The sequence below is a fragment of the Sinohyriopsis cumingii genome, chromosome 7, assembly GCF_028554795.1.
Source record: "Sinohyriopsis cumingii isolate HCF-2022 chromosome 7, ASM2855479v2, whole genome shotgun sequence".
Lineage (NCBI taxonomy): Eukaryota > Metazoa > Mollusca > Bivalvia > Unionida > Unionidae > Sinohyriopsis > Sinohyriopsis cumingii.
In genome coordinates this window covers 23,637,297-23,709,385 of record NC_142967.1, presented here as the reverse complement: position 1 = coordinate 23,709,385, position 72,089 = coordinate 23,637,297, and the positions used below count along the sequence as shown (strand labels likewise).

The window sequence follows — 72,089 nt, the reverse complement described above, 5'->3', positions numbered from 1 at the left end:
ATGGGTTGTCTAGATACATTTACGACTCTTTGGTCTTAAACTAACTAAAAGCAAAGAGCAAGACATGCAAGTTAATTTAAAATCAGTATCGTAACCTAATATCAAATAATCCTAAATCCTCTATCACAAGTTAGAAGTATTGAGTGTTTCGAATGAATTCCAGTTCAGTATGTGTGGATGTACCAATTGTCTTGAATGAGTTGATGCAGCAACATTATTAATGTATCACAGTGTCTGTGAATGAATTCATAATAATCCCAACTTAGTGATTTTGTTCAAAATCTCAAAGACCATTTTGTCATTCTAATGCATAATTTTAAATCAATGATTCCTGTCGTAGCATATGTGAACACAAAAAGTAAATAAGTCTAGAGACGGGACTTATAGGAGAAATGAAATAATTATGTTTATCAGAACCTTATTTAAAAATCTATGACACAATAAATGACCCGGATGAGGATCAAAAGTATTCTTCCGGAACAGTATTAATATTTATATATACAACAAGATTTAGAACCCAATCACCTGTAAGCAGCCTATTGTAAATTACATGCAAGACAAAATGCAGGTACACACCAGAACAATATCCTCTGTAATGGACAATAGTCGAGCACACACAACACAGGAAATATACCCGCTGATTTAACTTTGTTCAATTTGATTTTTTATCTTTTACAGCTCCTACAAAGAGAAGACTTATGGAGACTGACCACACCAAAGGCTGAAAACCCGATTCTCATGGAATAGGTGGAGGCTACAATAAAGGCATTAAAAAAAGGGAAGTCAGCTGGGAGGAACCTCCTGGATAGATGTTCTCAAAGCAATCTGCAAGAAAACCTAGCAAACAGGAGAATGGCCAACCCAAGGAACCAAGTTACTGATCATATCTCTTCCTACGAAATGGAATCTGCAGATGTGCCAGAACTACTGAGTAATGAGTTTAATCAGTGATCGACGCAAGGATGTGCTTAAAATCATCCTCATAGACTGAAACCCCAAAAGAACGCACATCATTGCTGAAGAATAGGTTAGTTCCAAAGAAGGACATAACACAATAGAACAGATCTTCAACCTTAGAATTCTCTTTGAAATGTATCTACATCATCAACGGGACCTCTGTCTTGTCTTAAATGACTTGAAGAAGGCCTTTGAAAATGTATGTTATGCGGACTTGTGAACCACCATGTGGATAAAACGACAATTCTGGTCAACGGCCATGTTATGTATATAAATTTAGGTCAGTTGAAGTTAGTATATATAGGCAATGGTATATACTTATTCATTCCTGTTTAATATCAGTCATTGGGAATATATGATCAGAGTTAATACTTGTGTCTAGTTATAAGTTGAGATGTGCTATTTATTTGAATTATTCATTGGAACTACAAAAGAGGTCATTTACTTTTTGGACAAAAACACTACTTTGGATTATTGTTGACTAAAGCAAAGAAATTATTATATCATTCTAGTCCATCAAACCATTCAAAATTAATGGAACTCATTAGACACCAATGAGTGGCCATTGAAAAAATACAAAAATAAAAGTTGCCCTAAATTGTACCCTTGGTGACCTATAAAGATCACACGGTACATATGCTATTGAAAAATAGGAACCAGCCTAGAAATGGGTGAACATAAAATAGATTATATATATATATATATATATATATATATATATATATATATATATATATATATATATATACATATATACATATATATATATATACATATATATATATATATATATATATACATATATATATATATAGATATATATATATATATATATATATATATATATATATATATATATATATATATATATATATATGGGTTCTTATGATTAGGATTGGTTAATACGGTAAGTTATATTCTAGGAAAAAGAATCTTTTGAGAGTTTGTCCTAGTTGTAAAAAAAAACAATAGAGACATTGTTTTATTGACGGAATTTCAGTCCTTTAACAGTCTTGAGTTAGGAACACTCATTACTAAAATTAGCACGTGAATCTTTCTTGCGGAATTGAAAGCACATGTTTCCAACACATGCAAGTCCAGAAAATGTCGAGGCTCATATCCTTTCCTCTACACAGAAGCTGATATCCAGGTTTAATTTATACTGATAAATATAGGTTTGATCATTGAGCATTCAAACATTTTATGTTATTGAATTTTTAATATCATGGAGTTTAGTATGGGAACTGAATTAGTACCGTGAGTCCTGTAGACAGCCACAACAATACAGTGACTCCACATATGCAAGTGCAATTAACTTAACTATAAATGCAATCACATTGTTATATTTGTGGATAAGAAGCAAACTTAATACCTTTTGTAAACCACGGAGTGTTTTTCACTGGCATATTAAACACATATTCAGATATATCAACTATGGCCAGAAAGAGTGAAGGGGAAACAATTTGTAGATCTGATTATGTTAGATGGATTATTTTGAACTTGAGTTTATATCTATGCAATACATATATTAAATTTATACAATTTACCATTTATAGAGTAATTACAGTAAGCAATATGATATTTTCTAGTTTATTTGGAAACATAATGCTTAAGATGTGATTACTTAGGTCTCTTCCGTCATGCTTAACGGTGATGACATCTTTTACTCAATGCTTTGAAAGTTCATATTTTGCATTTAAACGGAGATTTCTTTACCTTACTTAAATTTTAAATTATATGTCTTCTGGGAGGAATTTTAGGTAATTTTCGTCATTTAAATCACTTTTTCTGTACCAATACATGTACGTATAGATGGATATCTTGACCTTTTTCTCATTAACTACATAATATGACAAGACTGGTAACATAGTTTAGCATTAAATTGAAGAGTCACAAATGGGGATATTTAATAAAGATGATTTTGTTAGACAGTTTTATTTTAATACTTTTTCTGATTTTCTTAAATAAAGCTCAAATAGTAAATAATGCGTGAAATGCTCCATTTCTCTTTAGGTGAACAAGAACTTGCAATATAATTTAATGGTAATTAATGTAATATTTGACAAGCAGAACTATGCACATTGCTTACTTATGTATTGAACTGCTATTCCTAGGGCTTTCAAGAAAATCAAGTGTGGACATAGGACACACGGTACTAATGATATAGAAAAATGGGAACTATCCTGGAAATTGGTGAACATAAAATTGTATATATATATTTATATTGGTTAATAATGTAAGTTATATTTTAGGAAAAAGACTATTTTGAGAGCTTATTCTTGTTGTAAGTGAATAAAAAAGAGACATTGCTTTATCGATGGAATTTTCAGTCCTTTAACAGGACTGACTTTGGAACGCTCATTACTAAAATTAGCACGTGAATCTTTTGTGCGGAGTAGAAAGCACATGTTTTAAACACATGCAAGTCCAGAAAATGCCGCGGCTCATTCCCTTTCTTCTACACAGAAGCTGATATCCATGTTTCATCTATACTGATAAATATATTTTTGAACATGAGCACTCAAATATTTTAAGTTATTGAATTTTTAATATCATAGTTTTTATTCATAGATTTACTATGAGAACTGAATTAGTACCGTATATACATAATGGAGGACGAACTTTGGAAATTCAACCGATTTTCTCTGACCGACGAAAAGCTCCACATGTACACATTAAAATCGAACCGACACAGACAATGCTGAGATTTCAGTGATCGGTAAATGCGAGCGTCTTAGACCACTCGGCCATCTAGAGCTCCAAAAACATCACTGAAACAAACGGTCTCTTTCTCGAATATGAGCTCAATCTCGATTGGTTTAATCCGATTATCCGTAAAAGGACTTTGACAACAATCTAATAACAAAGTGTTCTCCTTCCAAATGTCGTCCGTTCAAATGTTCAAACGCTAAAATAAGATGGATATATATAATACAGGTTCCTCAGAAGAAAATCGCTTGAGAACGAGCATTTTTGCCAATTATTGTCATTTTGTGTCACAGTTAGATGGTTGGTATCTTCAATCCTTTGTTTGTGCCATGTTTGCCTCCCTAATTACTTTTATATGAAACAGTGGTAACCCAAGTGTTTTAATACTGTACTTCGCATTGTTCAATTTGTATCACATTTGACCTATAGCCTATTTCGAAATAGTTATTTGATGTTCTAAATACATATTCAATGTTTGTAAATTAACGTTCAGTACTAAGTCATGCATGTGACCAGGAGAAAAAAATGGTTCTCAAAGACAGGGATAGTGAAACTAGAGAGTTAACGATTATAATTCATCGAGCGGTTCAATTCAAAGTAAAACTGGCTGTATGTATTTATGTATGTATGTATGTATGTATGTATGTATGTATGCATGTATGTATGTATGTATGTATGTATGTATGTATGTATGTATGTATGTGGAATTATGTATGTATGTAACAATGATTTCTGTCACGTAAGTATCCGTGTATTATTCTTTTTGTTCTTCTGAGCCTAATGCCAATTTTAAGATCATGCTAGACAATACAATGCGACCATTATAAATGGTGGAGAAACAACCGGTGAGAACCACCGACCCACGGGAAATTAGGAGCAAGCTCTTTTACATACCACATTGGCCGATACTCGAAACCACTTCGACAAGGATGAAATGGCAGTAATCGGTAAAGGAGAGCGCCTTAAACCACACGGCCGTCCTGGGCCACAATGTGTGTGTGTGTGTGTGTGTGTGTGTGTGTGTGTGTTAACTCTTCGTGTGATTTTCATCGAAAAACAATCTTCTTTCTACAAGTGATTTTTTATTAGACTACTTGTTTGTCACTTTTGTTTAATAAATGCAATCTATCATGTACATACCGAGGAAGGCATCGGGTGATAATGAACAGTGGTCATACAAGAAAAAAAAAAGAAACATGTTATCAACCATAAAGTCCTTAATCGATTGCATGGTACATATGGACCATTTTGGAGTATTAGTATTCATATAAATTAAATACGTTAAATGTAGTGGTCATTAACGTAAGAATGTTTTGACACATGTAAATATGACATTTTGAGCAGTTGGAAAGTATAAATTCTACTCTATCCCAATACAATACTATTAACGGTTGCTTCACGTTCATGGGGATATCTACGACGTTCATAAAGGCAAATATCACTTGTTTTTCTTGTTTTAAGGCGTCATGGTTAATAAATATCAGTCAATATTAGTAAGTATGTCCTGTATATGCAAATGTATGATGACAATTATTACATTTTAATGTTTTTCCTCCTCCTATAAAAGTGCTACTTTACCTACCGATAGCAAGACAGAAGCTGCAGGATAGCCGTCTGCTACAACAGGTATTCCTCTTTCTCTCTCTCACTATCTACCCCCCCCCCGCACACACGTATATATATATATATATATATATATATATATATATATATATATATATATATATATATATATATATATATATATATATATATATATGTGTGTGTGTGTGTGTGTGTGTTAAGAAATCTGCAATTAATACCTGTATTTGCAATATTTTATATTATTAGGAAATCTACCATTAATAGCAGCTTTAAAAATAGTGTGAGTAAAGCTGTACCGTAAGTTATCAAAACTTTTGTGAAGTCTACAAGACATAAGTTTGTTTTAATATCTTTAAATTTGTTTTAGTTATGTATATTTCTTTGTTGCTGTTTGGATCTGAAAATGTGATTATTTATTCCATAATCAGGCCGCACTTTAGCTTGAGAGGGACTTGATAGATTAATTTTGATTTTTATAGTGGATTAATTTGATGCAAATAATGGGTTAATTTGAGGCAGATAATAGATGAATTTGATATATAATAGCGATGAATTTGATGTAGTTAATTTATTAATATATGTAAATCATAGATTATTCTGATGTAGTTGATTGTGTATTCGTCTTGTCTGAAATAGACAAGTGAAAGGTTTCCATGCGTAGCTAGATATAGTTATTCAACCATATTTATATGAGTCGCTCTTTCAGGAAAATATCGCTGATATTCTGGAGATAGCACATGGAGTGGTACATTGGGATGAAAATTATTGCGCAAACCCTTATCTCCGAAATTGGCATTGATCTTATTTAAATAGTTGATCATTTGGGACATTGTCCTTGATATTATTAGCCCATTTCTCGGTATGCTGGCCTTCCCCTAAAATAGTATTCAGATCAGTGTCTTCCTTTTTCATTTTGTAGATAACGAGGAAGTATTCCGACTGAGCGCCTCTGACTCCTTGTGGAGTGTCTTTACGTAATATAATAAGATACCTCTAACATTGCATCAGATAAAAGATTTTTTCATAATTTCATAAAAGTTAATAATAATAATAATAATAATAATAATAAAACAAACCTTTGGAATTGTTGGTAGTGTTGGTTATAAATGTCTTTGTTTAAAATGTGCGTTCCACAGAAAACATGAAGGCAGCAATTCTCGCCCTTGCTTTCCTTGCTGTTGTAAGCGCAACACCACCATTGTATTACGGTGGCGTCGGGTACGGTGGGTATCCAGGTGGATTATATGGTGGCTTTTACCCCGGTGGATACTACGGAGGAGGGTATGGGATTGGACATGGATACGGTGGATACTTCCCCGGATATTTCGGAGGTTACGCTGGCTCCAATCCTGGATACTACGGTGGATACGGCCATGGCTTATATGGTGGATATGGCGGTGGATACGGTTTGTGGGGAAATGGTGGATACGGTTATGGTGGATACTACCGTAAGTGTAGATGAGCATATTAGTATAAGGTCGTTACCGGAGTATGAGCGGCAATCCCATCATCCCGCCAAGTGTAAGACGAGAGATATAGAAAGAATCAAACTGACATTCAATTTATGCATCAAGTTTTAGCGCCCACAAGACCTAGGAACCGAACATTTGATTTCCTTGGCGTATTTTGGGGCATCTCTTTCGAGCCGTGATACTTGTTTTCATTCATTTTAATCTTAACTCAAAATGATTTTAAAATTCAACTAATATAATATGATGCGTTTTTATTGTTACAAATCAGTGCTGTCTCCTTGGAAGAAAATTAATTTGAAATGTAAATTAAAATCTGTGGCAGCGAAGTTTTCTTAACAACATATTTTGAGACATTACTTATTTTATGGTAGAAATTAAAAACAAAATAAGCAAGAAATCGATTCAGGAAAAAGAGACAACACCAAATCATAGTAAAAAGAATCAAGCATACAAGCAAAGTGAAAAATGTAGCTGTAAGCCATCAAACTAACATCAAAAACTAATGAGGTAAGCTCTGAAATATTAACCAAACTTTAACATACATACATACATACATACATACATAGATACATACATACATACATGCATGCATGCATAGATACATACATACATACATGCATGCATGCATGCATGTATGCATATATCCATACATACATACATACATAGATGCATGCATGGATACATACATACATACATACATACATACATTCATGGACTTGTAAATATATATATAGACCTGTTCATAAATCGATACAAATATCAGAATTTTTCCAAACTTGTAATTGTTTTGCCTGTTAATTTTGCGACTAAATCTGTCATATTTTAATATATGGCTTCATCTTCACGGCAACATGTCGGTGATGCGTTAATCTATTCACTTTACCATTTCGTCTATCGATTAGCATTATCATCAACAATCTTTTTTTTTCATTCTATACATTAGCATTATCAATGACAATTTTACCTCTTTTCAGCGAGCAAAAAAGGATACTAAGATTTATAACTTCAGTCGTCTCAGAACCTTTCCTGTCATCATTTGCTCAAGATTGTCTCCCAGGAGTATTTAACATGCTAAGGAAATGCCCGATGCTCCCGAACATGCTTAGAAACAGTTACTCTACAGACGTGCGCCAGATGCCTGTCTTTAGCACATTAATAATCTATAGTTTTAAAGTGCAATGTACTAATAAATTTGCATGTCCGAAAACCGTTCGCTGCGTTAATTTTATTTGAAACAATGACATTCACCAAGCATCTCTCTCTGTCTCTGTCAGTCTATCTATCTGTCTCTCATCGTAATTTGACACTAACATCTACCAATATACTGAATCTCCTTTGAAGTAATCTTTAAACTAAGAAAAGAACAAGTTTACGTGAAGAAAATTAAGAGCCTTGACTTTTCGTATCACCGATGCAAGAGAAGCAAACTCGTCCCATTTACATTTTCTATAAATATTAATTAGCAATAAAGTATCATATATATATATATATATATATATATATATATATATATATATATATATATATATATTGTTTTGCAGATCGAATTAATTTTAATATATCATCAATTAATATATCATCAATCTGAGAGTTGTCTCTAATTCCACAAAAAAATGTCTATATTTCATTTAAAAATTAGGTGTGTGACAACACTTACATTTTTATCTAGTCTAGGATGCCATTTTCTTACTGTGCAATCCCAAGAGATATGACGCATTATCTCAGCAGCAGGGGGGGCGAATCGGACATTTTGTCCAATCGTTATTTTGCTTAATTATTACTTTCTGCACTCAGCGGATCCGGTGTAGTCAGCGCCTGGTAAAAAAAAAACGACGACGGTCCATCCTACACGACGGTGACGTCATTTGGTTTAATTAATACGTTCTGCACTCAGCGATCCCCAGCGTCGTCAGTGTCCGGTAAACACAGCGACGACCGCGTCGATGTCATTCCCCCCCCCCCCCCCCGCTGCTTACAATGATTTTACAAACAGAGTAACCACTAACTCCTCCTCTTGTAGATCAATTAGGTTATTTGACTGATCGGTAAGTCTAAAATTAATTCTCGTTAAAAACCGATTATGGCATCGCATATAGACCGGATTAATCGGGCTCTCAACGATTAAGAATCCGGGAGGGGCCGTTGGTGAAAATGAATAAAGGATATACCCCTGTTGAGCTTGATTTGATTGCTTGGTATCTACCTGGTAACTCCCTTCGATAACATCACACACTAGATTGATTGCTATCACCGATGCGATATTTACGTTGTATGGAGCAATATGCCTACCACCATCTCCGTTATCGTGTTTGAGGATAATTAATGGACCGAGAAAATCATTAAGAGACTTTCTTAGTTCTGGCGCGTTGTATCCTGGAAACTTGAAATCGGGTAAATCGGCTTCTGTGATATTATACTCGGTTAGGAATTTTTGTTTATTACCATCGCTGTTATCGGATATCATTTTAACGATTCGTTCATTGATATATTCCATGTCTGATATAAGTTGATTTAACACCTCAACGTGTTTTCGTGCTTTTGTTTTCCGTAGTTGTTCTAGTTGCAATTGGTAATAATGATTAATCTCGATAAAAGCATTAGTGATATCATTTAAAATAACTGTTAATATGACTTGCGATTCAGGAGTTTCCTTATACTGAAAAAACCACTGCATGATATTCCTGTTTTGAAATAAAAACCAACTGGGTAATAACGTGCTTTTTATAATAGACAAATTATCTCGATAACTGGGAATAATTTCATGATACGATTGCGCATTCGTGTGCAAATCCGCGGGAATTTCATTAGGTGGATTCTTGGGCCAACCTAGTATGGTTCTTATTGAACTGTTATAAATATCAACCATATACCCCGGTGTGCTTATTTCAATCGTCGATGATAACGTCGGCTCATGAACCGTAATATCGATTTTTGATTCTTTTCCTGTGATCGATTTTATCCTGCGTTGAAATTCTTTATTGATTTGTTCTACTTGGTATGACCCAGTTGGTATTGTAACCTCATTCCAGTCTGGGGTCCCATCGGGTTTATTTGTCCATGCAAAAACCAGCGAGTTATTAGGTTGTTGTCCGTTAAATGCTTCCGCTCGGATATTAGGCCAACTGTGATATATTCGCAATTTTGCCAGCGCTATTTCCTTTACTGGAATCGGAGAAGGGAAGTTTACATTGAATTCTGGCTTCGTTGACGTTATCGATATCATACTTGTTTGTACCGGAGTGGTGTTCTCCGCGATCCGTTGAAGCAATTGAAACCCTTCGGGGTTCAGCGACATTATTATTATTTGTCGTTTCTAGTGTTTAATATTAACAACCTGCTTGTTTTAAGCCCATTGAAGTTGTTTCAGCCACGTGGTTTCCAGCTTCCAGTTGAAAAATCCTCGATTTTTGACATCGCGGAGTCATACAACTGGACCATCGTGGAGAATTCAGCATCGGATATAAACGAATTATCTATCGCCAACGAGATCAACCCGGATAATTTCGAGTACGCGTCGGATACTATTTGATGTTTTACTGTATACTCGTTGAGTTTTTTCTGAGCACACGATGATATCTTTCTAGTGATTGCGTTGGCGACTCCAGCAATTGTTGTCGCCGCGGAGATAGCGATTGGAACAGCGATCGGGGCCATCATGGTCACCGTGGATAAAATAACACCGGTACCGGCTACTATACCCGACACCGAGTACACGACCGCGTCGATGGTGGTTATTTTTCGACGCTATTTTTTTATTTTTACACGGTATTGTTCGGAAAGCGTTTTCAAATTCGCGGAGAATTCTTTTACGGTATTGAATCGATATTGATGTGACGTCGGTGATACCTCTGATTCAGTTACCTTGGTGGTCATTTTTATTTTAAAAGAGCTAGTGTTTTTAATTACTTAGATCCGCTACAAATTCCACATACCATGTAATGTTTGCCCTAAATAGATTGCTATCAACGGCTTTAATTATAAACCGTTCGGTTGCATTCTTGTCAATGATTGTTGATATTGTATTGTTAAACCCGGATGAACTCGACGATGATATATTAAACTGCATCGCTGAAATCAATGTCAATCGATAAATGCCCTTAACAGTTGCGGTGATTTTTATTGTATCATTCGTAGGAGTCCAATCGAATGATTCATGATGAATCGTGTATACTGTGTTGATGGTGTTTTCATGAGGGATTTTTATTTTTGTCATTTCCGGTAGTCTGTCTTTAATCGCTGTAACATCAGTTTTGATTGTTCCTATTTCCTGTGTATGCGCGTCTATACTTTTTTTATTCGCTGTAACATCTGTTTTGATTGTTACTATTTCCCCTGTATGCGCGTCTACATTATTTGTGATCGATGAAACACTAACGAAGATTGTTTCTATTATCCGTCCATGCGCGTCTATATTCCCTTTGTTCGCTGAAACATCAATTTTGATTGTTCTTATTTCCTCTCTATACGCGTCTACACTCCTTTTGTTCGTTGCAACATCAGTTTTGATTGTTCTTATTTCCTCTCTATACGCGTCTACACTCCTTTTGTTCGTTGCAACATCAGTTTTGATTGTTCTTATTTCCTGTGTATGCGCGTCTACACTCCTTTTGTTCGTTGCAACATCAGTTTTGATTGTTTCTATTTCCTGTGTATGCGCGTCTACATTCTTTTTGTTCGTTGCAACATCAGTTTTGATTGTTTCTATTTCCTGTGTATGCGCGTCTATACCCTTTTTGTTCGCTGCAACATCAGTTTTGATTGTTATTATTTCCTGTCCATATGTGTATAACTCCGCGTTGATCGCTGCAATATTAGTTTTGACTGTTCCTATTTCCTGTCCATACGTAGTGATATCATTTATAGTTATTGTAATTTCTTCCGGTTTGGTATTTTTTTTACCAAAGAATTTATTAATGGTGTTATCAACCCTGTTAAAATTTTTTCGTAACGTGTAAAATTGGCCCGATAGCGTTGTAAACTCCGAAATAGTATTTTTTAACGAATCCGACACGGATATATAATTGTTGTCAAGTGTACTTATTTTTCCATTTATCGTCAAGATGGATTCACCTGATTTAAGTCGTCCGTCGCCGGTATACAGCGCGATAGTGTCCTCGGAGGCATCATTATTTCGTATTAAAACGTCATTCAGCGACACATTACTGGATTTCAGTTTACCCTGGCGGTCTTGAAATACAACTATTTCGTCCGGGTCAACACTGGTTAAATTTAACGTATCAGCGATTTCATCCTCAATTAGTTTTTTTATGTCATCGGTGGCGAGCGTTTCCGTGGGCTTTTTCAGCGCCGAAACCGGTCGTCCCCAGATATCAATCATTATTATTGTAAAAAAAAACAGCGTTTCTAATTAACCCGCCGGGCCTCTACGACCCCACTAGTGTATTCGTTTACAACCACATGAGGTGGTTTCCGCGATGATGAAATCGCCGCGAGTACGTTCAATACCTCACGGCCGCATATCGGTGGGTCACTTAATTGTTGTGTTGGCAGCGTGGAATAAAAAACCCGGGCTGAACACGCCCGGGCTGAACACGCCCGGATATACCGCATGAACTCGTTTGGCGGGGCTAACCCGTATGAATCAAAATAGACGATCGCACGCGGATCAATTGCGTATGCAACCCAATGAGTTCCCGCTCCGGAGGATTTATCGAGGTTAATTATACCGGTCTCAATATTCCTTGGCTTTGTCGGTAATTGATCCCTCATGAAAACACCTCTGAAGTTTTTTATCGCTAACGCATTTGCGGCATCTATTAAATCAAAATTAGACATTGGAGTCATTAAACGGTTCCCGGTAGTCTTAGACCCTTCCCCGAGTACCATGAATACGGGGTTCCCGGTAGTCTTAGACCCTTTCCGGCTACGGGTCGTTTTTTTTATAGCCTTTCCCGGTTGCCTTCTTCAATGCCATTCCCGCCGCGGTACCAACGGCTCCTAACGCCGCCGCCTTCGCCACTGCTGGGGCCGCCGCGGCAATCAACGCTGGAATCGCAGCTAACAGCGGAAATATCCCACCGGTCTTTTCCATGTTTTTAATCGCTGCGGCCGAAAAATCTATTTGAACACCCTTTTTATTCTTCATCGCATTATTGAAATGTTTTATTTGACGCGCCGTCAACGATATCTTATGATTACCACCTGCCATCTGTGACGGCTTCAGCGTTATTGTGGTTCCACATTGTTTAGCCGACTTTGATCGTAATTTCTTGACTTGACCATCAGTCAACTCTACACTGACGACACTATACGACATTTTATTGTAAACGCGTTTATGTTTTCAATTACATGTTTTCCACTGGTGCATCAACGATTCTCATTCGTCCACCAACGCCTTCCAACAGCATTGATTTATCGCTGAGAATGACAGCAACCGCTCTATAATCAACACCACCCGGGGCTATACGAGCTCTGATGTGTATATCAACGACGGATTGTCTCGTTAAATCAAGATGTTCCAACGAAAAATAATAAATCGGATACAGGTTTTTAAAATCAAGTTGTGATATTTGCAGACCAGTGTCGACGTTTTGATCACGACCCATATATGACAGCAATCGATGATACACACGTGCGACATGGTTGTCACCGTAATTAAGCTGTATATCCTCGGATGGTTCCTGTTGTCCGTTTATTCTCAGCGAAACCTCCCTGACTCCTAATCGATCAAATATCATATGGCTGCGTTCTTGATTACCCAATCGTTCCCTATTCTGTAGCGCTATGAATATATGACGCGGGGCTGAAACACCCTGTTTTGATGCCAGGTGCCATGTAAACGTATCGGCGACGTTATCCTCTTTAGCATCAGTTGTTACCGCTAGCCAACTCAACAACGATTTTCCTCCCTGTTCCATAAATGCTAACAATCGTGCTTCCGTGGTAACTGATGGAGTCAACACCGGCATCCACAATGCCATTTTAGTTAAAACGACTTTACCGGCAGCGACGCCAGCAGCATGCCATATTGCATTGTTATCATCGCCCCTTCGCGTCAGCGCGATTGTATGCTTAGCCCCATAGATAACTTTTCTAACATTTCTGCAGAATCCAAATATGTGATGGAGTGGAATCGCGCATGAAAACTGCCGGCGTGGTCTTTGCAACATCCCTACTCGTGTTGCGAATCCTAGATTGTAATCATTGTTGATACTCTTTATAATATTGAAATTAGCGCCTGGTCTTACTCTGCGGTCTGGGTTATTTGCTTCAGCCTGTGGGTCAACTGCGGTATCTCTTTCCACCAGCACGTTAACGTACTGAAGATGATCAGCGTTATTAGTGGTGTCCTTCGCAAACATCATAGATGGACCCGCCGATCTTGTATAATCATCTGAATACCTCGCTAACCCAATTATCGTCGTTGCAACATCAACCTCGCGTTCTGTTGATTCAATTTCTCGCCCGTCAATAAGATATCTGGCACTCTCAAATAACGCCATGATACCGTTGTTAACGAAGCCAACTCGAACACGATCGTCATCTGCGTACGGTGTATTATCGGCAGCATTTGTCACGAGTTCTCCCTCGATTTCGATAAACGCTTCACACGGCAAAAAATATTTACTGGTATCTTGGACCTGAAGTTGAATTCGCGATCGTAGGTCAGGTTGCGCTGCATAATAAGAATAATATTGATAATCACGGACAGAATCATCCCTGCGCACTGGGGCATCCATATCAAACGCGGGGTCAGCGGTTCGCGCAAACATTTCTGTTATTATTCATGTCGGTGTTTTCAATTGAAATCCATCAACGTCGTTTTCGTCGTAGACCACTCCCCGCTATCGCGTTCATGAGCTCGTTGGTTGCCGCATCGGTGGATGGCGATGTCGCCAACGACGGAGTCGTCGCCGCCAACGACTCTAATTTTTCTTCCACGACGTTATTTATTACTTTACTGACATTCGCAGGCATCACTGTCGTTGATGGCATCTGTTTTTTTCTCCTGGATTTCACCAACGACATTAGTTTGTCCCGCGCGGCTGAAAGCGCCTTTCCGGCAACATCGATACCCTTATCACGAATAACATCAATAGCCTTCATTCCTAATTGTTTGGCTAACGGCGCTACTTTTGGAGCCATTCTTGTAAATAACCCCGCAATGGTGCTACCGAGACCATCTCCATAGTACGCGCGGTAAACAGGCAATCGCGAGTTTACCACGTAGACGAGTACTGGTTTATCGTGGTTGTAGTGTATGATCATCCTTATTAAAAACACCAGTTTTCCAATTAGTAATTGTGATCACCAGTGATTAACCCCCTTCCCACCGCCGTGTGGAAAACCGGAATAAATTTTGACAAAATTTCCTTGGGTTTTTGCCCTCGATAAAAATCCGGTTTTTAGTCATTTTTGGTTGCCTATAGTCGTTTTTTTTCGATTTTTCAGCAAAAACATCGATTTTCTCTAAATGATTTCCTGGGGTTTTTGCCCTCAAAAAATTGCCAAAAACGGTCAAAAATCGACAAAAACTGACAATTTTATAATTTTAATCATCCACTAACTCGTCTATGAGCGTTCGATACGCATTAATATCCATGATACCGCCTGCAAATAAACGCTTGCAAATATCAGCGGCCTCATTGATTATTTCCGTAGAGTTATTTCCAGCTCGTTTTCCTCCGATTAGTACTTCCAGCCGTGATATATCACTGAGAACACTACCAGGACAGGTAACGCCGTAGGATTCTTTACCAACAGAGTATCCTTTTCCCTTTTTTGGTGTTCTACTTTTAACTTTCTCGAGGAATTCATCGTAATCGGGATCACCACGATGTGGTAATGCGTCTCTATGTTTACTCGCTAAATACACTATTCTTGCCCAGTTCTCCGTCGAGGTTATTTTTTTCTTGTAACCTTCATTGATATACTCATCTCGAAGGCTCTTAGTTGATGTTGTAACAACAAAATTAATTAATTCTTCATCGTCGTCGATGTCTCTAATTTGATCTATTGCGGACTTTTTAAGAACATTACGGGGTATATTTCCCTCTTTCGGTGTTTCTTTCAGTGTTTCTTTCGGTGTTTCTTCGGGTATTTCTTCTTCTGGTTCTCTTGCGGTGGCGCCTAGTTCTTCTTCGTCGGCCATTGTAACATAAGGTTCTTGTGGTTCGGTTATAGCGAGTGGTGGTGGCCTCCGTATTGTAGCAGCCGCTATTTTTGCAGGGAGTGTTTCTAAAGACTTTTTTGTTTGTTTTGTCTCTGCCGCTATCTTTTCAAGCGCATCGAGAACGGGTACAGTTGCCGCTGTAACATCCTTAGTCGCTTTAGTTACCGGGGCAAATAACTGTTCACTTCCAACAGCAAAATCAGTTTGCATTTGTTGTCGCGTTTGAAGTTTCTCTCTCACTCTGTCTCGTAACGGTATAAACTTTCTAAGCGCTGCTAGCCGCTCTCTGGCTAGCCGAGTAGTAAGTGATTCACCTACCATTATTGTAAATTGATCCGCAATTTCAAATAAAATTTTCCGCCGGGTCTTTCCATGGTGGCATTGTACATCACATGTATATAATGTTACATTGGTATGCCGACTTCGTCACGCGACGTGGGCACAGGTAACTTCAAGCTGGGGTTTCGTCTATAATCCTCCTAATGTTTTTAATCTTACTAGAGATCTCGCGGCGTTTTTCATAAAGCTGCCCGAGTTTTTTTCGTATTGTTTCAACGGCAGTGAATAACCCAATGAATACGCTTACGTCATTACCATACAGGTTCTCATTAATTGTATGTTGTAATCGTTTTATAAAAGAATACTCGCGGGCTAGCGTAAAACGCCCTCGCTTCGATTGTTCGTTTATAGCCTCATAATCGGATAATATTTCCTCGCTGTTGAGCCTATCAGATAATACAATTCCTTGATTTTTTAATTTTGAAATCTCAGTTAATATATTATTGATGTCTTGGGAATCCATATTCTTATAAACATCTTATTTCTAATATCAAAAATTTTAATAAAATTATTGGGGTCATTTTTGACCCCGTTTTTTGTATGGACAGTACAATGCCGTAAATCTCCACTCGAGTGTTGTGGCAGATTACAGGCATACAGGGACAGTACAATGCCGTAAATCTCCACTCGAGTGTTGTGGCAGATTACAGGCATATACATATACTTAATTAAGGACAAACCCCTTGGGTGCCTTCGCATCCATCTGAGCCCAAAGGAACCCCAAAACATACATCTCCGGGAGGGAGGCCTAGGGTGACAAACGTCATCGTAGACCGCCCAGAAGATATGCTTGGGGGACATCACTACATGTACTTAATTAAGGATAGATATATTTACAATGAAATGATTGATGGATGATGGGACGGCACAAGACAGCACAAACATAAAACGGCGGGGCGGAACTCTATGGCCAATTCAACCAATCAAAAGCAACCCAATTAAATTAACCCGGTTGCATGATTGTGAACAAAAGACAACCACACGCCCGGGTCAAGAGCGTGGGTTAGTTTTGATTAGTTGAATTGGCTTTCGAAAGCCCCAGGCTTATAACGAGTCATCTTATATATAAGGTGACTAGTACAACCGCGTCAGTCACAAGGTGTGTGTTAATTTGAATTCCCTTGAATCGTTGAATCCTTAAATACTTATTAATGGTGTTTCACAGCGTTTAAATGAAACCAAATACTCAAATAAAACACTAAAAAAAAGAATACAGCTGTTAGATAACAGCGTGTATTTCATTAGTTTTTATCGTAAAATGATTAATTAATTGGACTTCAAGGGACGTAACTCTTGTCATGCGACGCTATCACAAAACGAGTTATCTCCCTTTGATGTTATATATGAAAATCGAATTCTGTGACCCGTCTTTTTTGAGATCGCTGTTTTAGTTATATTCTCTGCAACATCTCGAACTGATTTACTACAAATATCGAAGTATTTACCAGCCACATTCATAGAGCGAAATATTTTTTCTTCGTGCGTTATTGTATCAAATGACTTTACGGGTTTTGCCTTTCTCATCCCTCCTGTTTTTCCAAATTTGGAATTTTGACTCGGTGTAACAGCTCTTAGATTACACAGTCTGTTATTTTGAGGATATCCATCAATGTGATCAATAACGAGACCGTCGTTGATCAGTCCGTTAAATGCTTCAAATGCCATCCTATGAACATAATACTTCTTCTTTCCGGCACCAAACATCAAGTATCCGTGATTATTTTTCCATCCAACCGGCTTCTTCAGTCTACAATTTCTAACAACGCCGTCGCGAGATGCCTCGTAATTAACGAGGACGGGATGCGGCTGAAATTCTTGGTTCATTTGTATAATAATACTACTTGTCTAATTCATTATTTGGTTTAATTATAAACCTTGCAACATAGTCTTGGGGGGTTTTGATGACGAAGTCTGCGGTGGTTTCAATGACGGCATTTTTTATTCGTTTATCATAATAACGTTTTAGTTCCCTGTATCGCTTTCCGCCACAATTGATACACAACTGCGATTTTCCTCTTACACCAACGTGGCAAACCAAGCACGGGAGGGGGCCAAGAGAACCATTACGAACGCTTTGTAAATGATACCCGCAGAATTCACCTCTACATGATTTATTGCACGGGGTTATCGACCCAATCATCAACCATTTGCATTTATTCATTATACTATATTCTTTTATTTAAATACTTGTTTTAATTATATGGATGAGTTCGAGAGATTAGCAGCAATTAAGCCCTGGAAAAATATTAGGTTTAATCTCGATAGAGTCCTCAAGGACGCACCAAAAGCGTTAATAAACGATAGAACCCTGTTGAATAAAATACGCGATTGTATTAATGAATTCAAGCGTGATGGTGCATCTCATAGTTGGTCAACATTTCGAATTGATGGTGTTGTTGATGCAACCATGAACGACAACCGCGCAGCAATGATAATATCACAACTTGACGGTAAAAGGTATTTCTTCAGAGTAAAATTCATTGTCCGGGTGGAATCAGGTAATTGGATCATACGTGATAAATTTGAACCGGTTCTCAGCGATAAGAAAACAGTCATTGTTAGCCGCGACTCCAAGCCAGGGTTGTTAACCGGAATTGACAGACCATACTATGAACGAGCGTATCCTGAAACAGCAGTTGTCTATGGAATATACCCGTTAAATAAGAAACCTGATATCGGAAAACTAGCGCCGATGAAACAGTCAACGGGGATAAATTGTGTAGCAGAACGAGTAATAGAGCATTTTACAAATGCGTGTCGAGGAAACAAATTGACTGATTTACGACGTAGTAAAATAAACCAATGGGAGAAGACAGTGCGCGAGCGAGGAGCAACCATCAGCGACATAGCGAAATTAGAAACATCGCTGAGATTTCCAATAACCGTTACAACGATAACCGGTGAAGTATTATAGGAATCAAAATATAAATCAAAGGGAACCCCAATCAAAATTATTGATCATAACGAACACGCGTGGACGCCCGCGATCACAATATTTCCACGGGATAGAACAGTAAAGTATATACCCGAAGAATTCCTGGGAGAACAATTCTCCAAGGATGGTTTTCTCGCAGAGAGGAAACTATTTGATGCTATTGCCTGCTTGTGTAAAAACGACCCTGTATCAGTGTGGTTACTTCGCAGCGCTGAAAACGACATGGATACCTTTGATCAGTTTGTAAGACCAAACGGTGAATTATATCGCACTGAAGCGTTTCACAACAAGATGAAAAAAACCGCCATGGAATTTGAAGAGTATGATGAACAACTGCTAACAAATTGTTTTACGATTCCATCGGTTGCGGCTCATGTTGCAGCAAGGAAAAATGCGTGGAGACCAACGCGCAAGGAATTTATACCGGATGTACAATCCAGTTGTTTGGAATACTATCACGGTGGACTATGGAACACTGAATACAACCGCGACGCTATGATTTCCGTTGATATGGTTGCCTGTTATCCAGCGAGTTTTCTCGGGTATGGATCCGCCGCTGAGTATTTCAAACGATTTGGACACCCCAGACATGAAATGACTTGTGTTGCTATTAATGGACCACTGCCTGATTTTGATTTAACCGGATTCGCTCGCATAGTATCATTTGAATTCGCGGCAGGACTTCATCGCTGTTGTTATATTTGGATCGGTAGACACATGGCTGAAAAGAAGTGGCTTCCAATAGCGCTTCTACGGTATATGATTGATTGTAAAATGCTAATTTCGTTGATTGTCAGTGACGCGATTATATCATACCGGGCGCAGACTGAAGTCTGGTTACCAGAACCAGAGCGTCTAGATAGCATAATTGACGAATCCAGAGCACACATTGATGCCGACGAGGAATATATCATCGAATGGTCCAAAAGGATATTCAACCAACGAAACCGCGAGGCAAAAGATCTCGGTAGAAGAATAATCGGTAAGTTCACACAAGGTGGAAAAAACCACGACTACAAACGATATTGCTCACGGCTGATTATAGATGACGCAGAATATGATTTCGTAATCAAGGACGCAGTGGCAAAAAATAGATACGTGAACTGCAAAACAGCTTTCTTGTCCAATGGAACAAAGTTGGGTACAGTTGTTACCTACAGCGATGGAGACAGCCCCGCGTATCCGCATTTGAGGGCGTCTATGCTGGGTTACGCCGCTATCAATTTATTCTCGATGATAAATAGATTCCCCGACACCGCGGTTAGAGTAGCCGTTGATTCATTTTATATAGACGTAAAGTACAAGGAAAACATAGCCGAGTTTACTAGTCCGGACGAGAGTTGGGGTATATGGAGAATTAAAAATGAAATACGACGCGATTATTCCCCTTCAGCAAATGTCACCGTTGAAAATAATTACTTACGCGGTGATAATTTATCAGAATGGTCTAATGCACCACGGTGTTCTGATCCAATTTGTAGATACAAAACAGTTTATTTAAGCGGCTGTGGCGGGTCAGGAAAGACGACTCGGGCAATTGAATTATTTCGAACGCGGGCAAGTATAATCGTGCTTACACCGACCCATAGACTAGCGCGAGAGATAAAACAACGAAATGTTGACGCCGTTACTTATCACAGCTTTTTTCGATACAGCGGCGGTGAGTGGACTCCTGATCGAATGGGCGAAAAATTTATTCCTGAGGTTATCATTTGGGACGAGATATGTACTGTTTCGTTTGATACTTTACAAATGTTTCTTGAGTGGTTGCTGCGCGCGAATACAGCGGTAATCATGTGTGGCGACCATGGCCAACCACCACCATTTGTCGGCGAGGGTCCACATGATTGGTTAAAGGGTTTTGTGGACTATTATGAAGAAACCGATACTGATTACCGAGCACTTGATGAACAACTGCGCGAGGTTAAAAAATTAATCAGATTACAGCCGGATAGAGTTCAATGTGAAATAATCCGCGAGGTGATTCCGGAAACGCCGTTAAATGAATTCTGGGAAACATGGAGACCAAACGATTTGATTGTAGCGAGTAGAAAGATAGTCAGAGACACACTTCAGCGGAAGTTGTTTGCGTTGCATAAGGAAAAGTTTCCAACGCGCCCAGTGCCGTTATGTTATAGACCCGCGAACACACGGCGACAGAAAATTGAAGTTGAAATCCCGGGCCCGACAACGTCAGGGATAAAAAACAAATTCTTGTGCTGAATGATATTGTGCTCGTTGATATCAGCGTCGTCGAGGACGCGCTACGTGCTAATAAATCCCCGTGGACGCTAGGATACGCAACGACAATACATTCCTCGCAGGGATTGACTATCACGGATACAATTGTTTGGATGGTTGATAATCGCATCGAATGGTCAAATCTAGTCTATTTTGCAGTGTCCCGAGTACGGAGGATAAATCAGCTTCGAAGAATTGTTATTGACGAAGCCACCGACGAAGCCGGCGACAACGATGACATTATTGATGCAAGCGTCATTGATAGAAAACTCTCGGGTTACCGCCAACAGGATAAAAAAAAACAGCGGCGTTTTGATATTGATGCCGAATTAATAATTGCGTTACGACAACAACAGAATAATCACTGCGCGAGTTGCAATTGTGTAATGCGCTGGCGTTATTCGGATAAAGACGCTCGCCAATTTACCGTGGACAGGATCGATAACAGTCTCGGTCATGTCAAAAACAATGTGAGGTTAACTTGTCTTGAGTGCAATAGACGCAACGGCGCTAGTTAAGACCACGCGGGGGCAATTGAGTATCGTCAGGTATCACTTGTAGTTGCTCGCGAGTAAATCCGCGCTGTGGGGCAGTTGAATCCAGTCTATAGATCGGTGGTCTACCAGTTGATCCTGTTATCGTTGATATGTTATGTGTGGTAACACTCCAAATAGGATCAGTAGCTCTTTTTTACCGCCTTCAAGCTCTCCTGGTTCATACAGATATCTAACAGTGACATCGCCGAGAATCGGCTTGGAAACGCTATCTATTTTTGATCTTCCGGGTATGTACTCGTATTTAATCGCGTCGCTGGGCTTCATGTTGATTGCTCGGGTAATCTCGTTATTTAACGCTGCAATTACGCTTGGCAACCTTTTGACCCATTCACGAGATCGTTTTTCTTGGATGAATTCCTTCGCGTATTGATACCCAAATAACCGTTCAGCAAGAGTCCGATTGAATCGTTCAACAATTGCCTGATCACGATGTAGCGCAGTATGACCTCGTCGTATCGCGACGCTATGATGTTTCAGCGTTGATAGAACAGCGCCGCGAAATTCACTACCAGGATCAACTTGTAATAGATTTGGCCAGCGCAGAGGACCCCTTCGGTAAATCCGCTCAAACGCATCGGCTACTTCAGTTGCTGACTTTGTTTTTAACGGCTCCGCTTGTTTGTATCGACTCGCAACATCAACTACGGTTAGCGCGTATTTGTAACCGTTGTCATGCGGCAGAAATAGTATATCAGCCTGATGAACTTCATTAGGTACGCTGACATCAAAGCGCGAAAAGTTGATTTGTTTAGGCGGTGGTAGATAGATTTGCCATATAGCCTGTTTGGATAACCAATTAGCCGCAACGGCCTTTGTTACCTTTGCAGCGCTTGCGAGTTTACCAATTGCGGCCTTCTCCTTCCAGTATCCTCTCGGAGAATAATAGATGGATTCCATGTTGTTATTATAAACGCTAGCGTATTCAATTACCAGCGCGAGAAGCTCCGCTTCCAATCATTAATTTACCTTTCATAGCCGATTTTACCAACCATGAGGCCAATTTTTCTTTGACGGATTTATCAGGAATAGCATTTAACGCGTGAATTAATTTTACATCCGCGATATGACGCTGTTGCAGATTACCGCTACGATAAGCTATATCATGTATCCGACATGCTTCGTCGATAGCGTTTATTGGATACTCACCGGGTTTGGGCTGATTTTGATCATCGAGTCTGATATCTAATCGTGTTCCGGGGCCACAGTAGTTATATCCTGGGAGGTGCTTTTCTCCTGGATACTTTGCCCACGGTGTTCCGGGGAGTTTTGATAACTTGGCTGCAATATCACCTCCTCGCTTTTTTTTAAAACGTCTCCGGGTCTAGCAGAAATAAATCTAAATTTCTTTGTACCGCATTGTACACACTTACCAGTAAGCGCCGATCTGTTATTTCTTGTTATAACGGTTGTCATATCATTTGTGCCAGTACGCACTCTACACTTCACACAATATAGATCCATAATTTATGTATAGATATATGGATATAATTGATTTTTCGGCAACTAAAACGACAGAACCAGTTAAGCATGTTGCAGCGTTACCAAACTCGATCCGGATGATTATCATCGGACCATCTGGATCCGGCAAGACGCAATTGTTACTCAATTTAATAATGAGATGGATGAAGTGGGATAAGTTGTATTTAATCGCCCCTAGCGTGGATGATCAACGATGCTACGAGGTGTTGAAAGATTTTAACGAGAATGCATCAGCGATCGCTGAAAAAAATGTTATTGAGTTTATTACAGATATCAATGATGCACCGGGTATTGATGATATTGATGGCGACGTTAACAATCTAGTCGTGTACGATGATGTTATGTTAGACAATCAAAAAAACCCAGCTAGGATATTTTCCAGAGGCAGGCATAAAAACACCGACGTGATATATGTCACTCAACGATACACTCAGATTCCAAAAGTAATCAGAGACAACAATAATATTCTTGCTGCATTCAACGGCGTTGATACACACACGCTACGAAATATTTGGCAGACATGGTGCGGCGGTGACATGGACTTTAATGGTTTTCGAAACTTTTTTAGTCATGCTCAGTCGACCCCACATGGATTTGTAACGATAAATTTACATGATCCTCGGACACGATATCGTATCGGACTTGACCAAATATTCGGTTAGTTGTAAAATCATTGTAAGCAGCAGGGGGGGAATGACATCGACGCGGTCGTCGCTGTGTTTACCGGACACTGACGACGCTGGGGATCGCTGAGTGCAGAACGTATTAATTAAACCAAATGACGTCACCGTCGTGTAGGATGGACCGTCGTCGTTTTTTTTTTACCAGGCGCTGACTACACCGGATCCGCTGAGTGCAGAAAGTAATAATTAAGCAAAATAACGATTGGACAAAATGTCCGATTCGCCACCCCTGCTGCTATCTCTGCATCCACCATATAAAAGGAACATGGCTCGATTGAAATAAGGTTGATTCTATTGAGATATGCATTCCTAACCAAAATTCTTTGCAAGAATTTAAACTGCAGCCATCTAAGTTTTGTATAGTAGTAAGAAACATAACTGCCAATCGTTTCCTTATAACTCGCTAACTTCAAAATTCTACTTCCTTCTAGCAATTGGTATACGTTGTTTTCAATGAATTTTTCTTTTTTCACCCCTGCATTATTTTTTCATTTTTAATAATAGCAAACATACCAGTATTTATGGACGAACGTTGTAAATTGGAGTCATAACTGATTCTGAATTTACGTTTTTATGACTTTATTGATGTGAGTAAACTTTGAAAATCTTTGAAATTAATGTGAATAGAAAACTCAGTTTTAAAATTATTAAATTTATCCAAGAACCGTCCGCGTTGACAAAATTATTCATAAAGCGAATACCTTTCTTAAAAAATACTTTTTAATACAAATTTTCTCCATTAATTGTAATGCATGGAATTAATCATATTTGTATTTCAAACTTATTCAGCTTTGACCACTTTGAATTGTCTAGTTAGTTCTAAAAATGATTCAAAAACCTTTATCCAGAAAGGAATGAAATCCCGTTTATCGAGTAATAAAAATGTATCCCCCCAAAACTCTCAATGTTTCAAAATTGTAACAGACGTTCCATTTAGACTTCCTCTTAGCCATGCAAGTTTCAATGCATTCGCAAAACTAAATAAATTAGCGATCTTTAATCGACCCTCATCATAATCCTGCACAACATTATTTTTTTAAATTCTGTCGTTTGACCATGCCTTACAAATATTTTGAAAGAGTGTGTTAAGGTCACAAAGAACCTTTGCAAATGAATTCATAAAATATGATTAATTCTGGAGACAGCCAAACTTTTTATTTCCTCAATCTTTCCAAATGGTGTTAACACACTTTATACCACCGAATTAGCAAATCCTAATGACACGAATTTTTAAAGGGATAATTAAGAGATATATTTGTTTCTAAATGATTGAAAACATGACACCTATGACAACAAGCCCAGTAAATCCCCCGTTAAGTTTATATTCTGGATTATATTTCATATCTCTATCATTACTACTTCCGATCAAAACACATTTGCTTTTACAATATTTATACTAAATTCAGAATGTTTTGAATACTGATTTAAAGATGCAAAGCAGACATCAGAGATTTCTCTGAACTATCAATGGTGAGTGTAATATCATCAGCATATTGGGAAAGAACATATGTTACATCACCTGTATTTATTTCCTTAGTGTGCTTATTTTTTCTTGTGATACGAGCTGAAATTTCTGCATACATAATAAAGGGGAGAAAGGGTCCACCTTTGACGTTCTTAAAGAAACATTTTATCCAATTTGTTACTGATTCTTCGAAATTTAAAAAGTTCAAATGTTGATCAAGTAATGGTCTGGCAAACGATTCAACTAAATGTCAAAGTAGATTAAAAGGAGTAGTCCAGGTATAGTGCGTTCTATCGTGAAAAATAATAGCTCACATAAGTTTCTAAAATTGTATTCAATGTATCGTCCTTTTAGAAACCCTTCAGGGATATTTAAGATACTGCTATTTCAAACATTGTGACTCAGATCATCCTGATATATCTGCCTATGATGAACCAAATGACCTCTAGATTTAACTGATATTGAGTGAGATAAAACTGAATGACCAATAGCTTTTGTTGATACTGAGTGAAATTGAACTTAATGGACACTAACTTTAACCGATATTGAGTGAGATTAAAATGAAAGAACACTAGCATTAGCCCAGACGGAGTGAGATTAAACTGAAAATAAAACATTGGCTTTAGTAGATATTGAGTGCGATTAAACTAAAGACCACTAGCTTGAGCCTAAATTGAGTGATTTCAAAGTGAAAGACCACTACCTTGTGCCGATATTGAGCGAGGTTAAATTAAAGTCCACTACTAGCTTTAGCGCATATTGAGGAAGATTACCTTGCAAGACGATAAACTGGGAGTATTCCATAAAGTAGACTAAACTACATAGAATATAAAGTGACAAGAACCGTCTGGTTTTTCTCCAAGCTGGCTTTCATAGCAGCGAAATGCATTACTCATGCACAACGCCTGGGAGCAGATCCTAACTTGCCTTAACAGGTATCGAATCTACGAACCTCGATTACGAATCCGATATTCCAACAAATTGAACTATCGCGCCGCCCTTAAATATTTGACCTTCAGTAAGCCATTTCTTCAATGTATACACGAAGAGTTGGATATTTTATTCTTAGAACACCTGTAGATAACTCGTTTCATGACTCTAAATCCCGTCGTCGATAAATTCTCATAAATCATACAGATCCAAATGGGTAAAATCACAACAGTATCGAAGGATCGTTTTGTAGCACGAAACTAAACGTTGAAAGAAGATTCGATTTAGACTGCCAATCTTTTGTAAACCTTTGGCTTGAAATTAATCTCAAATAGAATACTGTACATTCTTTTTGTGCTATCTAAATACCCACTTCCAGTAACACTACTGTTGTGGATAACACTCGAAATTTATGAAATCCGCACTTGATGAAAGTCATAACGTTTTCACATTAGGTATTTCAATATTAATTTGGTTCCAAATTCCACCAAGGTTACATGATCTAAATGTATCATAAGGTTTGGCTAAGATGGTCTCAGAGCCTATATGGATAACTGTGATAAATCAATCGTTATTCAATTTATTACTTGCAACGCAAAATGGGCATGCAGTTGATTCTGTTATTGGGAAAACTGAAAACTGTTTCTAATTATCACGCGGACACCGACAAAGCTAACGACACAGATGTATAGAGGAATGCAAATGGGAATCGAAATCATCAGCTCAAATATCACATAACGATAGAAATGTTGAAAAAGGACGCTAGGAAAGTAACACAGATCCCTTACATATCAATCTAAGCAAAGTCATCCTCAACGGAAAATGCTGGTGGCCCCGTTCTTTATAAATCCGACCAAACATTTCTGAGGAATACTTTTAGGGTGTGTTTAAATCGCGTAACAGCAGTGGGAAAAGTTCTATTGAAACTGGGTTAGATGTTTTCCTTTGTTATGAGATCATCCTATGATATTTTAGTTTCATAGCACCTTTCAATTATTGAAATTGTTTTAGCAGTATATATAAGGTCAATTTAAAACAATGAGTGTGTGTGTGTGTGTGTGTGTGTTAGGATTTTTAACCTAGCTTAAACAATTTTTCAGTCATATCGCTACGATGTCTGCCGTGTGACAATTTATAATAATGTCTAGCACTGGGGCATCATGCCGCAGACCTGTAGCATGATGTCCCACCCACCCCCGTCACATTATCCTGACACCAGTCCGACCAGTCCTAACACTAGCCTCTTAATGCTGAGCGCCAAGCGAGATAGCTGTCAGCACCATTTTTGTAAGCCTTTGGTATGACTCTGCCGAGGATGGAAACCACGACCTCCCACATCCTAGGTGAACTCCCTAACCACTAGGCCACCGGAGCGGTCTTAAAAAATGACGCATTCTAATAAATGTACAGAGCTTCATACATTCGGTGTGGTCTGCAGATTTTCATGGATTGGCTTTTAATCGTAAAGTACTGTGTTTGAATCCTTCCACTAGTAGCACAAAGATAGTGTACAAACCTTAGATTGAGACACAGTAAAGTCTACGATATGACCCTGAGAATTGGGTGTCAGTGGTCAAAGAGCTAATCTATGTTTGGGAAAATGTCTAAACTTTAACCTGTTGGAAAGAAAATTCACATAGGAACTGGATTTCCCGTCCTAAATTTGCATTCAATCCCTTGTTTAAAATTGCATAATGTGAATTTTTGAAAAGTGCTATAATTGACTTAAATTGAAAGAAGGTATTATTCAAAAATGACGACAGAAATCGGACAGAGGCTGGTTGAATAGGAATCCGCGGTGGCTCACCTACATTATCTTCAAATGAACATGCGTGCATTTCTTTTATCATAGAATTTATAAAATAAATTTCATCGAATCGTATTAAAAATTGAAATTAAACAAGAGCGAATCATGTAATTGTGGCTAACGTTATTTTTTAAATTTTAATTCCATATATCTTCTTAACCGAAACAGGACCCCTACCTTTTCCGAAGAATGAAGCTGTCCTGTGACCGTTAATTCTCAATTCTATACTTACACCAACTCAACCTTGATTAACGTGTATCACATCTGTTATGTTCGAATAGGACCACACATCTTTTTGAACTAAAGCACAATGAAAAACAGTCAATTGGAAGACAAAAAGGAAGAAAGATTGAAAGAGAAGAAATATATATATACAGACATATACACATACGTACACATATAGGCAGGCAGACAGAAAAATCCTTGCAGACTTTCAAATGGCGCCTACAATGCTTTGAAAATACTTAACACGATCTAGAAACGAGATTCTTTGAACGGATCTATTAATGAGACAATGCAGCAGATTTATAGTTTAAACAGAGACTTCCATGAAATGGAAAGGTAGATTGTTTTTGTTACAGAGGCTACATTTTGTCGTAAAACTGCAAAACATTGAAATACATGGAAACGGTATCCTAGTCCGCAGGGAATCGGCCTCGAGGTAAGCCAAACGCTAGAACATAGTTAATTAATTTTGAAGAATTCTAAAAGGATACAAAAAATGCCACCAAATAAAAGGATTCCCAAACCCCATTTCGATCCACGTCTGGTCGAAATACACGGTGGGATGGGTTGTCTAGATACATTTACGACTCTTTGGTCTTAAACTAACTAAAAGCAAAGAGCAAGACATGCAAGTTAATTTAAAATCAGTATCGTAACCTAATATCAAATAATTATAAATCCTCTATCACAAGTTAGAAGTATTGAGTGTTTCGAATGAATTCCAGTTCAGTATGTGTGGATGTACCAATTGTCTTGAATGAGTTGATGCAGCAACATTATTAATGTATCACAGTGTCTGTGAATGAATTCATAATAATCCCAACTTAGTGATTTTGTTCAAAATCTCAAAGACCATTTTGTCATTCTAATGCATAATTTTAAATCAATGATTCCTGTCATAGCATATCTGAACACAAAAAGTAAATAAGTCTAGAGACGGGACTTATAGGAGGAATGAAATAATTATGTTTATCAGAACCTTATTTAAAAATCTATGACACAATAAATGACCCGGATGAGGATCAAAAGTATTCTTCCGGAACAGTATTAATATTTATATATACAACAAGATTTAGAACCCAATCACCTGTAAGCAGCCTATTGTAAATTACATGCAAGACAAAATGCAGGTACACACCAGAACAATATCCTCTGTAATGGACAATAGTCGAGCACACACAACACAGGAAATATACCCGCTGATTTAACTTTGTTCAATTTGATTTTTTATCTTTTACAGCTCCTACAAAGAGGAGACTTATGGAGACTGACCACACCAAAGGCTGAAAACCCGATTCTCATGGAATAGGTGGAGGCTGCAATAAAGGCATTAAAAAAGGGAAGTCAGCTGGGAGGAACCTCCTTGATAGATGTTCTCAAGGCAATCTGCAAGAAAACCTAGCAAACAGGAGAATGGCCAACCCAAGGAACCAAGTTTCTGATCATATCTCTTCCTACGAAAGGGAATGTGCAAATGTGCCAGAACTACTGAGTAATCAGTTTAATCAGTGATCGACGCAAGGATATGCTTAAAATCATCCTCATAGACTGAAACCCCAAAAGAACGCACATCATTGCTGAAGAATAGGTTAGTTTCAAAGCAGGACATAACACTATAGAACAGATCTTCAACCTTAGAATTCTCTTTGAAATGTATCTACATCATCAACGGTACCTCTGCCTTGTCTTAAATGACTTGAAGAAGGCCTTTGAAAATGTATGTTATGCGGACTTGTGAACCACCATGTGGATAAAACGACAATTCTGGTCATCGTCCATGTTATGTATATAAATTTAGGTCAGTTGAAGTTAGTATATATAGGAAATGGTATATACTTATTCATTCCTGTTTAATATCAGTCATTAGGAATATATGATCAGAGTTAATAGCTGTGTCTAGTTATAATTTGAGATGTGCTATTTGTTTGAATTATTCGTTGGAACTACAAAAGAGGTCATTTACTTTTTGGACAAAAACACTACTTTGGATTATTGTTGACTAAAGCAAAGAAATTATTATATCATTCTAGTCCATCAAACCGTTGAAAATTATTGGAACTCATTAGACACCAATGAGTGGCCATTGAAAAAAAATACAAAAATAGAAGTTGCTCTAAATTGTACCCTTGGTGACCTATAAAGATCACACGGTACATATGCTATTGAAAAATAGGAACCAGCCTAGAAATGGGTGAACATAATATATGTATGTAAATATATACAAGATTTTCAAGAAAATCAAGGGTGGACATAGGACACACGGTACTAATGATATAGAAAAATGGGAACTATCCTGGAAATTGGTGAACATAAAATTGTATATATATATATATATATATATATATATATATATATATATATATATATATATATATATATATATATATATATATATATATATATGGGTTTGGCTCACCAGGATTGGTTAATAATGTAAGTTATATTTTAGGAAAAAGACTATTTTGAGAGCTTATCCTTGTTGTAAGTGAATAAAAAAGAGACATTGTTTTATCGATGGAATTTTCAGTCCTTTAACAGGACTGACTTTGGAACGCTCATTACTAAAATTAGCACGTGAATCTTTGGTGCGGAGTAGAAAGCACATGTTTTAAACACATGCAAGTCCAGAAAATGCCGCGGCTCATTCCCTTTCTTCTAAACAGAAGCTGATATCCATGTTTCATCTATACTGATACATATATTTTTGAACATGAGCACTCAAATATTTTAAGTTATTGAATTTTTAATATCATAGTTTTTATTCATAGATTTACTATGGGAACTGAATTAGTACCGTATATACATAATGGAGGACGAACTTTGGAAATCCACGGGATTTTCTCTGACCGACAAAAAGCTCCACATGTACACATTAAAATCGAACCGACACAGACAATGCTGAGATTTCAGTGATCGGTAAATGCGAGCGTCTTAGACCACTCGGCCATCTAGAGCTCCAAAAACATCACTGAAACAAACGGTCTCTTTCTCGAATATGAGCTCCATCTCGATTGGTTTAATCCGATTATCCGTAAAAGGACTTTGACAACAATCTAATAACAAAGTGTTCTCCTTCCAAATGTCGTCTGTTCAAATGTTCAAACGCTCAAATAAGATGGATATATATAATACAGGTTCCTCAGAAGAAAATAGCTTGAGAACGAGCATTTTTGCCAATTATTGTCATTTTGTGTCACAGTTAGATGGTTGGTATCTTCAATCCTTTGTTTGTGCCATGTTTGCCTCCCTAATTACTTTTATATGAAACAGTGGTAACCCAAGTGTTTTAATACTGTACTTCGCATTGTTCAATTTGTATCACATTTGACCTATAGCCTATTTCGAAATAGTTATTTTTGATGTTCTAAATACATATTCAATGTTTGTAAATTAACGTTCAGTACTAAGTCATGCATGTGACCAGGAGAAAAAAATGGTTCTCAAAGACAGGGATAGTGAAACTAGAGAGTTAACGATTATAATTCATCGAGCGGTTAAATTCAAAGTAAAACTGGCTGTATGTATCTATGTATGAATGTATGTATGTATGTATGTATGTATGTATGTATGTATGTATGTATGTGGAATTATGTATGTATGTAACAATGATTTCTGTCACGTTAGTATCCGTGTATTATTCTTGTTGTTCTTCTAAGCGTAACGCCAATTTTAAGATCATGCTAGACAATACAATGCGACCATTATAAATGGTGGAGAAACAACCGGTGAGAACCACCGACCCACGGGAAATTAGGAGCAAGTTCTTTTACATACCACATTGGCCGATACTCGAAACTACTTCGACAAGGATGAAATGGCAGTAATCGGTAAAGGAGAGTGCTTTAAACCACTCGGCCGTCCTGGGCCACAATGTGTGTGTGTGTGTGTGTGTGTGTGTGTGTGTGTGTGTGTGTGTGTTAACTCTTCGTGTGATTTTCATCGAAAAACAATCTTCTTTCTACAAGTAATTTTTTATTAGACTACTTGTTTGTCACTTTTGTTTAATAAATGCAATCTATCATGTACATACCGAGGAAGGCATCGGGTGATAATGAACAGTGGTCATACAAGAAAACAAAAGAAACATGTTATCAACCATAAAGTCCTTAATCGATTGCATGGTATATATGGACCATTTTCGAGTATTAGTATTCATATAAATTCAATACGTTAAATGTAGTGGTCATTAATGTAAGAATGGTTTGACACATGTAAATATGACATTTTGAGCAGTTGGAAAGTATAAATTCTACTCTATCCCAATAAAATACTGTTGACGGTTGCTTCACGTTCATGGGGATATCTACGACGTTCATAAAGGCAAATATCACTTGTTTTTCTTGTTTTAAGGCGTCATGGTTAATAAATATCAGTCAATATTAGTAAGTATGTCCTGTATATGCAAATGTATGATGACAATTATTGCATTTTAATGTTTTTCTCCTCCTATAAAAGTGCTACTTTACCTACCGATAGCAAGACAGAAGCTGCAGGATAGCCGTCTGCTACAACAGGTATTCCTCTCTCTCTAACTCACTATCTACCGCCCCCCCCACCACACACACACACAGACACACACACACACACACACACACACACACATATATATATATATATATATATATATATATATATATATATATATATATATATATATATATATATATATATATATATATATATCTTAAGAAATCTGCAATTAATCCTGTATTTGCAATATTTTATAGTATTAGGAAATCTACCAGTAATAGCAGCTTTAAAAATAGTGTGAGTAAAGCTGTACCGTAAGTTATCAAAACTTTTGTGAAGTCTACAAGACATAAGTTTGTTTTAATATCTTTAAATTTGTTTTAGTTATGTATATTTCTTTGTTGCTGTTTGGATCTGAAAATGTGATTATTTATTCCATAATCAGGCCGCACTTTAGCTTGAGAGGGACTTTATAGATTAATTTTGATTTTTATAGTGGATTAATTTGATGCAAATAATGGGTTAATTTGAGGCAGATAATAGATGAATTTGATATATAAATAGCGATGAATTTGATGTAGTTAATTTATTAATATTTGTAAATCATAGATTATTCTGATGTAGTTGATTGTGTATTCGTCTTGTCTGAAATAGACAAGTGAAAGGTTTCCATGCGTAGCTAGATATAGTTATTCAACCATATTTATATGAGTCGCTCTTTCAGGAAAATATTGCTGATATTATGGAGACATCACATGGAGTGGTACATTGGCATGAAAATTATTGCGCAAACCCTTATCTCCGAAATTGGCATTGATCTTATTTAAATAGTTGATCATTTGGGACATTGTCCTTGATATTATTAGCCCATTTCTCGGTATGCTGGCCTTCCCCTAAACTAGTATTCAGATCAGTGTCTTCCTTTTTCATTTTGTAGATAACGAGGAAGTATTCCGACTGAGCGCCTCTGACTCCTTGTGGAGTGTCTTTACATAATATAATAAGATACCTCTAACATTGCATCAGATAAAAGATTTTTTCATAATTTCATAAAAGTTAATAATAATAATAATAATAATAATAAAAATAATAATAATAATAATAATAATAATAATAAAATAATCCTTTGGAATTATTGGTAGTGTTGGTTATAAATGTCTTTGTTTAAAATGTGCGTTCCACAGAAAACATGAAGGCAGCAATTCTCGCCCTTGCTTTCCTTGCTGTTGTAAGCGCAACACCACCATTGTATTACGGTGGCGTCGGGTACGGTGGGTATCCAGGTGGATTATATGGTGGCTTTTACCCCGGTGGATACTACGGAGGAGGGTATGGGATTGGACATGGATACGGTGGATACTTCCCCGGATATTTCGGAGGCTACGCTGGCTCCAATCCTGGATACTACGGTGGATACGGCCATGGCTTGTATGGTGGATATGGCGGTGGATACGGTTTGTGGGGAAATGGTGGATACGGTTATGGTGGATACTACCGTAAGTGTAGATGAGCATATTAGTATAAAGTCGTTACCGGCGTATGAGCGGCAATCCCATCATCCCGCCAAGTGTAAGACGAGAGATATAGAAAGAATCAAACTGACATTCAATTTATGCATCAAGTTTTAGCGCCCACAAGACCTAGGAACCGAACATTTGATTTCCTTGGCGTATTTTGTGACATCTCTTTCGAGCCGTGATACTTGTTTTCATTCATTTTCATTTTAACTCAAAATGATTTTAAAATTCAACTAATATAATATGATGCGTTTTTATTGTTACAAATCAGTGCTGTCTCCTTGGAAGAAAATTAATTTGAAATGTAAATTAAAATCTGTGGCAGCGAAGTTTTCTTAACACCATATTTTGAGACATTACTTATTTTATGGTAGAAATTAAAAACAAAATAAGCAAGAAATCGATTCAGGAAAAAGAGACAAAACCAAATCATAGTAAAAAGAATCAAGCATACAAGCAAAGTGAAAAATGTAGCTGTAAGCCATCAAACTAACATCAAAAACTAATGAGGTAAGCTCTGAAATATTAACCAAACTTTAACATACATACATACATACATACATACATACATACATACATACATGCATGCATGCATGTATGCATGCATACATGCATGCATATATCCATACATACATACATACATACATACATACATACATACATCCATGCATGCATGCATACATACATACATACATACATACATACATACATACATTCATGGACTTGTAAATATATATATAGACCTGTTCATAAATCGATACAAATATCAGAATTTTTCCAAACTTGTAATTCTTTTGCCTGTTAATTTTCCGACTAAATCTGTCATATTTTAATATATGGCTTCATCTTCACGGCAACATGTCGGTGATGCGTTAATCTATTCACTTTACCATTTCGTCTATCGATTAGCATTATCATCAACAATCTTTTTTTTTTCATTCTATAGATTAGAATTATCAATGACAATTTTACCTCTTTTCAGCGAGCAAAAAAGGATACTAAGATTTCAAACTTCAGTCGTCTCAGAACCTTTCCTGTCATCATTTGCTCAAGATTGTCTCCCAGGAGTATTTAACATGCTAAGGAAATGCCCGATGCTCCGGAACATGCTTAGAAACAGTTACTCTACAGACGTGCGCCAGATGCCTGTCTTTAGCACAATAATAATCTATATTTTTAAAGTGCAATCTACTAATAAATTTGCATGTCCGAAAACCGTTCGCTGCGTTAATTTTATTTGAAACAATGACATTCACCAAGCATCTCTCTCTGTGTCTGTCAGTCTATCTATCTGTCTCTCATCGTAATTTGACACTAACATCTACCAATATACTGAATCTCCTTTGAAGTAATCTTTAAACTAAGAAAAGAACAAGTTTACGTGAAGAAAATTAAGAGCCTTGACTTTTCGCATCACCGATGCAAGAGAAGCAAACTCGTCCCATTTACATTTTCTATAAATATTAATTAGCAATAAAGTATCATATATATATATATATATATATATATATATATATATATATATATATATATATATATATATATATATATATATATATATATATTGTTTTGCAGATCGAATTAATTTTAATATATCATCAATTAATAGATCATCAATCTGAGAGTTGTCTCTAATTCCACAAAAAATGTCTATATTTCATTTAAAAATTAGGTGTGTGACAACACTTACATTTTTATCTAGTCTAGGATGCCATTTTCTTACTGTGCAATCCCTAGAGATATGACTCATTACTTCTGCATGCACCATATAAAAGGAACATGGCTCGATTGAAATAAGGTTGATTCTATTGAGATATGCATTCCTAACCAAAATTCTTTGCAAGAATTTAAACTGCAGCCATCTAAGTTTTGTATAGTAGTAAGAAACATAACTGCCAATCGTTTCCTTATAACTCGCTAACTTCAAAATTCTACTTCCTTCTAGCAATTGGTATACGTTGTTTTCAATGAATTTTTCTTTTTTCACCCCTGCATTATTTTTTCATTTTTAATAATAGCAAACATACCAGTATTTATGGACGAACGTTGTAAATTGGAGTCATAACTGATTCTGAATTTACGTTTTTATGACTTTATTGATGTGAGTAAACTTTGAAAATCTTTGAAATTAATGTGAATAGAAAACTCAGTTTTAAAATTATTAAATTTATCCAAGAACCGTCCGCGTTGACAAAATTATTCATAAAGCTAATACCTTTCTTAAAAAATACCTTTTAATACAAATTTTCTCCATTTATTGTAATGCATGGAATTAATCATATTTGTATTTCAAACTTATTCAGCTTTGACCACTTTGAATTGTCTAGTTAGTTCTAAAAATGATTCAAAAACCTTTATCCAGAAAGGAATGAAATCCCGTTTATCGAGTAATAAAAATGTATCCCCCCAAAACTCTCAATGTTTCAAAATTGTAACAGACGTTCCATTTAGACTTCCTCTTAGCCATGCAAGTTTCAATGCATTCGCAAAACTAAATAAATTAGCGATCTTTAATCGACCCTCATCATAATCCTGCACAACATTATTTTTTTAAATTCTGTCGTTTGACCATGCCTTACAAATATTTTGAAAGAGTGTGTTAAGGTCACAAAGAACCTGTGCAAACGAATTAATAAAATATGATTAATTCTGGAGACAGCCAAACTTTTTATTTCCTCAATCTTTCCAAATGGTGTTAACACACTTTATACCACCGAATTAGCAAATCCTAATGACACGAATTTTTAAAGGGATAATTAAGAGATATATTTGTTTCTAAATGATTGAAAACATGACACCTATGACAACAAGCCCAGTAAATCCCCCGTTAAGTTTATATTCTGGATTATATTTCATATCTCTATCATTACTACTTCCGATCAAAACACATTTGCTTTTACAATATTTATACTAAATTCAGAATGTTTTGAATACTGATTTAAAGATGCAAAGCAGACATCAGAGATTTCTCTGAACTATCAATGGTGAGTGTAATATCATCAGCATATTGGGAAAGAACATATGTTACATCACCTGTATTTCTTTCCTTAGTGTGCTTATTTTTTCTTGTGATACGAGCTGAAATTTCTGCATACATGATAAAGGGGAGAAAGGGTCCACCTTTGACGTTCTTAAAGAAACATTTTATCCAATTTGTTACTGATTCTTCGAAATTTAAAAAGTTCAAATGTTGATCAAGTAATGGTCTGGCAAATGATTCAACTAAATGTCAAAGTAGATTAAAAGGAGTAGTCCAGGTATAGTGCGTTCTTTCGTGAAAAATAATAGCTCACATAAGTTTCTAAAATTGTATTCAATGTATCGTCCTTTTAGAAACCATTCAGGGATATTTAAGATACTGCTATTTCAAACATTGTGACTCAGATCATCCTGATATATCTGCCTATGATGAACCAAATGACCTCTAGATTTAACTGATATTGAGTGAGATAAAACTGAATGACCAATAGCTTTTGTTGATACTGAGTGAAATTGAACTTAATGGACACTAGCTTTAACCGATATTGAGTGAGATTAAAATGAAAGAACACTAGCATTAGCCCAGACGGAGTGAGATTAAACTGAAAATAAAACATTGGCTTTAGTAGATATTGAGTGCGATTAAACTAAAGACCACTAGCTTGAGCCTAAATTGAGTGATTTCAAAGTGAAAGACCACTACCTTGTGCCGATATTGAGCGAGGTTAAATTAAAGTCCACTACTAGCTTTAACGCATATTGAGGAAGATTACCTTGCAAGACGATAAACTGGGAGTATTCCATAAAGTAGACTAAACTACATAGAATATAAAGTGACAAGAACCATCTGGTTTTTCTCCAAGCTGGCTTTCATAGCAGCGAAATGCATTACTCATGCACAACGCCTGGGAGCAGATCCTAACTTGCCTTAACAGGTATCGAATCTACGAACCTCGATTACGAATCCGATATTCCAACAAATTGAACTATCGCGCCGCCCTTAAATATTTGACCTTCAGTAAGCCATTTCTTCAATGTATACACGAAGAGTTGGATATTTTATTCTTAGAACACCTGTAGATAACTCGTTTCATGACTCTAAATCCCGTCGTCGATAAATTCTCATAAATCATACAGATCCAAATGGGTAAAATCACAACAGTATCGAAGGATCGTTTTGTAGCACGAAACTAAACGTTGAAAGAAGATTCGATTTAGACTGCCAATCTTTTGTAAACCTTTGGCTTGAAATTAATCTCAAATAGAATACTGTACATTCTTTTTGTGCTATCTAAATACCCACTTCCAGTAACACTACTGTTGTGGATAACACTCGAAATTTATGAAATCCGCACTTGATGAAAGTCATAACGTTTTCACATTAGGTATTTCAATATTAATTTGGTTCCAAATTCCACCAAGGTTACATGATCTAAATGTATCATAAGGTTTGGCTAAGATGGTCTCAGAGCCTATATGGATAACTGTGATAAATCAATCGTTATTCAATTTATTACTTGCAACGCAAAATGGGCATGCAGTTGATTCTGTTATTGGGAAAACTGAAAGCTGTTTCTAATAATCACGCGGACACCGACAAAGCTAACGACACAGATGTATAGAGGAGCTCAAATATCACATAACGATAGAAATGTTGAAAAAGGACGCTAGGAAAGTAACACAGATCCCTTACATATCAATCTAAGCAAAGTCATCCTCAACGGAAAATGCTGGTGGCCCCGTTCCTTATAAATCCGACCAAACATTTCTGAGGAATACTTTTAGGGTGTGTTTAAATCGCGTAACAGCAGTGGGAAAAGTTCTATTGAAACTGGGTTAGATGTTTTCCTTTGTTATGAGATCATCCTATGATATTTTAGTTTCATAGCACCTTTCATTTATTGAAATTGTTTTAGCAGTATATATAATGTCAATTTAAAACAATGAGTGTGTGTGTGTGTGTGTGTGTGTTAGGATTTTTAACCTAGCTTAAACAATTTTTCAGTCATATCGCTACGATGTCTGCCGTGTGACAATTTATAATAATGTCTAGCACTGGGGCATCATGCCGCAGACCTGTAGCATGATGTCCCATCCAACCCCGTCACATTATCCTGACACCAGTCCGACCAGTCCTAACACTAGCCTCTTAATGCTGAGCGCCAAGCGAGATAGCTGTCAGCACCATTTTTGTAAGCCTTTGGTATGACTCTGCCGAGGATGGAAACCACGACCTCCCACATCCTAGGTGAACTCCCTAACCACTAGGCCACCGGAGCGGTCTTAAAAAATGACGCATTCTAATAAATGTACAGAGCTTCATACATTCGGTGTGGTCTGCAGATTTTCATGGATTGGCTTTTAATCGTAAAGTACTGTGTTTGAATCCTTCCACTAGTAGCACAAAGATAGTGTACAAACCTTAGATTGAGACACAGTAAAGTCTACGATATGACCTTGAGAATTGGGTGTCAGTGGTCAAAGAGCTAATCTATGTTTGGGAAAATGTCTAAACTTTAACCTGTTGGAAAGAAAATTCACATAGGAACTGGATTTCCCGTCCTAAATTTGCATTCAATCCCTTGTTTAAAATTGCATAATGTGAATTTTTGAAAAGTGCTATAATTGACTTAAATTGAAAGAAGGTATTATTCAAAAATGACGACAGAAATCGGACAGAGGCTGGTTGAATAGGAATCCGCGGTGGCTCACCTACATTATCTTCAAATGAACATGCGTGCATTTCTTTTATCATAGAATTTATAAAATAAATTTCATCGAATCGTATTAAAAATTGAAATTAAACAAGAGCGAATCATGTAATTGTGGCTAACGTTATTTTTTAAATTTTAATTCCATATATCTTCTTAACCGAAACAGGACCCCTACCTTTTCCGAAGAATGAAGCTGTCCTGTGACCGTTAATTCTCAATTCTATACTTACACCAACTCAACCTTGATTAACGTGTATCACATCTGTTATGTTCGAATAGGACCACACATCTTTTTGAACTAAAGCACAATGAAAAACAGTCAATTGGAAGACAAAAAGGAAGAAAGATTGAAAGAGAAGAAATATATATATACAGACATATACACATACGTACACATATAGGCAGGCAGACAGAAAAATCCTTGCAGACTTTCAAATGGCGCCTACAATGCTTTGAAAATACTTAACACGATCTAGAAACGAGATTCTTTGAACGGATCTATTAATGAGACAATGCAGCAGATTTATAGTTTAAACAGAGACTTCCATGAAATGGAAAGGTAGATTGTTTTTGTTACAGAGGCTACATTTTGTCGTAAAACTGCAAAACATTGAAATACATGGAAACGGTATCCTAGTCCGCAGGGAATCGGCCTCGAGGTAAGCCAAACGCTAGAACATAGTTAATTAATTTTGAAGAATTCTAAAAGGATACAAAAAATGCCACCAAATAAAAGGATTCCCAAACCCCATTTCGATCCACGTCTGGTCGAAATACACGGTGGGATGGGTTGTCTAGATACATTTACGACTCTTTGGTCTTAAACTAACTAAAAGCAAAGAGCAAGACATGCAAGTTAATTTAAAATCAGTATCGTAACCTAATATCAAATAATCCTAAATCCTCTATCACAAGTTAGAAGTATTGAGTGTTTCGAATGAATTCCAGTTCAGTATGTGTGGATGTACCAATTGTCTTGAATGAGTTGATGCAGCAACATTATTAATGTATCACAGTGTCTGTGAATGAATTCATAATAATCCCAACTTAGTGATTTTGTTCAAAATCTCAAAGACCATTTTGTCATTCTAATGCATAATTTTAAATCAATGATTCCTGTCATAGCATATCTGAACACAAAAAGTAAATAAGTCTAGAGACGGGACTTATAGGAGGAATGAAATAATTATGTTTATCAGAACCTTATTTAAAAATCTATGACACAATAAATGACCCGGATGAGGATCAAAAGTATTCTTCCGGAACAGTATTAATATTTATATATACAACAAGATTTAGAACCCAATCACCTGTAAGCAGCCTATTGTAAATTACATGCAAGACAAAATGCAGGTACACACCAGAACAATATCCTCTGTAATGGACAATAGTCGAGCACACACAACACAGGAAATATACCCGCTGATTTAACTTTGTTCAATTTGATTTTTTATCTTTTACAGCTCCTACAAAGAGGAGACTTATGGAGACTGACCACACCAAAGGCTGAAAACCCGATTCTCATGGAATAGGTGGAGGCTGCAATAAAGGCATTAAAAAAGGGAAGTCAGCTGGGAGGAACCTCCTTGATAGATGTTCTCAAGGCAATCTGCAAGAAAACCTAGCAAACAGGAGAATGGCCAACCCAAGGAACCAAGTTTCTGATCATATCTCTTCCTACGAAAGGGAATGTGCAAATGTGCCAGAACTACTGAGTAATCAGTTTAATCAGTGATCGACGCAAGGATATGCTTAAAATCATCCTCATAGACTGAAACCCCAAAAGAACGCACATCATTGCTGAAGAATAGGTTAGTTTCAAAGCAGGACATAACACTATAGAACAGATCTTCAACCTTAGAATTCTCTTTGAAATGTATCTACATCATCAACGGTACCTCTGCCTTGTCTTAAATGACTTGAAGAAGGCCTTTGAAAATGTATGTTATGCGGACTTGTGAACCACCATGTGGATAAAACGACAATTCTGGTCATCGTCCATGTTATGTATATAAATTTAGGTCAGTTGAAGTTAGTATATATAGGAAATGGTATATACTTATTCATTCCTGTTTAATATCAGTCATTAGGAATATATGATCAGAGTTAATAGCTGTGTCTAGTTATAATTTGAGATGTGCTATTTGTTTGAATTATTCGTTGGAACTACAAAAGAGGTCATTTACTTTTTGGACAAAAACACTACTTTGGATTATTGTTGACTAAAGCAAAGAAATTATTATATCATTCTAGTCCATCAAACCGTTGAAAATTATTGGAACTCATTAGACACCAATGAGTGGCCATTGAAAAAAAATACAAAAATAGAAGTTGCTCTAAATTGTACCCTTGGTGACCTATAAAGATCACACGGTACATATGCTATTGAAAAATAGGAACCAGCCTAGAAATGGGTGAACATAATATATGTATGTAAATATATACAAGATTTTCAAGAAAATCAAGGGTGGACATAGGACACACGGTACTAATGATATAGAAAAATGGGAACTATCCTGGAAATTGGTGAACATAAAATTGTATATATATATATATATATATATATATATATATATATATATATATATATATATATATATATATATGGGTTTGGCTCACCAGGATTGGTTAATAATGTAAGTTATATTTTAGGAAAAAGACTATTTTGAGAGCTTATCCTTGTTGTAAGTGAATAAAAAAGAGACATTGTTTTATCGATGGAATTTTCAGTCCTTTAACAGGACTGACTTTGGAACGCTCATTACTAAAATTAGCACGTGAATCTTTGGTGCGGAGTAGAAAGCACATGTTTTAAACACATGCAAGTCCAGAAAATGCCGCGGCTCATTCCCTTTCTTCTAAACAGAAGCTGATATCCATGTTTCATCTGTACTGATACATATATTTTTGAACATGAGCACTCAAATATTTTAAGTTATTGAATTTTTAATATCATAGTTTTTATTAATAGATTTACTATGGGAACTGAATTAGTACCGTATATACATAATGGAGGACGAACTTTGGAAATCCACGGGATTTTCTCTGACCGACGAAAAGCTCCACTTCTACACATTAAAATCGAACCGACACAGACAATGCTGAGATTTCAGTGATCGGTAAATGCGAGCGTCTTAGACCACTCGGCCATCTAGAGCTCCAAAAACATCACTGAAACAAACGGTCTCTTTCTCGAATATGAGCTCCATCTCGATTGGTTTAATCCGATTATCCGTAAAAGGACTTTGACAACAATCTAATAACAAAGTGTTCTCCTTCCAAATGTCGTCTGTTCAAATGTTCAAACGCTCAAATAAGATGGATATATATAATACAGGTTCCTCAGAAGAAAATAGCTTGAGAACGAGCATTTTTGCCAATTATTGTCATTTTGTGTCACAGTTAGATGGTTGGTATCTTCAATCCTTTGTTTGTGCCATGTTTGCCTCCCTAATTACTTTTATATGAAACAGTGGTAACCCAAGTGTTTTAATACTGTACTTCGCATTGTTCAATTTGTATCACATTTGACCTATAGCCTATTTCGAAATAGTTATTTTTGATGTTCTAAATACATATTCAATGTTTGTAAATTAACGTTCAGTACTAAGTCATGCATGTGACCAGGAGAAAAAAATGGTTCTCAAAGACAGGGATAGTGAAACTAGAGAGTTAACGATTATAATTAAATTGAAAGTAAAACTGGCTGTATGTATCTATGTATGAATGTATGTATGTATGTATGTATGTATGTATGTATGTATGTGGAATTATGTATGTATGTAACAATGATTTCTGTCACGTTAGTATCCGTGTATTATTCTTGTTGTTCTTCTAAGCGTAACGCCAATTTTAAGATCATGCTAGACAATACAATGCGACCATTATAAATGGTGGAGAAACAACCGGTGAGAACCACCGACCCACGGGAAATTAGGAGCAAGTTCTTTTACATACCACATTGGCCGATACTCGAAACTACTTCGACAAGGATGAAATGGCAGTAATCGGTAAAGGAGAGTGCTTTAAACCACTCGGCCGTCCTGGGCCACAATGTGTGTGTGTGTGTGTGTGTGTGTGTGTGTGTGTGTGTGTTAACTCTTCGTGTGATTTTCATCGAAAAACAATCTTCTTTCTACAAGTAATTTTTTATTAGACTACTTGTTTGTCACTTTTGTTTAATAAATGCAATCTATCATGTACATACCGAGGAAGGCATCGGGTGATAATGAACAGTGGTCATACAAGAAAACAAAAGAAACATGTTATCAACCATAAAGTCCTTAATCGATTGCATGGTATATATGGACCATTTTCGAGTATTAGTATTCATATAAATTCAATACGTTAAATGTAGTGGTCATTAATGTAAGAATGGTTTGACACATGTAAATATGACATTTTGAGCAGTTGGAAAGTATAAATTCTACTCTATCCCAATAAAATACTGTTGACGGTTGCTTCACGTTCATGGGGATATCTACGACGTTCATAAAGGCAAATATCACTTGTTTTTCTTGTTTTAAGGCGTCATGGTTAATAAATATCAGTCAATATTAGTAAGTATGTCCTGTATATGCAAATGTATGATGACAATTATTGCATTTTAATGTTTTTCTCCTCCTATAAAAGTGCTACTTTACCTACCGATAGCAAGACAGAAGCTGCAGGATAGCCGTCTGCTACAACAGGTATTCCTCTCTCTCTAACTCACTATCTACCGCCCCCCCACCACACACACACACAGACACACACACACACACACACACACACACATATATATATATATATATATATATATATATATATATATATATATATATATATATATATATATATATATATATATATATATATATATATATATATATATATATCTTAAGAAATCTGCAATTAATCCTGTATTTGCAATATTTTATAGTATTAGGAAATCTACCAGTAATAGCAGCTTTAAAAATAGTGTGAGTAAAGCTGTACCGTAAGTTATCAAAACTTTTGTGAAGTCTACAAGACATAAGTTTGTTTTAATATCTTTAAATTTGTTTTAGTTATGTATATTTCTTTGTTGCTGTTTGGATCTGAAAATGTGATTATTTATTCCATAATCAGGCCGCACTTTAGCTTGAGAGGGACTTTATAGATTAATTTTGATTTTTATAGTGGATTAATTTGATGCAAATAATGGGTTAATTTGAGGCAGATAATAGATGAATTTGATATATAAATAGCGATGAATTTGATGTAGTTAATTTATTAATATTTGTAAATCATAGATTATTCTGATGTAGTTGATTGTGTATTCGTCTTGTCTGAAATAGACAAGTGAAAGGTTTCCATGCGTAGCTAGATATAGTTATTCAACCATATTTATATGAGTCGCTCTTTCAGGAAAATATTGCTGATATTATGGAGATAGCACATGGAGTGGTACATTGGCATGAAAATTATTGCGCAAACCCTTATCTCCGAAATTGGCATTGATCTTATTTAAATAGTTGATCATTTGGGACATTGTCCTTGATATTATTAGCCCATTTCTCGGTATGCTGGCCTTCCCCTAAACTAGTATTCAGATCAGTGTCTTCCTTTTTCATTTTGTAGATAACGAGGAAGTATTCCGACTGAGCGCCTCTGACTCCTTGTGGAGTGTCTTTACATAATATAATAAGATACCTCTAACATTGCATCAGATAAAAGATTTTTTCATAATTTCATAAAAGATAATAATAATAATAATAATAATAATAATAATAATAATAAAATAATCCTTTGGAATTATTGGTAGTGTTGGTTATAAATGTCTTTGTTTAAAATGTGCGTTCCACAGAAAACATGAAGGCAGCAATTCTCGCCCTTGCTTTCCTTGCTGTTGTAAGCGCAACACCACCATTGTATTACGGTGGCGTCGGGTACGGTGGGTATCCAGGTGGATTATATGGTGGCTTTTACCCCGGTGGATACTACGGAGGAGGGTATGGGATTGGACATGGATACGGTGGATACTTCCCCGGATATTTCGGAGGCTACGCTGGCTCCAATCCTGGATACTACGGTGGATACGGCCATGGCTTGTATGGTGGATATGGCGGTGGATACGGTTTGTGGGGAAATGGTGGATACGGTTATGGTGGATACTACCGTAAGTGTAGATGAGCATATTAGTATAAAGTCGTTACCGGCGTATGAGCGGCAATCCCATCATCCCGCCAAGTGTAAGACGAGAGATATAGAAAGAATCAAACTGACATTCAATTTATGCATCAAGTTTTAGCGCCCACAAGACCTAGGAACCGAACATTTGATTTCCTTGGCGTATTTTGTGACATCTCTTTCGAGCCGTGATACTTGTTTTCATTCATTTTCATTTTAACTCAAAATGATTTTAAAATTCAACTAATATAATATGATGCGTTTTTATTGTTACAAATCAGTGCTGTCTCCTTGGAAGAAAATTAATTTGAAATGTAAATTAAAATCTGTGGCAGCGAAGTTTTCTTAACACCATATTTTGAGACATTACTTATTTTATGGTAGAAATTAAAAACAAAATAAGCAAGAAATCGATTCAGGAAAAAGAGACAAAACCAAATCATAGTAAAAAGAATCAAGCATACAAGCAAAGTGAAAAATGTAGCTGTAAGCCATCAAACTAACATCAAAAACTAATGAGGTAAGCTCTGAAATATTAACCAAACTTTAACATACATACATACATACATACATACATACATACATACATACATACATGCATGCATGCATGTATGCATGCATACATGCATGCATATATCCATACATACATACATACATACATACATACATACATACATACATACATGCATGCATGCATGCATACATACATACATACATACATACATACATACATTCATGGACTTGTAAATATATATATAGACCTGTTCATAAATCGATACAAATATCAGAATTTTTCCAAACTTGTAATTGTTTTGCCTGTTAATTTTCCGACTAAATCTGTCATATTCTAATATATGGCTTCATCTTCACGGCAACATGTCGGTGATGCGTTAATCTATTCACTTTACCATTTCGTCTATCGATTAGCATTATCATCAACAATCTTTTTTTTTTCATTCTATAGATTAGAATTATCAATGACAATTTTACCTCTTTTCAGCGAGCAAAAAAGGATACTAAGATTTCAAACTTCAGTCGTCTCAGAACCTTTCCTGTCATCATTTGCTCAAGATTGTCTCCCAGGAGTATTTAACATGCTAAGGAAATGCCCGATGCTCCGGAACATGCTTAGAAACAGTTACTCTACAGACGTGCGCCAGATGCCTGTCTTTAGCACAATAATAATCTATATTTTTAAAGTGCAATCTACTAATAAATTTGCATGTCCGAAAACCGTTCGCTGCGTTAATTTTATTTGAAACAATGACATTCACCAAGCATCTCTCTCTGTGTCTGTCAGTCTATCTATCTGTCTCTCATCGTAATTTGACACTAACATCTACCAATATACTGAATCTCCTTTGAAGTAATCTTTAAACTAAGAAAAGAACAAGTTTACGTGAAGAAAATTAAGAGCCTTGACTTTTCGCATCACCGATGCAAGAGAAGCAAACTCGTCCCATTTACATTTTCTATAAATATTAATTAGCAATAAAGTATCATATATATATATATATATATATATATATATATATATATATATATATATATATATATATATATATATATATATATATATATATATATATATTGTTTTGCAGATCGAATTAATTTTAATATATCATCAATTAATAGATCATCAATCTGAGAGTTGTCTCTAATTCCACAAAAAATGTCTATATTTCATTTAAAAATTAGGTGTGTGACAACACTTACATTTTTATCTAGTCTAGGATGCCATTTTCTTACTGTGCAATCCCTAGAGATATGACTCATTACTTCTGCATGCACCATATAAAAGGAACATGGCTCGATTGAAATAAGGTTGATTCTATTGAGATATGCATTCCTAACCAAAATTCTTTGCAAGAATTTAAACTGCAGCCATCTAAGTTTTGTATAGTAGTAAGAAACATAACTGCCAATCGTTTCCTTATAACTCGCTAACTTCAAAATTCTACTTCCTTCTAGCAATTGGTATACGTTGTTTTCAATGAATTTTTCTTTTTTCACCCCTGCATTATTTTTTCATTTTTAATAATAGCAAACATACCAGTATTTATGGACGAACGTTGTAAATTGGAGTCATAACTGATTCTGAATTTACGTTTTTATGACTTTATTGATGTGAGTAAACTTTGAAAATCTTTGAAATTAATGTGAATAGAAAACTCAGTTTTAAAATTATTAAATTTATCCAAGAACCTTCCGCGTTGACAAAATTATTCATAAAGCTAATACCTTTCTTAAAAAATACCTTTTAATACAAATTTTCTCCATTTATTGTAATGCATGGAATTAATCATATTTGTATTTCAAACTTATTCAGCTTTGACCACTTTGAATTGTCTAGTTAGTTCTAAAAATGATTCAAAAACCTTTATCCAGAAAGGAATGAAATCCCGTTTATCGAGTAATAAAAATGTATCCCCCCAAAACTCTCAATGTTTCAAAATTGTAACAGACGTTCCATTTAGACTTCCTCTTAGCCATGCAAGTTTCAATGCATTCGCAAAACTAAATAAATTAGCGATCTTTAATCGACCCTCATCATAATCCTGCACAACATTATTTTTTTAAATTCTGTCGTTTGACCATGCCTTACAAATATTTTGAAAGAGTGTGTTAAGTTCACAAAGAACCTGTGCAAACGAATTAATAAAATATGATTAATTCTGGAGACAGCCAAACTTTTTATTTCCTCAATCTTTCCAAATGGTGTTAACACACTTTATACCACCGAATTAGCAAATCCTAATGACACGAATTTTTAAAGGGATAATTAAGAGATATATTTGTTTTTAAATGATTGAAAACATGACACCTATGACAACAAGCCCAGTAAATCCCCCGTTAAGTTTATATTCTGGATTATATTTCATATCTCTATCATTACTACTTCCGATCAAAACACATTTGCTTTTACAATATTTATACTAAATTCAGAATGTTTTGAATACTGATTTAAAGATGCAAAGCAGACATCAGAGATTTCTCTGAACTATCAATGGTGAGTGTAATATCATCAGCATATTGGGAAAGAACATATGTTACATCACCTGTATTTCTTTCCTTAGTGTGCTTATTTTTTCTTGTGATACGAGCTGAAATTTCTGCATACATGATAAAGGGGAGAAAGGGTCCACCTTTGACGTTCTTAAAGAAACATTTTATCCAATTTGTTACTGATTCTTCGAAATTTAAAAAGTTCAAATGTTGATCAAGTAATGGTCTGGCAAATGATTCAACTAAATGTCAAAGTAGATTAAAAGGAGTAGTCCAGGTATAGTGCGTTCTTTCGTGAAAAATAATAGCTCACATAAGTTTCTAAAATTGTATTCAATGTATCGTCCTTTTAGAAACCATTCAGGGATATTTAAGATACTGCTATTTCAAACATTGTGACTCAGATCATCCTGATATATCTGCCTATGATGAACCAAATGACCTCTAGATTTAACTGATATTGAGTGAGATAAAACTGAATGACCAATAGCTTTTGTTGATACTGAGTGAAATTGAACTTAATGGACACTAGCTTTAACCGATATTGAGTGAGATTAAAATGAAAGAACACTAGCATTAGCCCAGACGGAGTGAGATTAAACTGAAAATAAAACATTGGCTTTAGTAGATATTGAGTGCGATTAAACTAAAGACCACTAGCTTGAGCCTAAATTGAGTGATTTCAAAGTGAAAGACCACTACCTTGTGCCGATATTGAGCGAGGTTAAATTAAAGTCCACTACTAGCTTTAACGCATATTGAGGAAGATTACCTTGCAAGACGATAAACTGGGAGTATTCCATAAAGTAGACTAAACTACATAGAATATAAAGTGACAAGAACCATCTGGTTTTTCTCCAAGCTGGCTTTCATAGCAGCGAAATGCATTACTCATGCACAACGCCTGGGAGCAGATCCTAACTTGCCTTAACAGGTATCGAATCTACGAACCTCGATTACGAATCCGATATTCCAACAAATTGAACTATCGCGCCGCCCTTAAATATTTGACCTTCAGTAAGCCATTTCTTCAATGTATACACGAAGAGTTGGATATTTTATTCTTAGAACACCTGTAGATAACTCGTTTCATGACTCTAAATCCCGTCGTCGATAAATTCTCATAAATCATACAGATCCAAATGGGTAAAATCACAACAGTATCGAAGGATCGTTTTGTAGCACGAAACTAAACGTTGAAAGAAGATTCGATTTAGACTGCCAATCTTTTGTAAACCTTTGGCTTGAAATTAATCTCAAATAGAATACTGTACATTCTTTTTGTGCTATCTAAATACCCACTTCCAGTAACACTACTGTTGTGGATAACACTCGAAATTTATGAAATCCGCACTTGATGAAAGTCATAACGTTTTCACATTAGGTATTTCAATATTAATTTGGTTCCAAATTCCACCAAGGTTACATGATCTAAATGTATCATAAGGTTTGGCTAAGATGGTCTCAGAGCCTATATGGATAACTGTGATAAATCAATCGTTATTCAATTTATTACTTGCAACGCAAAATGGGCATGCAGTTGATTCTGTTATTGGGAAAACTGAAAGCTGTTTCTAATAATCACGCGGACACCGACAAAGCTAACGACACAGATGTATAGAGGAGCTCAAATATCACATAACGATAGAAATGTTGAAAAAGGACGCTAGGAAAGTAACACAGATCCCTTACATATCAATCTAAGCAAAGTCATCCTCAACGGAAAATGCTGGTGGCCCCGTTCCTTATAAATCCGACCAAACATTTCTGAGGAATACTTTTAGGGTGTGTTTAAATCGCGTAACAGCAGTGGGAAAAGTTCTATTGAAACTGGGTTAGATGTTTTCCTTTGTTATGAGATCATCCTATGATATTTTAGTTTCATAGCACCTTTCATTTATTGAAATTGTTTTAGCAGTATATATAATGTCAATTTAAAACAATGAGTGTGTGTGTGTGTGTGTGTGTGTTAGGATTTTTAACCTAGCTTAAACAATTTTTCAGTCATATCGCTACGATGTCTGCCGTGTGACAATTTATAATAATGTCTAGCACTGGGGCATCATGCCGCAGACCTGTAGCATGATGTCCCATCCAACCCCGTCACATTATCCTGACACCAGTCCGACCAGTCCTAACACTAGCCTCTTAATGCTGAGCGCCAAGCGAGATAGCTGTCAGCACCATTTTTGTAAGCCTTTGGTATGACTCTGCCGAGGATGGAAACCACGACCTCCCACATCCTAGGTGAACTCCCTAACCACTAGGCCACCGGAGCGGTCTTAAAAAATGACGCATTCTAATAAATGTACAGAGCTTCATACATTCGGTGTGGTCTGCAGATTTTCATGGATTGGCTTTTAATCGTAAAGTACTGTGTTTGAATCCTTCCACTAGTAGCACAAAGATAGTGTACAAACCTTAGATTGAGACACAGTAAAGTCTACGATATGACCTTGAGAATTGGGTGTCAGTGGTCAAAGAGCTAATCTATGTTTGGGAAAATGTCTAAACTTTAACCTGTTGGAAAGAAAATTCACATAGGAACTGGATTTCCCGTCCTAAATTTGCATTCAATCCCTTGTTTAAAATTGCATAATGTGAATTTTTGAAAAGTGCTATAATTGACTTAAATTGAAAGAAGGTATTATTCAAAAATGACGACAGAAATCGGACAGAGGCTGGTTGAATAGGAATCCGCGGTGGCTCACCTACATTATCTTCAAATGAACATGCGTGCATTTCTTTTATCATAGAATTTATAAAATAAATTTCATCGAATCGTATTAAAAATTGAAATTAAACAAGAGCGAATCATGTAATTGTGGCTAACGTTATTTTTTAAATTTTAATTCCATATATCTTCTTAACCGAAACAGGACCCCTACCTTTTCCGAAGAATGAAGCTGTCCTGTGACCGTTAATTCTCAATTCTATACTTACACCAACTCAACCTTGATTAACGTGTATCACATCTGTTATGTTCGAATAGGACCACACATCTTTTTGAACTAAAGCACAATGAAAAACAGTCAATTGGAAGACAAAAAGGAAGAAAGATTGAAAGAGAAGAAATATATATATACAGACATATACACATACGTACACATATAGGCAGGCAGACAGAAAAATCCTTGCAGACTTTCAAATGGCGCCTACAATGCTTTGAAAATACTTAACACGATCTAGAAACGAGATTCTTTGAACGGATCTATTAATGAGACAATGCAGCAGATTTATAGTTTAAACAGAGACTTCCATGAAATGGAAAGGTAGATTGTTTTTGTTACAGAGGCTACATTTTGTCGTAAAACTGCAAAACATTGAAATACATGGAAACGGTATCCTAGTCCGCAGGGAATCGGCCTCGAGGTAAGCCAAACGCTAGAACATAGTTAATTAATTTTGAAGAATTCTAAAAGGATACAAAAAATGCCACCAAATAAAAGGATTCCCAAACCCCATTTCGATCCACGTCTGGTCGAAATACACGGTGGGATGGGTTGTCTAGATACATTTACGACTCTTTGGTCTTAAACTAACTAAAAGCAAAGAGCAAGACATGCAAGTTAATTTAAAATCAGTATCGTAACCTAATATCAAATAATCCTAAATCCTCTATCACAAGTTAGAAGTATTGAGTGTTTCGAATGAATTCCAGTTCAGTATGTGTGGATGTACCAATTGTCTTGAATGAGTTGATGCAGCAACATTATTAATGTATCACAGTGTCTGTGAATGAATTCATAATAATCCCAACTTAGTGATTTTGTTCAAAATCTCAAAGACCATTTTGTCATTCTAATGCATAATTTTAAATCAATGATTCCTGTCATAGCATATCTGAACACAAAAAGTAAATAAGTCTAGAGACGGGACTTATAGGAGGAATGAAATAATTATGTTTATCAGAACCTTATTTAAAAATCTATGACACAATAAATGACCCGGATGAGGATCAAAAGTATTCTTCCGGAACAGTATTAATATTTATATATACAACAAGATTTAGAACCCAATCACCTGTAAGCAGCCTATTGTAAATTACATGCAAGACAAAATGCAGGTACACACCAGAACAATATCCTCTGTAATGGACAATAGTCGAGCACACACAACACAGGAAATATACCCGCTGATTTAACTTTGTTCAATTTGATTTTTTATCTTTTACAGCTCCTACAAAGAGGAGACTTATGGAGACTGACCACACCAAAGGCTGAAAACCCGATTCTCATGGAATAGGTGGAGGCTGCAATAAAGGCATTAAAAAAGGGAAGTCAGCTGGGAGGAACCTCCTTGATAGATGTTCTCAAGGCAATCTGCAAGAAAACCTAGCAAACAGGAGAATGGCCAACCCAAGGAACCAAGTTTCTGATCATATCTCTTCCTACGAAATGGAATCTGCAGATGTGCCAGAACTACTGAGTAATCAGTTTAATCAGTGATCGACGCAAGGATGTGCTTAAAATCATCCTCATAGACTGAAACCCCAAAAGAACGCACATCGTTGCTGAAGAATAGGTTAGTTCCAAAGAAGGACATAACACAATAGAACAGATCTTCAACCTTAGAATTCTCTTTGAAATGTATCTACATCATCAACGGGACCTCTGTCTTGTCTTAAATGACTTGAAGAAGGCCTTTGAAAATGTATGTTATGCGGACTTGTGAACCACCACGTGGATAAAAGGACAATTCTGGTCATCGTCCATGTTATGTATATAAATTTAGGTCAGTTGAAGTTAGTATATATAGGCAATGGTATATACTTATTCATTCCTGTTTAATATCAGTCATTGGGAATATATGATCAGAGTTAATACTTTTGTCTAGTTATAATTTCAGATGTGCTATTTATTTGAATTATTCATTGGAACTACAAAAGAGGTCATGTACTTTTTGGACAAAAACACTACTTTGGATTATTGTTGACTAAAGCAAAGAAATTATTATATCATTCTAGTCTATCAAACCGTTGAAAATTATTGGAACTCATTAGACACCAATGAGTGGCCATTGAAAAAAAATACAAAAATAGAAGTTGCTCTAAATTGTACCCTTGGTGACCTATAAAGATCACACGGTACATATGCTATTGAAAAATAGGAACCAGCCTAGAAATGGGTGAACATAATATATGTATGTAAATATATACAAGATTTTCAAGAAAATCAAGGGTGGACATAGGACACACGGTACTAATGATATAGAAAAATGGGAACTATCCTGGAAATTGGTGAACATAAAATTGTATATATATATATATATATATATATATATATATATATATATATATATATATATATATATATATATATATATGGGTTTGGCTCACCAGGATTGGTTAATAATGTAAGTTATATTTTAGGAAAAAGACTATTTTGAGAGCTTATCCTTGTTGTAAGTGAATAAAAAAGAGACATTGTTTTATCGATGGAATTTTCAGTCCTTTAACAGGACTGACTTTGGAACGCTCATTACTAAAATTAGCACGTGAATCTTTGGTGCGGAGTAGAAAGCACATGTTTTAAACACATGCAAGTCCAGAAAATGCCGCGGCTCATTCCCTTTCTTCTAAACAGAAGCTGATATCCATGTTTCATCTATACTGATACATATATTTTTGAACATGAGCACTTAAATATTTTAAGTTATTGAATTTTTAATATCATAGTTTTTATTCATAGATTTACTATGGGAACTGAATTAGTACCGTATATACATAATGGAGGACGAACTTTGGAAATCCACGGGATTTTCTCTGACCGACGAAAAGCTCCACATGTACACATTAAAATCGAACCGACACAGACAATGCTGAGATTTCAGTGATCGGTAAATGCGAGCGTCTTAGACCACTCGGCCATCTAGAGCTCCAAAAACATCACTGAAACAAACGGTCTCTTTCTCGAATATGAGCTCCATCTCGATTGGTTTAATCCGATTATCCGTAAAAGGACTTTGACAACAATCTAATAACAAAGTGTTCTCCTTCCAAATGTCGTCTGTTCAAATGTTCAAACGCTCAAATAAGATGGATATATATAATACAGGTTCCTCAGAAGAAAATAGCTTGAGAACGAGCATTTTTGCCAATTATTGTCATTTTGTGTCACAGTTAGATGGTTGGTATCTTCAATCCTTTGTTTGTGCCATGTTTGCCTCCCTAATTACTTTTATATGAAACAGTGGTAACCCAAGTGTTTTAATACTGTACTTCGCATTGTTCAATTTGTATCACATTTGACCTATAGCCTATTTCGAAATAGTTATTTTTGATGTTCTAAATACATATTCAATGTTTGTAAATTAACGTTCAGTACTAAGTCATGCATGTGACCAGGAGAAAAAAATGGTTCTCAAAGACAGGGATAGTGAAACTAGAGAGTTAACGATTATAATTCATCGAGCGGTTAAATTCAAAGTAAACCTGGCTGTATGTATCTATGTATGAATGTATGTATGTATGTATGTATGTATGTATGTATGTATGTATGTATGTATGTGGAATTATGTATGTATGTAACAATGATTTCTGTCACGTTAGTATCCTTGTATTATTCTTGTTGTTCTTCTAAGCGTAACGCCAATTTTAAGCTCATGCTAGACAATACAATGCGACCATTATAAATGGTGGAGAAACAACCGGTGAGAACCACCGACCCACGGGAAATTAGGAGCAAGTTCTTTTACATACCACATTGGCCGATACTCGAAACTACTTCGACAAGGATGAAATGGCAGTAATCGGTAAAGGAGAGTGCTTTAAACCACTCGGCCGTCCTGGGCCACAATGTGTGTGTGTGTGTGTGTGTGTGTGTGTGTGTGTGTGTGTGTTAACTCTTCGTGTGATTTTCATCGAAAAACAATCTTCTTTCTACAAGTAATTTTTTATTAGACTACTTGTTTGTCACTTTTGTTTAATAAATGCAATCTATCATGTACATACCGAGGAAGGCATCGGGTGATAATGAACAGTGGTCATACAAGAAAACAAAAGAAACATGTTATCAACCATAAAGTCCTTAATCGATTGCATGGTATATATGGACCATTTTCGAGTATTAGTATTCATATAAATTCAATACGTTAAATGTAGTGGTCATTAATGTAAGAATGGTTTGACACATGTAAATATGACATTTTGAGCAGTTGGAAAGTATAAATTCTACTCTATCCCAATAAAATACTATTGACGGTTGCTTCACGTTCATGGGGATATCTACGACGTTCATAAAGGCAAATATCACTTGTTTTTCTTGTTTTAAGGCGTCATGGTTAATAAATATCAGTCAATATTAGTAAGTATGTCCTGTATATGCAAATGTATGATGACAATTATTGCATTTTAATGTTTTCCTCCTCCTATAAAAGTGCTACTTTACCTACCGATAGCAAGACAGAAGCTGCAGGATAGCCGTCTGCTACAACAGGTATTCCTCTCTCTCTAACTCACTATCTACGCCCCCCCCCCCACCACACACACACAGACACACACACACACACACACACACATATATATATATATATATATATATATATATATATATATATATATATATATATATATATATATATATATATATATATCTTAAGAAATCTGCAATTAATCCTGTATTTGCAATATTTTATAGTATTAGGAAATCTACCAGTAATAGCAGCTTTAAAAATAGTGTGAGTAAAGCTGTACCGTAAGTTATCAAAACTTTTGTGAAGTCTACAAGACATAAGTTTGTTTTAATATCTTTAAATTTGTTTTAGTTATGTATATTTCTTTGTTGCTGTTTGGATCTGAAAATGTGATTATTTATTCCATAATCAGGCCGCACTTTAGCTTGAGAGGGACTTTATAGATTAATTTTGATTTTTATAGTGGATTAATTTGATGCAAATAATGGGTTAATTTGAGGCAGATAATAGATGAATTTGATATATAAATAGCGATGAATTTGATGTAGTTAATTTATTAATATTTGTAAATCATAGATTATTCTGATGTAGTTGATTGTGTATTCGTCTTGTCTGAAATAGACAAGTGAAAGGTTTCCATGCGTAGCTAGATATAGTTATTCAACCATATTTATATGAGTCGCTCTTTCAGGAAAATATTGCTGATATTATGGAGATAGCACATGGAGTGGTACATTGGCATGAAAATTATTGCGCAAACCCTTATCTCCGAAATTGGCATTGATCTTATTTAAATAGTTGATCATTTGGGACATTGTCCTTGATATTATTAGCCCATTTCTCGGTATGCTGGCCTTCCCCTAAACTAGTATTCAGATCAGTGTCTTCCTTTTTCATTATGTAGATAACGAGGAAGTATTCCGACTGAGCGCCTCTGACTCCTTGTGGAGTGTCTTTACATAATATAATAAGATACCTCTAACATTGCATCAGATAAAAGATTTTTTCATAATTTCATAAAAGTTAATAATAATAATAATAATAATAATAATAATAAAATAATCCTTTGGAATTGTTGGTAGTGTTGGTTATAAATGTCTTTGTTTAAAATGTGCGTTCCACAGAAAACATGAAGGCAGCAATTCTCGCCCTTGCTTTCCTTGCTGTTGTAAGCGCAACACCACCATTGTATTACGGTGGCGTCGGGCACGGTGGGTATCCAGGTGGATTATATGGTGGCTTTTACCCCGGTGGATACTACGGAGGAGGGTATGGGATTGGACATGGATACGGTGGATACTTCCCCGGATATTTCGGAGGCTACGCTGGCTCCAATCCTGGATACTACGGTGGATACGGCCATGGCTTGTATGGTGGATATGGCGGTGGATACGGTTTGTGGGGAAATGGTGGATACGGTTATGGTGGATACTACCGTAAGTGTAGATGAGCATATTAGTATAAGGTCGGTACCGGCGTATGAGCGGCAATCCCATCATCCCGCCAAGTGTAAGACGAGAGATATAGAAAGAATCAAACTGACATTCAATTTATGCATCAAGTTTTCGCGCCCACAAGACCTAGGAACCGAACATTTGATTTCCTTGGCGTATTTTGGGGCATCTCTTTCGAGCCGTGATACTTGTTTTCATTCATTTTAATTTTAACTCAAAATGATTTTAAAATTCAACTAATATAATATGATGCGTTTTTATTGTTACAAATCAGTGCTGTCTCCTTGGAAGAAAATTAATTTGAAATGTAAATTAAAATCTGTGGCAGCGAAGTTTTCTTAACACCATATTTTGAGACATTACTTATTTTATGGTAGAAATTAAAAACAAAATAAGCAAGAAATCGATTGAGGAAAAGGAGACAAAACCAAATCATAGTAAAAAGAATCAAGCATACAAGCAAAGTGAAAAATGTAGCTGTAAGACATCAACCTCACATCAAAAACTAATGAGGTAAGCTCTGAAATATTAACCAAACTTTATACATACATACATACATACATACATACATACATACATACATACATACATACATACATACATACATGCATGCATGCATGCATGTATGCATGCATGCATGCATGCATATATCCATACATACATACATACATACATACATACATACATACATACATACATGCATGCATGCATGCATGCATGCATGCATACATACATACATACATACATACATACATACATACATACATTCATGGACTTGTAAATATATATATAGACCTGTCCAGATATCGATACAAATATCAGAATTTTTCCAAACTTGTAATTGTTTTGCCTGTTAATTTTCCGACTAAATCTGTCATATTTTAATAGATGGCTTCATCTTCACGGCAACATGTCGGTGATGCGTTAATCTATTCACTTTACCATCTCGTCTATCGATTAGCATTATCATCAACAATCTTTTTTTTTTCATTCTATAGATTAGCATTATCAATGACAATTTTACCTCTTTTCAGCGAGCAAAAAAGGATACTAAGATTTCAAACTTCAGTCGTCTCAGAACCTTTCCTGTCATCATTTGCTCAAGATTGTCTCCCAGGAGTATTTAACATGCTAAGGAAATGCCCGATGCTCCGGAACATGCTTAGAAACAGTTACTCTACAGACGTGCGCCAGATGCCTGTCTTTAGCACATTAATAATCTATATTTTTAAAGTGCAATCTACTAATAAATTTGCATGTCCGAAAACCGTTCGCTGCGTTAATTTTATTTGAAACAATGACATTCACCAAGCATCTCTCTCTGTGTCTGTCAGTCTATCTATCTGTCTCTCATCGTAATTTGACACTAACATCTACCAATATACTGAATCTCCTTTGAAGTAATCTTTAAACTAAGAAAAGAACAAGTTTACGTGAAGAAAATTAAGAGCCTTGACTTTTCGCATCACCGATGCAAGAGAAGCAAACTCGTCCCATTTACATTTTCTATAAATATTAATTAGCAATAAAGTATCATATATATATATATATATATATATATATATATATATATATATATATATATATATATATATATATATATATATATATATATATATATATATATATTGTTTTGCAGATCGAATTAATTTTAATATATCATCAATTAATAGATCATCAATCTGAGAGTTGTCTCTAATTCCACAAAAAATGTCTATATTTCATTTAAAAATTAGGTGTGTGACAACACTTACATTTTTATCTAGTCTAGGATGCCATTTTCTTACTGTGCAATCCCTAGAGATATGACTCATTACTTCTGCATGCACCATATAAAAGGAACATGGCTCGATTGGAATAAGGTTGATTCTATTGAGATATGCATTCCTAACCAAAATTCTTTGCAAGAATTTAAACTGCAGCCATCTAAGTTTTGTATAGTAGTAAGAAACATAACTGCCAATCGTTTCCTTATAACTCGCTAACTTCAAAATTCTACTTCCTTCTAGCAATTGGTATACGTTGTTTTCAATGAATTTTTCTTTTTTCACCCCTGCATTATTTTTTCATTTTTAATAATAGCAAACATACCAGTATTTATGGACGAACGTTGTAAATTGGAGTCATAACTGATTCTGAATTTACGTTTTTATGACTTTATTGATGTGAGTAAACTTTGAAAATCTTTGAAATTAATGTGAATAGAAAACTCAGTTTTAAAATTATTAAACTTATCCAAGAACCGTCCGCGTTGACAAAATTATTCATAAAGCTAATACCTTTCTTAAAAAATACTTTTTAATACAAATTTTCTCCATTTATTGTAATGCATGGAATTAATCATATTTGTATTTCAAACTTATTCAGCTTTGACCACTTTGAATTGTCTAGTTAGTTCTAAAAATGATTCAAAAACCTTTATCCAGAAAGGAATGAAATCCCGTTTATCGAGTAATAAAAATGTATCCCCCCAAAACTCTCAATGTTTCAAAATTGTAACAGACGTTCCATTTAGACTTCCTCTTAGCCATGCAAGTTTCAATGCATTCGCAAAACTAAATAAATTAGCGATCTTTAATCGACCCTCATCATAATCCTGCACAACATTATTTTTTTAAATTCTGTCGTTTGACCATGCCTTACAAATATTTTGAAAGAGTGTGTTAAGTTCACAAAGAACCTGTGCAAACGAATTAATAAAATATGATTAATTCTGGAGACAGCCAAACTTTTTATTTCCTCAATCTTTCCAAATGGTGTTAACACACTTTATACCACCGAATTAGCAAATCCTAATGACACGAATTTTTAAAGGGATAATTAAGAGATATATTTGTTTCTAAATGATTGAAAACATGACACCTATGACAACAAGCCCAGTAAATCCCCCGTTAAGTTTATATTCTGGATTATATTTCATATCTCTATCATTACTACTTCCGATCAAAACACATTTGCTTTTACAATATTTATACTAAATTCAGAATGTTTTGAATACTGATTTAAAGATGCAAAGCAGACATCAGAGATTTCTCTGAACTATCAATGGTGAGTGTAATATCATCAGCATATTGGGAAAGAACATATGTTACATCACCTGTATTTCTTTCCTTAGTGTGCTTATTTTTTCTTGTGATACGAGCTGAAATTTCTGCATACATGATAAAGGGGAGAAAGGGTCCACCTTTGACGTTCTTAAAAAAACATTTTATCCAATTTGTTACTGATTCTTCGAAATTTAAAAAGTTCAAATGTTGATCAAGTAATGGTCTGGCAAATGATTCAACTAAATGTCAAAGTAGATTAAAAGGAGTAGTCCAGGTATAGTGCGTTCTTTCGTGAAAAATAATAGCTCACATAAGTTTCTAAAATTGTATTCAATGTATCGTCCTTTTAGAAACCATTCAGGGATATTTAAGATACTGCTATTTCAAACATTGTGACTCAGATCATCCTGATATATCTGCCTATGATGAACCAAATGACCTCTAGATTTAACTGATATTGAGTGAGATAAAACTGAATGACCAATAGCTTTTGTTGATACTGAGTGAAATTGAACTTAATGGACACTAGCTTTAACCGATATTGAGTGAGATTAAAATGAAAGAACACTAGCATTAGCCCAGACGGAGTGAGATTAAACTGAAAATAAAACATTGGCTTTAGTAGATATTGAGTGCGATTAAACTAAAGACCACTAGCTTGAGCCTAAATTGAGTGATTTCAAAGTGAAAGACCACTACCTTGTGCCGATATTGAGCGAGGTTAAATTAAAGTCCACTACTAGCTTTAACGCATATTGAGGAAGATTACCTTGCAAGACGATAAACTGGGAGTATTCCATAAAGTAGACTAAACTACATAGAATATAAAGTGACAAGAACCATCTGGTTTTTCTCCAAGCTGGCTTTCATAGCAGCGAAATGCATTACTCATGCACAACGCCTGGGAGCAGATCCTAACTTGCCTTAACAGGTATCGAATCTACGAACCTCGATTACGAATCCGATATTCCAACAAATTGAACTATCGCGCCGCCCTTAAATATTTGACCTTCAGTAAGCCATTTCTTCAATGTATACACGAAGAGTTGGATATTTTATTCTTAGAACACCTGTAGATAACTCGTTTCATGACTCTAAATCCCGTCGTCGATAAATTCTCATAAATCATACAGATCCAAATGGGTAAAATCACAACAGTATCGAAGGATCGTTTTGTAGCACGAAACTAAACGTTGAAAGAAGATTCGATTTAGACTGCCAATCTTTTGTAAACCTTTGGCTTGAAATTAATCTCAAATAGAATACTGTACATTCTTTTTGTGCTATCTAAATACCCACTTCCAGTAACACTACTGTTGTGGATAACACTCGAAATTTATGAAATCCGCACTTGATGAAAGTCATAACGTTTTCACATTAGGTATTTCAATATTAATTTGGTTCCAAATTCCACCAAGGTTACATGATCTAAATGTATCATAAGGTTTGGCTAAGATGGTCTCAGAGCCTATATGGATAACTGTGATAAATCAATCGTTATTCAATTTATTACTTGCAACGCAAAATGGGCATGCAGTTGATTCTGTTATTGGGAAAACTGAAAGCTGTTTCTAATAATCACGCGGACACCGACAAAGCTAACGACACAGATGTATAGAGGAGCTCAAATATCACATAACGATAGAAATGTTGAAAAAGGACGCTAGGAAAGTAACACAGATCCCTTACATATCAATCTAAGCAAAGTCATCCTCAACGGAAAATGCTGGTGGCCCCGTTCCTTATAAATCCGACCAAACATTTCTGAGGAATACTTTTAGGGTGTGTTTAAATCGCGTAACAGCAGTGGGAAAAGTTCTATTGAAACTGGGTTAGATGTTTTCCTTTGTTATGAGATCATCCTATGATATTTTAGTTTCATAGCACCTTTCATTTATTGAAATTGTTTTAGCAGTATATATAATGTCAATTTAAAACAATGAGTGTGTGTGTGTGTGTGTGTGTTAGGATTTTTAACCTAGCTTAAACAATTTTTCAGTCATATCGCTACGATGTCTGCCGTGTGACAATTTATAATAATGTCTAGCACTGGGGCATCATGCCGCAGACCTGTAGCATGATGTCCCATCCAACCCCGTCACATTATCCTGACACCAGTCCGACCAGTCCTAACACTAGCCTCTTAATGCTGAGCGCCAAGCGAGATAGCTGTCAGCACCATTTTTGTAAGCCTTTGGTATGACTCTGCCGAGGATGGAAACCACGACCTCCCACATCCTAGGTGAACTCCCTAACCACTAGGCCACCGGAGCGGTCTTAAAAAATGACGCATTCTAATAAATGTACAGAGCTTCATACATTCGGTGTGGTCTGCAGATTTTCATGGATTGGCTTTTAATCGTAAAGTACTGTGTTTGAATCCTTCCACTAGTAGCACAAAGATAGTGTACAAACCTTAGATTGAGACACAGTAAAGTCTACGATATGACCTTGAGAATTGGGTGTCAGTGGTCAAAGAGCTAATCTATGTTTGGGAAAATGTCTAAACTTTAACCTGTTGGAAAGAAAATTCACATAGGAACTGGATTTCCCGTCCTAAATTTGCATTCAATCCCTTGTTTAAAATTGCATAATGTGAATTTTTGAAAAGTGCTATAATTGACTTAAATTGAAAGAAGGTATTATTCAAAAATGACGACAGAAATCGGACAGAGGCTGGTTGAATAGGAATCCGCGGTGGCTCACCTACATTATCTTCAAATGAACATGCGTGCATTTCTTTTATCATAGAATTTATAAAATAAATTTCATCGAATCGTATTAAAAATTGAAATTAAACAAGAGCGAATCATGTAATTGTGGCTAACGTTATTTTTTAAATTTTAATTCCATATATCTTCTTAACCGAAACAGGACCCCTACCTTTTCCGAAGAATGAAGCTGTCCTGTGACCGTTAATTCTCAATTCTATACTTACACCAACTCAACCTTGATTAACGTGTATCACATCTGTTATGTTCGAATAGGACCACATATCTTTTTGAACTAAAGCACAATGAAAAACAGTCAATTGGAAGACAAAAAGGAAGAAAGATTGAAAGAGAAGAAATATATATATACAGACATATACACATACGTACACATATAGGCAGGCAGACAGAAAAATCCTTGCAGACTTTCAAATGGCGCCTACAATGCTTTGAAAATACTTAACACGATCTAGAAACGAGATTCTTTGAACGGATCTATTAATGAGACAATGCAGCAGATTTATAGTTTAAACAGAGACTTCCATGAAATGGAAAGGTAGATTGTTTTTGTTACAGAGGCTACATTTTGTCGTAAAACTGCAAAACATTGAAATACATGGAAACGGTATCCTAGTCCGCAGGGAATCGGCCTCGAGGTAAGCCAAACGCTAGAACATAGTTAATTAATTTTGAAGAATTCTAAAAGGATACAAAAAATGCCACCAAATAAAAGGATTCCCAAACCCCATTTCGATCCACGTCTGGTCGAAATACACGGTGGGATGGGTTGTCTAGATACATTTACGACTCTTTGGTCTTAAACTAACTAAAACCAAAGAGCAAGACATGCAAGTTAATTTAAAATCAGTATCGTAACCTAATATCAAATAATCCTAAATCCTCTATCACAAGTTAGAAGTATTGAGTGTTTCGAATGAATTCCAGTTCAGTATGTGTGGATGTACCAATTGTCTTGAATGAGTTGATGCAGCAACATTATTAATGTATCACAGTGTCTGTGAATGAATTCATAATAATCCCAACTTAGTGATTTTGTTCAAAATCTCAAAGACCATTTTGTCATTCTAATGCATAATTTTAAATCAATGATTCCTGTCATAGCATATCTGAACACAAAAAGTAAATAAGTCTAGAGACGGGACTTATAGGAGGAATGAAATAATTATGTTTATCAGAACCTTATTTAAAAATCTATGACACAATAAATGACCCGGATGAGGATCAAAAGTATTCTTCCGGAACAGTATTAATATTTATATATACAACAAGATTTAGAACCCAATCACCTGTAAGCAGCCTATTGTAAATTACATGCAAGACAAAATGCAGGTACACACCAGAACAATATCCTCTGTAATGGACAATAGTCGAGCACACACAACACAGGAAATATACCCGCTGATTTAACTTTGTTCAATTTGATTTTTTATCTTTTACAGCTCCTACAAAGAGGAGACTTATGGAGACTGACCACACCAAAGGCTGAAAACCCGATTCTCATGGAATAGGTGGAGGCTGCAATAAAGGCATTAAAAAAGGGAAGTCAGCTGGGAGGAACCTCCTTGATAGATGTTCTCAAAGCAATCTGCAAGAAAACCTAGCAAACAGGAGAATGGCCAACCCAAGGAACCAAGTTTCTGATCATATCTCTTCCTACGAAAGGGAATGTGCAAATGTGCCAGAACTACTGAGTAATCAGTTTAATCAGTGATCGACGCAAGGATATGCTTAAAATCATCCTCATAGACTGAAACCCCAAAAGAACGCACATCATTGCTGAAGAATAGGTTAGTTTCAAAGCAGGACATAACACTATAGAACAGATCTTCAACCTTAGAATTCTCTTTGAAATGTATCTACATCATCAACGGTACCTCTGCCTTGTCTTAAATGACTTGAAGAAGGCCTTTGAAAATGTATGTTATGCGGACTTGTGAACCACCATGTGGATAAAACGACAATTCTGGTCATCGTCCATGTTATGTATATAAATTTAGGTCAGTTGAAGTTAGTATATATAGGAAATGGTATATACTTATTCATTCCTGTTTAATATCAGTCATTAGGAATATATGATCAGAGTTAATAGCTGTGTCTAGTTATAATTTGAGATGTGCTATTTGTTTGAATTATTCGTTGGAACTACAAAAGAGGTCATTTACTTTTTGGACAAAAACACTACTTTGGACTATTGTTGAGTAAAGCAAAGAAATTATTATTATCTCATTCTAGTCCATCAAACCATTCAAAATTATTGGAACTCATTAGACACCAATGAGTGGCCATTGAAAAAAAATACAAAAATAGAAGTTGCCCTAAATTGTACTCTTGGTGACCTATAAAGATCATACGGTACATATGCTATTGAAAAATAGGAACCAGCCTAGAAATGGGTGAACATAAAATAGATCATATATATATATATATATATATATATATATATATATATATATATATATATATATATATATATATATATATATATATATATATATATATATATATATGGGTTCGGATGATCAGGATTGGTTAATAAGGTAAGTTATATTCTAGGAAAAAGAATCTATTGAGAGTTTGTTGGTGTAGTTGTAAAAAAAAACAAACAATAGAGACATTGTTTTATTGACGGAATTTCAGTCCTTTAACAGTCTTGAGTTAGGAACACTCATTACTAAAATTAGCACGTGAATCTTTCTTGCGGAATTGAAAGCACATGTTTCCAACACATGCAAGTCCGGAAAATGTCGAGGCTCATATCCTTTCCTCTACACAGGAGCTGATATCCAGGTTTAATTTATACTGATAAATATAGGTTTGATCATTGAGCATTCAAACATTTTAAGTTATTGAATTTTTAATATCATGGAGTTTAGTATGGAAACTGAATTAGTACCGTGAGTCCTGTAGACAGCCACAGTAATACAGTAACTCCACATATGCAAGTGCAATTAACTTAACTATAAATGCAATCGCATGGTTATATTTGTGGATAAGAAGCAAACTTAATAACTTTTGTAAACCACGGAGTGTTTTTCAATGGCATATTAAACACATATTCAGATATATCAACTATGGCCAGAAAGAGGGAAGGGAAAACAATGTGTAGATCTGATTATGTTAGATGGATTATTTTGCACTTGAGTTTATATCTATGCAAAACATATATAAAATGTATACAATTTACCATTTATAGAGTAATTACAGTAAGCAATATGATATTTTCTAGTTTATTTGGAAACATAATGCTTAAGATATGATTACTTAGGTCTCTTCCGCCATGCTTAACGGTGATGACATCTTTTACTCAATGCTTTGAAAGTTCATATTTTGCATTTAAACGGAGATTTCTTTACCTTACTTAAATTTTAAATGATATGTCTTCTGGGAGGAATTGTAGGTAATTTTCGTCATTTAAATCTCTTTTTCTGTACCAATACATGTACGTATAGATGGTCACCTTGACCTTTTACTCATTAACTACATAATATGACAAGACTGGTAACATAGTTTAGCATTAAATTGAAGAGTCACAAATGGGGATATTTAATAAAGATGATTTTGTTAGACAGCTTTATTTTAATACTTTTTCTGATTTTCTTAAATAAAGTTCAAATATTAAATAATGCGTGAAATGCTCCATTTCTCTTTAGATGAACAAGAACTTGCAATATAATGTAATGGTAATTAATTGCTTACTTATGTATTGAACTACTATTCCTAGGGCTTTCAAGAAAATCAAGTGTGGACATAGGACACACGGTACTAATGATATAGAAAAATGGGAACTATCCTGGAAATTGGTGAAGATAAAATAGAATATATATATATATATATATATATATATATATATATATATATATATATATATATATATATATATATATATATATATATATATGTATAGTTTGGCTCACCAGGATTGGTTAATAATGTAAGTTATATTTTAGGAAAAAGACTATTTTGAGAGCTTATCCTTGTTGTAAGTTAATAAAAAATAGACATTGTTTTATCGATGGAATTTTCAGTCCTTTAACAGGACTGACTTTGGAACGCTCATTACTAAAATTAGCACGTGAATCTTTGGTGCGGAGGAGAAAGCACATGTTTCAAACACATGCAAGTCCAGAAAATGCCGCGGCTCATACCCTTTCCTCTACACAGAAGCTGATATCCATGTTTCATCTATACTGATAAATATATTTTTGAACATGATCACTTAAATATTTTAAGTCATTGAATTTTTAATATCATAGTTTTTATTCATAGATTTACTATGGGAACTGAATTAGTACCGTATATACATAATGGAGGACGAACTTTGGAAATCCACGGGATTTTCTCTGACCGACGAAAAGCTCCACATGTACACATTAAAATCGAACCGACACAGACAATGCTGAGATTTCAGTGATCGGTAAATGCGAGCGTCTTAGACCACTCGGCCATCTAGAGCTCCAAAAACATCACTGAAACAAACGGTCTCTTTCTCGAATATGAGCTCAAACTCGATTGGTTTAATCCGATTATCCGTAAAAGGACTTTGGCAACAATCTAATAACAAAGTGTTCTCCTTCCAAATGTCGTCTGTTCAAATGTTCAAACGCTAAAATAAGATGGATATATATAATACAGGTTCCTCAGAAGAAAATAGCTTGAGAACGAGCATTTTTGCCAATTATTGTCATTTTGTGTCACAGTTAGATGGTTGGTATCTTCAATCCTTTGTTTGTGCCATGTTTGCCTCCCTAATTACTTTTATATGAAACAGTGGTAACCCAAGTGTTTTAATACTGTACTTCGCATTGTTCAATTTGTATCACATTTGACCTATAGCCTATTTCGAAATAGTTATTTTTGATGTTCTAAATACATATTCAATGTTTGGAAATTAACGTTCACTACTAAGTCTTGCATGTGGCCAGGAGAAAAAAAATGGTTCTCAACGACAGGGATAATGAAACTAGAGAGTTAACGATTATAATTCATCGAGCGGTTAAATTCAAAGTAAAACTGGCTGTATGTATGTATGTATTTATGTATTTATGTATGTATGTATGTATGTATGTATGTATGTATCTATGTATGTATGTGGAATTATGTATGTATGTAACAATGATTTCTGTCACGTAAGTATCCGTGTATTATTCTTGTTTTTCTTCTGAGCCTAATGCCAATTTAAAGCTCATGCTAGACAATACAATGCGACCATTATAAATGGTGGAGAAACAACCGGTGAGAACCACCGACCCACGGGAAATTAGCAGCAAACTCTTTTACATACCACATTGGCCGATACTCGAAACCACTTCAACAAGGATGGAATGGCAGTAATCGGTAAAGGAGAGCGCTTTAAACCACTCGGCCGTCCTGGGCCACAATGTGTGTGTGTGTGTGTGTGTGTGTGTGTGTGTGTGTGTGTGTGTGTGTGTTAACTCTTCGTGTGATTTTCATCGAAAAACAATCTTCTTTCTACAAGTAATTTTTTTATTAGACTACTTGTTTGTCACTTTTGTTTAATAAATGCAATCTATCATGTACATACCGAGGAAGGCATCGGGTGATAATGAACAGTGGTCATACAAGAAAAAAAAAGAAACATGTTATCAACCATAAAGTCCTTAATCGATTGCATGGTACATATGGACCATTTTCGAGTATTAGTATTCATATAAATTAAATACGTTAAATGTAGTGGTCATTAATGTAAGAATGGTTTGACACATGTAAATATGACATTTTGAGCAGTTGGAAAGTATAAATTCTACTCTATCCCAATACAATACTATTGACGGTTGCTTCACGTTCATGGGGATATCTACGACGTTCATAAAGGCAAATATCACTTGTTTTTCTTGTTTTAAGGCGTCATGGTTAATAAATATCAGTCAATATTAGTAAGTATGTCCTATATATGCAAATGTATGATGACAATTATTGCATTTTAATGTTTTTCTCCTCCTATAAATGTGCTACTTTACCAGTAGTAAATGGGGTGAGATTAGCGACAATGGGAATTAGCATTACAGAGACCCCTGGGTCAGATTAGCGACAATGGAAATTTAACATGGCGAAAAATCGTGGGTCAGATTAGCGACAAATGAAATTAACATGGGAATAAATCGTGGGTGACTCTAGCGACAAGGGGAATTTAACATGGAACTATAGTGTGGGTCTGTCTAGCGACAAGGGGAAATTAACATGGGGAATAGAGTTTGGGCTTTTGGGATTTTTTTTTTTAAATTTTAAATTTAAATTTAAATTTAAATTTAAAAAGGGGTAGGCAATGGAAAGGCTATCTCTTTTCGAGAAATATGGCTGGTCCTGAAAAGGGCCTTTGGGTTTTCTTCTTCTTCTGCTTCTAATTTCTTCTTTTTCTCCACCAAGTTCTTATTTTATCTCCAACACTCTTTCTCTTCTTCTCTTTCTTTTTCTCCTGCTCTTCTTTCTTCTTCTTCTCTTCCTCCTCTTCTTTCTTCCTCTTCTCATTTTCTTCTTCTTTTTCAATCTTTTCGTTCCATTTGCTTATTCTTATTCTTTCCTCTTCATCCTCCTTCTCCTCCTTTATCTCTTTCATGACACCACTAATCTTGTCCTTTACCTTTTTTAAGTTATTAATTTCCATCTTTACACGATGGGGACTATAGGAATAATGGTCTTCAACCAGTCTTATTAACATCTGCTCCATCATTCCTAAGTTGTCTAAAACGTCTTGTAATGTTTGTATTTTGTCCATTTGGTTAGAAGCCATCTTCTTTTTTTATTTTTTGCAGAATGGTTTGAACGACGAATACTATGGGTTCTTATACTTAAAGCGCGTACGTGAAGAAAAACATCCCCCTAAAACGTAAAATTGATCTTACCTAGATCATGACCAAACAACGCGCGAACGTGAAGGAAAACATCCCCCTACTTTTTCATTTCATATAATAAAACCCAAACTATACTTTTTCATTTCATATAATAAAAACCCAAACTATACTCTCCACATACGCTAAGAAACAATAAACAAAATCCATAATCTACTATCCACACAATCTTACGTGAGCGCTTACAAAACCCAAACTATACTCTTCACATACGCTAAGAACAATAAACAAATCCATAATCTACTATTCACACAATCGTACGTGAGCGGGTACAAACACAAACACAAACACACAAACACAAACACACAAACACATACGCTAAGATCAATAAACTAATCCATAATCTACTATCCACACAATCGTACGTGAGCGCTTACAGAACCCTAACTATACTCTTCACCTACGCTAAGAAACAATAAAGAAACCCATAATCTACTATTCCCACAAACATACCTGAGCTCTTACAAGCACCAACACACAAACACATACCCTCACACTATCTTAAAAAAGAGTTAGTGTTTATAATCACACTACTCTACCTACACACATTGGCAAATCGATCGTTATTTCTTTTCTAGAGTATTGGGTAGCCCTGAAAAGGGCTGTTTTTTGTTTGTTTGGAACTTCATGGACACCTGGTTAATGGTGGCACCTTCCAGGCCTGGCGCCGCATACACATCTTATCCCCCAATTACTTTTTACCTTTTGGGGGGAGAGAGCAGAGGCAGGATATGTCGCTTCAGAATCCCAATTTTCGCTCTCTGGGATTCTGAAATTTCTTCTTCTCTTCTTTTCCTTCTCCTCCTCTTAATTGTTTCTTCTCTCCTCCTCTTTGTATCTTCTTTCCTCTTCTTCTTCTTTATATCTTCTCTCCTCCTCTTCTTTTTTTCTTCTTTCCTCCTCCTCTCTTATCCTTCCCTCCTCCACAATGGCTTCCGCGGCCAGTTCATTTAATATGCGCCTGGCATATTCCAGATGCGTATGAAATTCCAACAGTTTCTCCAGTCTCGTGTTCATTTTTGGTGTTGATCAATCAACAAGGGTAGCTGGACTGCCGAACGAGTTTCAATTTATAGTGAAAGCGCGGACGTGAACGAAAACATCCCCTAAAAACATAAAATTGATCTTACCTACATCATGACCATAAAACAACGCGCGGACCTAAAAGAAACACTTACTCACTTTTTATGCTACCCATCACTATTTTAAAATTTTTTATAAATCA

At 35.7% G+C, this 72,089-nt stretch overlaps 4 protein-coding genes across 6 annotated transcripts; all 4 read left to right on the top strand.

Moving 5' to 3' along the window:
• Positions 1–5,228: 5,228 nt before the first annotated feature.
• On the top strand, positions 5,229–7,932 carry LOC149794887 (uncharacterized). The gene is made up of 3 exons (XM_089963995.1): positions 5,229–5,292; positions 6,387–6,698; positions 7,697–7,932. The coding sequence occupies exons 2-3, from the start codon at positions 6,392–6,394 to the stop codon at positions 7,714–7,716; spliced, it is 327 nt and encodes a 108-aa protein (XP_089820121.1). The 5' UTR covers positions 5,229–5,292; positions 6,387–6,391; the 3' UTR covers positions 7,717–7,932.
• A 25,034-nt stretch (positions 7,933–32,966) lies between these two features.
• LOC149794886 (uncharacterized) lies at positions 32,967–35,680 on the top strand. 2 transcript variants are annotated; one of them, XM_089963994.1, is made up of 3 exons: positions 32,967–33,030; positions 34,171–34,419; positions 35,486–35,680. In XM_089963994.1, exons 2-3 carry the CDS (start codon positions 34,176–34,178, stop codon positions 35,503–35,505), a joined length of 264 nt encoding a protein of 87 aa, XP_089820120.1. In that variant the 5' UTR covers positions 32,967–33,030; positions 34,171–34,175; the 3' UTR covers positions 35,506–35,680. The 2 variants fall into 2 exon arrangements, with proteins under 2 accessions (XP_089820120.1, XP_089820119.1); XM_089963993.1 differs by having other exon boundaries at positions 34,171–34,482; positions 35,486–35,678.
• Positions 35,681–44,823: 9,143 nt separating this feature from the next.
• On the top strand, positions 44,824–47,541 carry LOC149794885 (uncharacterized). Of its 2 annotated transcripts, none has more exons than XM_089963991.1 (3): positions 44,824–44,887; positions 46,024–46,272; positions 47,347–47,541. In XM_089963991.1, exons 2-3 carry the CDS (start codon positions 46,029–46,031, stop codon positions 47,364–47,366), a joined length of 264 nt encoding a protein of 87 aa, XP_089820117.1. In that variant the 5' UTR covers positions 44,824–44,887; positions 46,024–46,028; the 3' UTR covers positions 47,367–47,541. The 2 variants fall into 2 exon arrangements, with proteins under 2 accessions (XP_089820117.1, XP_089820116.1); XM_089963990.1 differs by having other exon boundaries at positions 46,024–46,335; positions 47,347–47,539.
• Positions 47,542–56,724: 9,183 nt separating this feature from the next.
• Positions 56,725–59,491, top strand: LOC149794884 (uncharacterized). The gene is made up of 3 exons (XM_089963989.1): positions 56,725–56,788; positions 57,890–58,201; positions 59,254–59,491. The coding sequence occupies exons 2-3, from the start codon at positions 57,895–57,897 to the stop codon at positions 59,271–59,273; spliced, it is 327 nt and encodes a 108-aa protein (XP_089820115.1). The 5' UTR covers positions 56,725–56,788; positions 57,890–57,894; the 3' UTR covers positions 59,274–59,491.
• Positions 59,492–72,089: the final 12,598 nt, after the last annotated feature.

Coding starts and splice junctions, on each gene's coding strand:
- LOC149794884 (XM_089963989.1), top strand. CDS start 57,895: ATGAAGGCAGCAATTCTCGCCCTTGCTTTCCTTGCTGTTGTAAGCGCA. Junction 58,202..59,253: donor CGGTTATGGTGGATACTACC/GTAAGTGTAGAT, acceptor ACCTCTTTTCAG/CGAGCAAAAAAGGATACTAA.
- LOC149794886 (XM_089963993.1), top strand. CDS start 34,176: ATGAAGGCAGCAATTCTCGCCCTTGCTTTCCTTGCTGTTGTAAGCGCA. Junction 34,483..35,485: donor CGGTTATGGTGGATACTACC/GTAAGTGTAGAT, acceptor ACCTCTTTTCAG/CGAGCAAAAAAGGATACTAA.
- LOC149794885 (XM_089963990.1), top strand. CDS start 46,029: ATGAAGGCAGCAATTCTCGCCCTTGCTTTCCTTGCTGTTGTAAGCGCA. Junction 46,336..47,346: donor CGGTTATGGTGGATACTACC/GTAAGTGTAGAT, acceptor ACCTCTTTTCAG/CGAGCAAAAAAGGATACTAA.
- LOC149794887 (XM_089963995.1), top strand. CDS start 6,392: ATGAAGGCAGCAATTCTCGCCCTTGCTTTCCTTGCTGTTGTAAGCGCA. Junction 6,699..7,696: donor CGGTTATGGTGGATACTACC/GTAAGTGTAGAT, acceptor ACCTCTTTTCAG/CGAGCAAAAAAGGATACTAA.